The 71,714-nt window shown below is 50.8% G+C and overlaps 1 pseudogene; it reads right to left on the bottom strand.

The window, feature by feature from the left end:
• Positions 1–14,117: 14,117 nt before the first annotated feature.
• Positions 14,118–52,672, bottom strand: LOC129393865 (protein FAM27D1-like; annotated as a pseudogene).
• Positions 52,673–71,714: the final 19,042 nt, after the last annotated feature.

The raw sequence follows: 71,714 nt of genomic DNA, 5'->3' as shown, positions 1-71,714 counted from the left end.
ATTTTATAATCTAATTAAAAAGTCATATAAGTAAATACAATGACTATTACCTTTATAAATACTTTAAGACGCATTCGAGTATATGCTATAATGGAAATATTCGGCCGGGCGCAGTGGCTCACGCCTGTAATCCCAGCACTTTGGGAGGCCGAGGCGGGCAGATCACGAGGTCAGGAGGTTGAGACCATCCTGGTTAACATGTTGAAACCCCGTCTCTACTCAAAATGCAAAAAAAATTAGCCGGGCGTGGTGGCAGGCGCCTGTAGTCCCAGCTACTCAGGAGGCTGAGGCAGGAGAATGGCGTGAACCCAGGAGGCGGAGCTTGCAGTGAGCCGAGATTGCGCTGCTGCACTCCAGCCTGAGGAACAGAGCGAGACTCCGTCTCAAAAAATAAATAAATAAATAAATAAATAAATAAATAAATTAGTAAATTTTGCATAAGTAAATTATACCTCAGTAAATCTGGCTAAAATACAATGTAAATATGTGTATCAACCACCATTAATTTAAAAATTCTAGGGCCAGGCATGATGGCTTATACCTGTCATTTTGGGAGGCTGAGGCGGGAGGATCCCTTGAGCCCAGGAGTTCAAGACAAGCCTGGGTAACAGGGAGAGCCTCATCTCTATAGAAAATTAAAAAATTTAATTAGCCTATCGTGGTGGCTCACACCTGTAATCTCAGATACTTGGGAGGCTTTTTTGAGGTTATACTGAGTTATGATCCAGCTACTGTACTCCAGCCTGGTGACAGAATGACATCTTCTCTCTATAAAAATAAAAATAAAACCTATGACATTTAACTGATTACTTATTTAATCAATTAATTGGAATAAATGATATCCTGATTATGACATTTCAATAGACATATTATTATTTATTTTAATATTTGAATAGATAAATAAAGTCCTATTTTTCTTTCAATTTGTCATTTATTTTATGTTGCTTTGAATAGAAAACTAATGCTGCAATTGTGTACACCATTAAATCATTAGGTTCTAATTTCCTTGATCTATTACGGAAAGTGATTTTCAATTTGAATATCAAGGGCATTATTTGCAGAATATTGTTATTCTGCAAATATATTCTGCAAATACATTCTATAATATTTAAATATCATAATCAAGCAAACTCTTAAATGTGACACCTGAAACAATTATAGGCAAAGAAAATACTAGTAATATAGCTCACAGATAAAGCTTATTTAGTATAAAGTATGCAAGGAACTTTGGATTCAGACAATATGGCACAGATCCATGTTTTTCCCGCCTCTTTTTGTTATGCACAACTCTGTATTTTGAAAATGACACATGTGACTAACATGAAAAAGCTCTAAGAGATGGAGGTAAACAGAAGAAGAGTTAGTTTGATATGCAAGGAATGGTGAAACAGCACAACAGCAAGGCATCTTGTGTATCCTCACTGGACAGAAGAAGGCCTTCAGACTTATTTTTCCTAATCCCCCAATCTAGCAACAGAAGATACCTCAAGTAAGCTCCTTCCTCCCTTGGATCAATCAGGAGCCGCTAGCTTGAGACACCCACCACCATCCAGGAGAAGCAGCTAGGAGAAATGCTAAGAGAGGTTCTCTCCTTCCCAGTACAGCTTGAGGCTTCCTTTTCTACCAGGAAGCACAAAGGTGGGAAAATAGAACCAGGAAGAGGGATCTAGTAGAGAAAGTGGCCTGGCTTAAGAAGATGCTTTGTCCCTGCAGGCCTAAGACTCTCTTCCCAATGACCCCAGAGTAGCCAGGGGACATTGGTTGGGGGATTCTACCACACCCCTCACAACATACCTCAGACACCTGGTAGCCTAACCTGGAGAAACTGCTTCCACTGCCATAGGCAGCACTAACAGGGAGCAGTGGAATTCCCAGCAGCACCATATTAATCAAAGAGTCTGAAATCACAATGCAAAAGCTCTAAACATTAAGTTGGTATTGAAACTACAGCCAAAACAATTGGCCAGTGCAGGACAGCTCTCCATGTGGCCTTGGATTGACCCAGTTCTCTTCCCTTTCTTCCTTGTAGGTCTTAATAATTACTGTAGATTATGCTGGGAATACATTATGGTGAGATAAGGAGGGGCTGACTGGACTAGCTGGGCCTGTTGCTCTTTCCTCTGGAAGCAGGATGTCCTTCAAAGCTTTAAGTCAATGTTTCACATTGGCTCTGAGGTATATAACCCTGAACAGGCTGTCTTAAAGAGTCCTGGCTGGGCGTGGTGGCTCATGCCTTGTAATCCCAGCACTTTAGGAGGCCAAGGTGGGTGGATCACCTGAGGTCAGGAATTCGAGACCAGCCTGGCCAACATAGTGAAACCCTGTCTCTACTAAAAATACAAAAAACTTAGCGTGGTGGCAGGCGCCTGTAATCCCAGCTACTTGGGAGGCTGAGGCACGAGAATCGCTTGAACCCAGGAGGCAGAGGTTGCAGTGAGCCAAGACCATGCCATTGCACTCCAGCCTGGGCAACAAGAACCAAGCTCCATCTCAAAAAACAAAAAAAAAAGCCCCTCAGCTGTGGTGCAAGTGGGGAATGCACAGCTGAGACTCGATGTGCCCTAGGCAGCTTTCTTGAGTCTTCAGGAACCAGCTCATCATAGATCCTAGCATTCTTTTGTCCCTTGCTGCCTACCTGTAAGTCACAAATCTGCTTTGTGTAACTTGTTGCATATGAATGTATTCTGTCTCCTGCACTCAGACAAGCTGGTAAGCAGCACACAGCAAACCTAATACACAAAATGCGTCCAGCAAGCAGGGCCCCATCTAATGTAATCATAGCTTATTTGAGAAGCAGGAGGGGTGATACTTCCTAGTACCCAGCCCAGGGGAAAGACAGCAGCCTGGGGGCATGGGGATTGAATATTTTCAGAGGAAGGAAGGGTGATAAGTGGGATGTAGGTCTGCCACTTCCCACAAATGTGAATGAGATGGCTGCATGGATCAAGGCAAACAAAAGGCAATGAGGAAATAGAGGAGCATAGGTCCCTTGGTTGGGGATATTTATTTAATTAACCTGTCATTCATGGGGGCAGAGAGTGAGGGAAGTGTGTACTCAACCAGACACTAAGGCACCTGAGAGGGAAAGAAGAAAGGGGTCCTCAGATCTTCCTTGAGGCATCTGAGAAGGAATCAATACATGTGATAAAGGCCTTCACAGAAAGGGAGACTCATTATCTAAAGGACAGATATAGAGAAAGGCCAGGTATGTTTCTTTGATGAAAGGACATTGCAAATCCAATGTCTTGGGCTGAATGGCAGAGTCAGAAATGGGACCAAGGTCTCAGGGTCCCCAGATGGAGGCCAAAGGCCTTACATTTCTGTCAAGGTAAGAGGAGAAAAGAAAGAAATTCAGACTTTTTTTTTTTTTGATACAGGAGTCCACATAATATTTCCAGGTCCTGTTAGGGAGAAAAACTGGTGACATTGGAAAGTTTTAGAATGAATGCATTGACCAGTAGTGCTTATCTACCTGTGATATGGCTTTGGTCCATATTGGATGTCAGTGAACATGGTTCTCACTTGTGAGTGCATTATTGTCATTGACCCCCCGACTTCTTGTAGCACAAAAATCACCATTACCTGAGGGGACATACTCTTTGACAACTCAGAATTCAAGCCATAACAGTGGGGCATATCCTGCCTGCCACCTAAACTACCCAAGCCCCAGTGGATTATTTAACAAAAGCAGTACTACATGGTAGGTGGATAACAGGACATTACTTTATTAATTCAGGACTACAACAAACTATCCCTTTTAAGCAACCTGTAAGGATCCATTGGATTCTCCTGTGGTGACCTGGGGCCCAGGACTCAGAGACATGCTTACGGACAGCATGGCATTGTCATGCATCAGTTCATCAGTGTGAAGAGACCACCAAACAGGCTTTTTGTGAGCAACAAGACTGTTTATTTCACCTGGGTGCAGGCAGGCTGAGTCCAAAAAGAGAGTCAGTGAAGGAAGATGGGGTGGGGCCATTTTATAGGATTTGGGTAGGTAGTGGAAAATTACAATCAAAGGGGGTTATTCTCTGGCAGGCAGGGGTGGGGGGCACAAGGTGCTCAGTGGGGGAGCTTCTGAGCCAGGAGAAGGAATTTCACAAAGTAATGTCATCAGTTAAGGCAGGAACCAGCCATTTTCACTTCTTTTGTGATCCTTCACTTGCTTCAGGCCACCTGGATGTATACGTGCAGGTCACAGGGGATATGATGGCTTAGCTTGGGCTCAGAGGCCTGACAGGCATGGTTAACTGATAGCTCTGCCAGACGACATGCACTGGACCACCATTCAGCCAGTGGATGGCTATCTTTTGACTGAGACTGGACATGGGCATTCTACCCAATGGGCCAAACTAAATGCAGTGGTGATGGCCATGCAGGCTACCTCTATCACATATCTTGCTATATTTTCAGTGACTTATGGGCCATTGCCAAAAGCCTAGCCATCTGATCAGGACAATGGCAATGGAAGGATTGGACTGTTAGAGGATATCCATGTGAGGACAAGGACTAAGAAAAACAGCTTGTTGTCTGAAAAAGACAAATATATGTCAATCATATGGGTGCTGAGGCAACTATAGCCACACTTGAGAGGAATTTATGCCATCCTTTTACATAGCCCATGGGATTTTACTTGGACCAAGGAAGATTTTTTGCTATTCAAGCAATTAGATAATGGGTACACATTAGTGAAAAAAGATGGGCTTTTTAAATACATTGTCATCCTCAGGCCAATAGAGTTATTGAATAATGGAACTCACAAAGCAACTGAAGAAAGAACATCAAGATGTCCTGCTAGTGAGGGGGTAGCCCACCTGACTAGGGCAGTAGGAACACTAAACACTATGCACCAATGCAAAGGAAACAGCACTGCAGTGCATATTGAGGGACACTGAGCTTGGTTGGGTTGGAGGTGGATGAGAAACCCACCTGACTCGGCTGTCTGTGCCTGTAAAGTCTCAGTCTGTGTTCTCAACCATTCTTTTTCCTTTTCCCCTATAGAGTACATGTCCTGGGGATGAATTGCAGTTCAGGGTGCCATAGTACCCCAGAGAGGCCACCCTGTCTCTAATCTGGAGTTTATACTTCCCTTGGGTACCTCCCCTATAAGGGGATTCCACAGGGGTGGAGGACAGGACTAAGGAATGACAGACTGCTAGAATCCCTCTAATGATGCTGGATACCTCTGATCCTTCCATTTGGGTGGATGATGTTATGAGATATGCCAACTTTGTACTGGAGTGGATGATTGAGGCAGAAAGGTTTGAGTCAAGCAACAAGGGCAATGGGTGTCTGCAGAAGTAGCTTGGGACTAAAACAGACAGACCGGGTTGCTATACCAACTCAGCCTAATTCTTATCCAATAGGTAGAGAACATCTGAGACCCTGGAAAGGGTGAGAGGTGGGCATTAAACTGTCAGTCTGCTTTTCCACAAGGATGGGGCATTATAGGCCTGTGAGCATAATGCCTTAGTGGCCTCTTCCAAAGTGCCATGGTTACACCATGGGTAACCTGACAAAGTGCTGGATGCTCCATCCACGACCTCGTTCTCTCATTGACTAGAATGATCCTTTCATCTTGCCAGTGGTTAACTACTCCAGCACTCCTAATGCCACAGAGTACAGTAATGGACCCTAAGTCCTAGCTTACTGAGTGAGGACCTAGCACATGCCACATAGGAAGAATTCAAAGGTGCTATCTTTTAACTTAAATAACTTTGTGGAAAAATGTCATGACCACAACTAACGAATCTTTGGTGGGCAGGTGCTTTGATGCACCAGGCTCCTTTAATTCCAAAGATGTGTGTTCATGATGATGAAGAGAACAAGTATCGGAGAGTGCTAGCCCTCTGCGTAGAGGCTTTAGGATTGTATGGGGTAAACTGTATGAGGAAAACTCAGGCAACTACTGCCATCAATGAGACTTAGCTAGTGAGTGCCAATACCTTCATCCTCATAAATAATACTAGCACAGGGGGTCTGTGTGTGCCAGAGGGCTACATCTTTATCTGTGGGCAATCTGGGGTGACTCAAATGCGGGGTGGGCAAAGTCATGCCTGGAAAACTTACAGGTCCTACCCCATTGAGTGTGCTAGGGATGCTCCTAGAATTCACCCCCAAAATGAAGTGCTCCATTGACTCAGGAGCCTAATGCTGTATACCAGACTTACCAAAGACCTGACTGGATGTGTAACTGACTTTGGGTTTATGTCTTTTATGAGATCTTTGGTACCATTCATAGGAGTTATTGCTCATAAAAAATGAAAAGAAACCTGCCCCAAACCATGGCAAATATTGCCTCCTCCATTGCCACTGTCTTAGAAGCCAAGGAAACATCTCCCAGATCCACCCAGAAAGTTATTTTAAACAACAGAATTGTTCCAGACTTTTTTTGTTTGAGATGGAGTTTCACTCTCATTGCCCATGCTGGAGTGCAGTGGTATGATCTCAGCTCACTGCAACCTCTGCCTCCCGGGTCTAAGTGATTCTCTTGCCTCAGACTCCAGAGTAGCTGGTATTATAGGTGTGCACCACAACTCCTGGCTAATTTTGTATTTGTTTTTTGTAGAGACAGGGTTTCTGCATGTTTGTCTGTCTGGTCTCGAACTCCTGACCTCAGGTGATCCACCTATCTTGGCCTCCCAAAGTGCTGGGATTACAGGCATGAGCCACCACACTCGGCCCTCCAGACTTTCTTTTAGCTCAACTTGGAGAAGTGTATACAATTGCCAACACCTCTTACTGTATTGGGATAAACATCTTAGGTATTGTAGAAACATAGGTAGAGGAGATCCAGAAGCTGACCCATTGGTTGTAGACAGTGGGGCCACCTGAAGAATCCTTCTTTAACCTCTATGGCCACCTCTTACCTAGATCTTTGAGACCCAGGGCTAGATTACTACTGCAGAGAGGTCTGGCTGTGCTGCTAGTGGTAGTAGTCCTCCTGGGACTAGTAAAATGTATTCTGGCTATGACTCAATGATGTTTCACTGAGACAGAGTCAGCCAAGGTGTTACATTGATCTGACAAGACAAACCTCCACCTCCAGATCTGGAGAGGTCAATGGGCATATGAAATACACCAGCTTTTCTAAGGGAAATATCTCGGTTGGAGCAGGAGACTGCAGGTCAACTTTCCAGGTGTCCTTGGACTGACCCAATTATCCCATCTTTCTTGCTTGCAGTTGTCAAGAGCAACTGTAGTGTATGCTGAGAATGCAATATCCTGAGACAGGGAAGAACTGCCTGAAAGAGCCTAGGCCTTGTTACTCTCTCCCTTGACAGAGAATGTTCTTCAAAACTTTAGGCCATAGTTTCCCATTGGTCCTGAGGTGTATAACCTAGGGCAAGCTGTCTTGTGGGGCCCCTCAACTGTGGTACAAGTGGGGCATGCACAATCACTGCATCCACCTCAGGCACTTCACATGCACTCCATCCACTTCAGGCAACTTTGTTGAGCCTTGAGCTACTGGCTCATAATGGACCGGCTCACATAGGTACCTGTTGTCTCTTGCTGTTTGTCTGTAAATGATACATCTGCTTTATGTAATTTGTTGCATATGAGTGTGTTCTGTTTAACCGAACTCAGACAAGCTAGTAAATAGTACACAGTGTACCTGCCCCACACCCAGGATGTACATGCTAAAGCTAAACAGTGTGACTGCCTGCCAAAAGGAACAGTTTAAATAGAGCTCAGAATTGTCTGCCATGATAGACAAAATGTCCAGAATATAATTACAAATCACCGATCATACAAAGAACCAAGAAAATAACAATTTGAGCGAAAAAAGACAGTTAACTGACACCAACACCAAAACGCATCAGATGTTGGAATCATCTGAATATGATTTTAAAATATCTAGCAAAAATGTTTCAACATCAAATAGAAATTATCTTAAAATATATAACAAAATCACAAAATATTAACCAAACTTGAGTTGTAAAAAAACAACAACAAAAAGAACTAAATGTAAATTATAAAAGCAAACAAACACAGTAACAGAAATGAAAAATGTGTTGGATGGAGTCAATAGTGCCATTGAGATGCGAGAAGGTAAAATCAGTGAATGTGAGGGCAGAATAGTAGAATTTAACCAATTTGAACAACATAAATAAAATAGACTGATACATAAAATGAACACAGATGTAGGTATGTGTGAGGCAACAACAAAAGATCCAACATTTTTATTACGTGTACCAGAAAAGAAGTAAAATGAGGTTGAAAGAATACTTGAAGAAATAGTGCTTCAAAAAAACCTCAAATTTGCAGAAGACACAAATGTATAGATTCAAGAAGCCTAAGATACCCTACACGGAATAAACACATTTCAAGAAACATTTTGATTAAACTTTTAAAAACTAAAGACAAAATATTTTTATTTGGTAGTTTAGAAACATAAATCTATCATTTTAAAATTATAAAGGTCAGAAGTCTTAAATGGTTTTCATTAGGCTAAAATCAAGGTGTCAGCAGCACTGCTTTCCTTCTGGGGACTCTAAAGGAGCATACATGTTCTTGCCTTTTCCAGCTTCTAGGGGCTGTCTTCATTTCTTGTCTCTTGTCCACTTCCCCATTCCTTGTCTCTTGGTTCTTTCCTCCAGTACAATTAACAATGTAGTATCTTTAAATATTTTCTACCACACTCTTCGACATTTAAAGGATCCTTGTGATTAAATTGGCCCCCCTAGATAATTATGATCTCTTATTTTAAGTTCTGCTGTTTAGTAAGCTTAATGTCATGTGCAACCTTAATACTTTCTTGCATTGTAACAACATATATTCTTATATAACATAGCATATCCTTCCTGACATGGAGAATAGGAGAGGGACAGACTTGTCGGGGGTGGGGGGGGCATTATTCTGCTTATCACAGTTAGCAAACAAAGATTTTGTGCCATGAAAACATGGAGGAAATACCCTTATCCTTATTTTTCTTCAGTCTTTCTCATCAAATAGATCTTTAGATCCAAAAGAGAAGACTCAACATTGCTTTTAATTAAATCTCAAGATGAACGAAGAGGCACTATGAGCTCTGGTCCCTAGTATTGGAGTAGAACTCACTCCAAAACAATAAGAAAGTTTAGGAAAGAGATTTTTAAGTTGCTCTATATATCTTTGAGGATTATGGAGAATAGTAAAAGTTTTAGAAGACAAGAAATGGGCAGTGTACTAATTTTTTAAAGGAAGATAGATCTCATAAACTATAGGTGAATGAGTTTGACATTACTTCTGGAAGCAATTTTAAGAAGCATGAAAACAATACTTTACAAGCACTTAGAAGAACGCTTTGCAATCATGAAACAACATGGGCACACCGAGAAGAAATTGTATCAGAAAAATGATATTTCTTCCTATTTTTTGAATCTTTATCTTGTCCTTTTATTGTTAGTTGGCATGCAATAATTGTACATATTTATGGAAACAGAGTGATATTTTGATACAGGTGTACAATGCATAATGATCAAATCAGGGTAATTAGCATTTCAAACACCTCAAACATTTATCATACTTTTGTGTTGACAACATTCAAAATCCTCTCTTCTAGCTTTTTGAAAATATACCATAAATTATAGTTATTTCCATGCGACCAGCTATAGAGCACTACAACAGAACTTATTCCTCCCATATAGCTATAATTTTGTGTCCATTAACCAACCTCCCCTCCCACATCCTTCCCAACATCTAATAACCACAATTCTACCATTTACTTTAATGAGCTCAAATTTGTTTAGCTCCTGCATATGGGTAAGGACAGACAGTATTAATTTTTCTGTGTCTGACTTATTCCACTTAACATAATGTTCGCTAGTCTTATCCATCATTCTGCAAATGACAGAATTTCATTCTTTTTATGGCAGAATAGTATTCATATATATAATATATATATATGAATGTATATACAAATTTGATATATGTATATACCACATTTTTTATCTATCCACCCATTGATGGATATTTAGCTTAATTCCATATCTTGGTTATTGTGAAGACAGCTGCAATAAATATGGAGGTGCAGATGCCTCTTAAGTGTAATGATTTCCTTTCCTTTGGATAAACACCTAGTAGTGGGATCACTAGATCATATGGTGTCTCTATTTTTGTTTTGATAAGTGAAATAATTTAACTTACCACCAACAGTGTATGGCAGTCTAATTTTTCATGTCTTACACTTCAATTTTTAATCCATTTTGAGTTTATTTTTGTATAAGGTGAGTGATAGGAGTTTAGTTTCATTCTTCTGCATATGGATATCCAATTTTTCCAGAAGCATGTATTGGAGATTGTGTCCTTTCCCAAATGTAGGTCCTTGACAAAACTAAAGACAAAGTCTTAAAAGCAGCCACATAGAAACAGTCACCTACAGGTGAAACATCACCTATAGAGGAAAACGAATGTAAATGAAAATACGTTTTTTCATCTGAAACAATGGAGGTCAGAAACAAGTTACACAATATTTTTCAGGTAGTGAAAGAAAAGAGCTGCCAACTCTGAATGCTACAGATGTTGTAACTATGCTTCTGGAGTAAAGGAAAATTATATTTTTTGAACTGTTTAAAAATTTGTTGTTAGCAAGTTTACCATTAAATGTTTATTAAAACTGTTATTCAAACAAAATAAAGAAAAAAAGGAATTTTGAACATCAAGAAAGAAGGAAGGTATATTAATAGAATTAGCAGAAATATGAATACATCCAATAGATGTGTTTTCCTAGTGAGTATTATAAATCATAGTTGATGATAGAAACAAAAATTATAACTCCACTTGATACTAAAGGAAGTGATACTTAAAAGTATAGAAGATAAAGGAAAATAAATATAAGCTGAGCTTCCTTGCTTTAATCAAAAGGGTAAAACCATTGGTATTTATATATTGTTTTATAAATTGGATATTAAATCAGGTATTAAAATATGAAGAGTAGCATAAAAAGTATATACAAATTTCCAAAGCAAAGAGTGTATATTGTAGATGTATTCAAACATCGTAAGTAAAGCATCATGAAAACTCGAGTAGCACAGAGTAAGTCCAAAAAAAAAGGAAAACTGAAAAATGAGAACAAAACAAATGAATATGTAGTAAATAATAAAATGAAATGCTTAGGTTTTAGTACATTAATAATTACATTAAATATAAGTGACATAAATACACCAATCAAAAGAGAAATTAGCTGAATAAATAAAAAAATGCAACCTGAACTATTGCTATAGTAAGAAATACACTTTAATTCAATAGTATCAGTAGGTTGCAAGTAAAATAATATAAAAATACATACCATAGAAATATTTATCAATAAAAGGGCAAAAGTGGCTATATTAATATCTGATAATCTAGAAGTTAGATTCAAAAAATCTTACAAAGAACATTACTAACAACAGAGGAGGCAGTTAGAGGCTGGCAAGGCAGATAGAGAGGAAGGGTCTTGGGAGAAAGACAGTGCCCATGGGAATGAACCTGCACTACCTTTGTGGTGTAGCTAGAATGTGGAAATGTGGTTAACAACTTCCTTTTATACCAAGATGTCTCTCAGAAGGGACAGTCCCAATTATGTTTCAATAAATCAACTAAATGTCCTTAACTTGATCCAGAGATAATTGTAATATCATTAGCATTGCAGTTTTGGTGTCCCCATGAATTTTGCTTAGGCACTTATGCCTAATAATCAAGATGGAGTCACTACTGCCAACCCTAGGTATGCACAGACAGAACACTCCCAGCAGGGAATTTTACCCCTTCCATTAAGGCAGGACCCACAAAGGACTTTCTTGTTTCTGTCACATAAAAGAATCAGAACTCAGCCCCATTTCTGGCAATGCTTGTTTGGGTCCCCTCTTGCTGCTGAGAGCTTTTCTGTTGCTTAATGAATGCTAATTTGCCTTACTCACTCTCTGGTATTTGTGTGCCTTATTCTCTTGGTTGTGGGACAAGATCTTGGACCTCACTAAATTAAGGAGTGAGGAGACTGCAACACTAATTATAAATGGATCAATTCACCAGTAAACATAACAATTCCAAATATATATGCACCAAATAACAAAGTCTTAAACAGCATGAAGAGAAAAATTATAGAACTAAAAAATAATAAATTATAGTTGTGGGTTTTAACAGCCTTATCTCAGCAATTGATAGAATTATTGGACAAAAATTTAACAATCAGCAAGCATGTAGAAGATCTGTACAGCACAATCAACCAACAAGATTTTATTCACACACACAAACACACACACACACACACAGACACACATATATAGATAAATATATATGTCAATTATATATATATATATCTAAATACAGAATCAGTCCACACAAAACAGCAGAATATACAGTTTTTCAGGAGCTCATGAAATATTAACTAAAATGCTAGATGATTTCTTACACCATAAAACAAACCCTGATACATTTAAAAGAACTTATGTCATATAGAGTATGTTCTCTGACCATAGTGGAATTAAAATAAAAGTCAGTAACAGAAAGACAGCAGGAAAATGTTTAAATGCATTTTAACTACACAACACAGTTCCAAATGATCTATGGATTCAATATAAAGTCTTAAATAAAAATCCAAAAATATATTTAAAAAATGAAAGAAAAATACAACATATCAAAATATAGGAAATACAGCTAAGGCTGTGGTGGGAAAGAAATTTATAGTACTAAATGCATCATTAAAAATGAGAAAAGATCTCAAATCAATAACATACACTTGTATCTCAAGAAACTAGAAAAAGAACAGAGTAAACTGAAAGCAGGCAGAAGAAGAAAAATAATCATGACAATAACAAAAATTCACGAAATTGAAAACAGAAAAAAATGTGAAACAAAAAGCTGGTTTATTGAAAAAATCAATCAATTGATAAACATCTATCAAAACTGACAAAAATAAATAGAGATGACACAAAACTCAACAGCAAATTTTTCTAATAAAATGCAAATGATCCAATTAGGTAATGGACAAAAGACATCAATGGACATTTTAACAAGAAAAATATTCAGATGTCAAATAATCCATGAAACATGTTCAATATTATTAATCATCATGGACATGTCAAACAAAACCATAGTGAGATATTTCTACACACCTATCAAAATGTCTTTTAAAAAATGTGAAAATAGCAAAAGCCATTCAGGATGTAAAAAATAGGATCACTCATACATTGCTAGTGGAAAAGTAAAATAATAGAGCCACTCTGAAAAATAGTTGACAGTTTTTGAAAAAGACAGACATGTTATTCATTCTTTCCACATTTTTTTTCTGCTGATTAACCTTCTCTACCTCCTCTCCAATGCCCCAGTATCCTTACTAGCTTCTGTGGGCACTCAATGTACCCAAAAATTTTTAAGAAAATAATTAAAAATTTTTCAAAGTAAAATAAAAACCAGATATGCATAGACCATAGATCCCAGCAATTGCAGTTGTGGGTGCTTAATTTGGAGTAATGAAACTTGTGTTCCCACAAAAACTTGTTCATAAATGTCTACAACAGCTTAATTTGTTACAGTTGAAAAGGTCAATAAGCCCAGGTGAATGTTTAATTTGTGGTGAATTTATACCAGAAACCATGAAATAGTATTCAGTCATCAAAGGAACAAAATATTAATTAACGCAATCATTTGGATGTATTTTTAGGAAATTTTGTCGAGAGAATAAAAGTCAATTATATACATTATGTACAACAGTACAAGTAGGTCTTGAGAGGTAGGGGATCACTCTGTGCTGCAGCGAGGCCATGCCTGCCTCACCAGATGTGGTGAGCCCATCCTATCCCACTCGGAGGGGTCCAAAATCGGATCTGAATGGGAGTCCGGAGAACACAGCAGACATCCTGAAGCTCTCCCTCGGTGGAAGTCGGCTAAAGGAGGTTCTGAGGACAGGACTCCTGGGGGTTTGGCCCTGGGACAGGACAAGACACTCGCGGGCCCCTCTCCCAACGCCGCCCCAAACAGGACCCCGGATCCAGCCGCAGCCGCGGCGGCAGGAGGAAACTCGCTGCCGCTGCGCGGCGGTGGCGGTATTTAAAGGGGACACAGCCTGACTGCCAGGAGCAGAGCACGAGTCAGCCCAGCCAATACGCATGCGCGAGGCGCAAGCGGCTTCCCCCAACACAGTGGTTCCCAGGGTTGTCTTAGAAACCAGTCCCCGAGGCTTGGCAAAGCAGCAGCCTTCCGGGGCAATGCATGGGTGTCGGGGCTCTGAGGCTCCGCCCTGAACTCTCCACGGGGTCGACAGGAACATCTCCGGATGCCATGAGTCGCAAAGTGCCGACCATGATGAGGAAACCCCAGGCGAGGATTGGGGAAGTAGCACGGGATCCCAGGCTCAGGCCGGCCCGGACGGTGTTGGTAGGGGTGAGTCTCCAGAAAAGCCGTGCCGCCATCCGTGATTTCGAGGACAGGTCGGCCTGCGTGCCCCTGGGCTGCTCTCTCACGCGAGGGTCTTTCTCCTCCAGAGCAGAACTCCGCAGACTCATGTGGTGCCTAGGGGTGTGTGTTTCAATTCCTCTGCTGCATGACTCTGCGTGTGTGTGTGTGTCTGTGTGTGTGTCTCCCATTCTCTCTTCTCTCTCTGTCTCTCAGTCTTTGTGTGTTTCTTTCCAACTGTCTGTGGGTTTGGGCCAGCCGGAGTTGCGTCATGGCTACCAGGTCAGTGGAGGATTGGGGGTGTTGCGAATTTTGCAGAAACCTCTTTGCTCCTCTGGTAGGCATTTGAAAACGTGGCTTGGGTCAGGCACAGGCGGCCCCCCCAACCCCCGGGTCACAGGTGTTCTTTGATTTTCCTTGGCATTGATGGAAACCTCAGCCGTTTAACCCTTCCACCGGCACTTACCTGGACACCACCCTTTGTTTCGCCGTCGCCCCGTATGCCTCCGGTGACACACATTAACACCAACTGCTGTGGGATTGGCCAGTGCCACGCCTGGTCACATGGTCTCCCCCTCGGATTCGCCTGTGTTCCTCATTGCAGGTGTCCTGGAAAGCGCGGTCGGCTTTCCGGAACCCCAGGGCTTTTACAAGCCGGGCAGGCCACTGCTCTTTCAAAGGAGGAGGGAGGCAGAGGGCTGATGGATGAGTGAATTTGCAGCTGACACTAGGCCTTGAGACCTATGGGATCCTTCTGTGCTGCAGCCAGGCCCTGCCGGCCTGACCAGATGTGGTGAGCCCATCCTGTCTCACTCGGAGAGGGCCAAAATCGGATCTCAACGGGAGTCCGGAGAACACAGCAGGCGTCCTGAAGCTCCCCCTCCCTCGGTGGAAGTGGGCTCAAGCAGCTCCTGAGGACAGGACCCCTGGGGGTTTGGGCCTGGGACAGGACGAGACACCCGCGGCCTCCTCTTCCACGCCGCCCCAAACAGGACCCAGGATCCAGCCACCGCCGCGGCGGCAACAGGAGCATCTCCGCCGCTGTGCAGCGGCGACGATATTTAAAGGGGACGCAGCCTATCTGTCAGGAGTGGAGCGCGAATCTGCTCAGCCTATGCGCATGCGCGAGGCGCGAACGGTTTCTCCCGTCACAGAGGTTCCCACGGTTGTCTTAGAAACCAGGCCCCGAGGCTTGGCAGAGCAGGAGCCCTCCATGGCAGTGCTTGGGTGTCGAGGCTCTGAGGCTAAGGCCTCACCTCTCCACGGGGTCGAAGGGAAGGTCTCCGGATGCCAGGAGTCGCAAAGGGCCGACCATGATGATGAAACCCCAGGCGGAGACGGGGGAAGCAGCACGGGATACCAGCCTCAGGCCTGCACGGATGGTGTTGGTTGGAGTGAGTCTCCCCGAAAGTCGTGCCGCCGTCCGTGATCTCGATGACGGGTCGGCTTGCGTGCCCCTGGGCTGCTCTCCTCTGCTGTATGACTCTGTGTGTGTGTGTGTGTGTGTGTGTAGGTGTCTCTGTGAGTGTCTCCCATTCTCTCTTCTCTCTCTGCCTCTCAGTCTTTGTGTGTTTCTTTCCCACTGTCTGTGGGTTTGTGCCAGCCGAAGTTGCGTCATGGCTACCAGGTCAGTGGAGGATTGGGGGTGTTGCGAATTTTGCAGAAACCTCTTTGCTCCTCTGGTAGGCATTTGAAAACGTGGCTTGGGTCAGGCACAGGCGGCCCCCCCAACCCCCGGGTCACAGGTGTTCTTTGATTTTCCTTGGCATTGATGGAAACGTCAGCCGTTTAACCCTTCCACCGGCACTTACCTGGACACCACCCTTTGTTTCGCCGTCGCCCCGTATGCCTCCGGTGACACACATTAACACCAACTGCTGTGGGATTGGCCAGTGCCACGCCTGGTCACATGGTCTCCCCCTCGGATTCGCCTGTGTTCCTCATTGCAGGTGTCCTGGAAAGCGTGGTCAGCTTTCTGGAACCCCAGGGCTTTTACAAGCCGGGCAGGCCACTGATCTTTCAAAGGAGGAGGGAGGCAGAGGGCTGATGGATGAGTGAATTTGCAGCTGACACTAGGCCTTGAGACCTATGGGATCATTCTGTGCTGCAGCCAGGCTCTGCCGGCTTGACCAGATGTGGTGAGCCCATCCTGTCTCACTCGGAGAGGGCCAAAATCGCATCTCAACGGGAGTCCAGAGAACATAGCAGGCGTCCTGAAGCTCGCCCTCCCTCGGTGGAAGTGGGCTCAAGCAGCTCCTGCGGACAGGACCCCTGGGGGTTTGGGCCTGGGACAGGACGAGACACCCGCGGCCTCCTCTCCCACGCCGCCCCAAACAGGACCCAGAATCCAGCCGCCGCCGCGGAGGCAGCAGGGGCAACATGGCCGCCGCGCGGCGGCGGCGATATTTAAAGGGGAAGCAGCCTGTCAGGAGTGGAGCGCGAATCGGCTCAGCCAATGCGCATGCGCGAGGCGCCAACGGTTTCTCCAGTCACAGTGGTTCCCACGGTTGTCTTAGAAACCAGGCCCCGAGGCTTGGCAGAGCAGGAGCCCTCCGTGGCACTGCTTGGGTGTTGAGGCTCTGAGGCTAAGGCTCACCTCTCCACGGGGTCGAAGGGAATATCTCCAGATGCCAGGAGTCGCAAAGGGCCGACCATGATGATGAAACCCCAGGCGGAGACGGGGGAAGCAGCACGGGATACCAGCCTCAGGCCTGCACGGATGGTGTTGGTTGGAGTGAGTCTCCCCCAAAGTCGTGCCGCCGTCCGTGATCTCGATGACGGGTCGGCTTGCGTGCCCCTGGGCTGCTCTCCTCTGCTGTATGACTCTGTGTGTGTGTATGTGTGTGTGTGTGTGTGTGTGTGTCTGTGAGTGTCTCCCATTCTCTCTTCTCTCTCTGCCTCTCAGTCTCTGTGTGTTTCTTTCCCACTGTCTGTGGTTTTGTGCCAGCCGAAGTTGCGTCATGGCTACCAGGTCAGTGGAGGATTGGGGGTGTTGCGAATTTTGCAGAAACCTCTTTGCTCCTCTGGTAGGCATTTGAAAACGTGGCTTGGGTCAGGCACAGGCGGCCCCCCCAACCCCCGGGTCCCAGGTGTTCTTTGATTTTCCTTGGCATTGATGGAAACGTCAGCCGTTTAACCCTTCCACCGGCACATACCTGGACACCACCCTTTGTTTCGCCGTCGCCCCGTATGCCTCCGGTGACACACATTAACACCAACTGCTGTGGGATTGGCCAGTGCCACGCCTGGTCACATGGTCTCCCCCTCGGATTCGCCTGTGTTCCTCATTGCAGGTGTCCTGGAAAGCGCGGTCGGCTTTCCGGAACCCCAGGGCTTTTACAAGCCGGGCAGGCCACTGCTCTTTCAAGGGAGGAGGGAGGCAGAGGGCTGATGGATGAGTGAATTTGCAGCTGACACTAGGCCTTGAGACCTATGGGATCATTCTGTGCTGCAGCCAGGCCCTGCCGGCCTGACCAGATGTGGTGAGCCCATCCTTTCTCTCTCGGAGAGGGCCAAAATCGGATCTCAACGGGAGTCCGGAGAACACAGCAGGCATCCTGAAGCTCCCCATTCTTCAGTGGAAGTGGGCTCAAGCAGCTCCTGAGGACAGGACCCCTGGGGGTTTGGGCCTGGGACAGGACGAGACACCCGCGGCCTCCTCTCCCACGCCGCCCCAAACAGGACCCAGGATCCAGCCGCCGCCGCGGCGGCAGCAGGAGCATCTCCGCCACTGTGCGGCGGCGACGATATTTAAAGGGGACGCAGCCTATCTGTCAGGAGTGGAGCGCGAATCGGCTCAGCCAATGCGCATGCGCGAGGCGCGAGCGGTTTCTCCAGTCACAGAGGTTCCCACGGTTGTCTTAGAAACCAGGCCCCGAGGCTTGGCAGAGCAGGAGCCCTCCATGGCAGTGCTTGGGTGTCGAGGCTCTGAGGCTAAGGCCTCACCTCTCCACTGGGTCGAAGGGAAGGTCTCCGGATGCCAGGAGTCGCAAAGGGCCGACCATGATGATGAAACCCCAGGCGGAGACGGGGGAAGCAGCACGGGATACCAGCCTCAGGCCTGCACGGATGGTGTTGGTTGGAGTGAGTCTCCCCGAAAGTCATGCCGCCGTCCGTGATCTCGATGACGGGTGGGCTTGCGTGCCCCTGGGCTGCTCTCCTCTGCTGTATGACTCTGTGTGTGTGTGTGTGTGTGTGTGTGTGTAGGTGTCTCTGTGAGTGTCTCCCATTCTCTCTTCTCTCTCAGCCTCTCAGTGTTTGTGTGTTTCTTTCCCACTGTCTGTGGGTTTGTGCCAACCGAAGTTGCGTCATGGCTACCAGGTCAGTGGAGGATTGGGGGTGTTGCGAATTTTGCAGAAACCTCTTTGCTCCTCTGGTAGGCATTTGAAAACGTGGCTTGGGTCAGGCACAGGCGGCCCCCCCAACCCCCGGGTCCCAGGTGTTCTTTGATTTTCCTTGGCATTGATGGAAACCTCAGCCGTTTAACCCTTCCACCGGCACTTACCTGGACACCACCCTTTGTTTCGCCGTCGCCCCGTATGCCTCCGGTGACACACATTAACACCAACTGCTGTGGGATTGGCCAGTGCCACGCCTGGTCACATGGTCTCCCCCTCGGATTCGCCTGTGTTCCTCATTGCAGGTGTCCTGGAAAGCGTGGTCAGCTTTCTGGAACCCCAGGGCTTTTACAAGCCGGGCAGGCCACTGATCTTTCAAAGGAGGAGGGAGGCAGAGGGCTGATGGATGAGTGAATTTGCAGCTGACACTAGGCCTTGAGACCCATGGGATCATTCTGTGCTGCAGCCAGGCCCTGCCGGCTTGACCAGATGTGGTGAGCCCATCCTGTCTCACTCGGAGAGGGCCAAAATCGCATCTCAACGGGAGTCCAGAGAACATAGCAGGCGTCCTGAAGCTCCCCCTCCCTCGGTGGAAGTGGGCTCAAGCAGCTCCTGCGGACAGGACCCCTGGGGGTTTGGGCCTGGGACAGGACGAGACACCCGCGGCCTCCTCTCCCACGCCGCCCCAAACAGGACCCAGAATCCAGCCGCCGCCGCGGCGGCAGCAGGGGCAACATGGCCGCCGCGCGGCGGCGGCGATATTTAAAGGGGACGCAGCCTGTCAGGAGTGGAGCGCGAATCGGCTCAGCCAATGCGCATGCGCGAGGCGCCAACGGTTTCTCCAGTCACAGTGGTTCCCACGGTTGTCTTAGAAACCAGGCCCCGAGGCTTGGCAGAGCAGGAGCCCTCCGTGGCACTGCTTGGGTGTTGAGGCTCTGAGGCTAAGGCTCACCTCTCCACGGGGTCGAAGGGAATATCTCCAGATGCCAGGAGTCGCAAAGGGCCGACCATGATGATGAAACCCCAGGCGGAGACGGGGGAAGCAGCACGGGATACCAGCCTCAGGCCTGCACGGATGGTGTTGGTTGGAGTGAGTCTCCCCCAAAGTCGTGCCGCCGTCCGTGATCTCGATGACGGGTCGGCTTGCGTGCCCCTGGGCTGCTCTCCTCTGCTGTATGACTCTGTGTGTGTGTATGTGTGTGTGTGTGTGTGTGTGTGTGTCTGTGAGTGTCTCCCATTCTCTCTTCTCTCTCTGCCTCTCAGTCTCTGTGTGTTTCTTTCCCACTGTCTGTGGGTTTGTGCCAGCCGAAGTTGCGTCATGGCTACCAGTTCAGTGGAGGATTGGGGGTGTTGCGAATTTTGCAGAAACCTCTTTGCTCCTCTGGTAGGCATTTGAAAACGTGGCTTGGGTCAGGCACAGGCAGCCCCCCAAACCCCCGGGTCCCAGGTGTTCTTTGACTTTCCTTGGCATTGATGGAAACGTCAGCCATTTAACCCTTCCACCGGCACATACCTGGACACCACCCTTTGTTTCGCCGTCGCCCCGTATGCCTCCGGTGACACACATTAACACCAACTGCTGTGGGATTGGCCAGTGCCACGCCTGGTCACATGGTCTCCCCCTCGGATTCGCCTGTGTTCCTCATTGCAGGTGTCCTGGAAAGCGCGGTCGGCTTTCCGGAACCCCAGGGCTTTTACAAGCCGGGCAGGCCACTGCTCTTTCAAAGGAGGAGGGAGGCAGAGGGCTGATGGATGAGTGAATTTGCAGCTGACACTAGGCCTTGAGACCTATGGGATCATTCTGTGCTGCAGCCAGGCCCTGCCGGCCTGACCAGATGTGGTGAGCCCATCCTGTCTCACTCGGAGAGGGCCAAAATCGGATCTCAACGGGAGTCCGGAGAACACAGCAGGCGTCCTGAAGCTCCCCCTCCCTCGGTGGAAGTGGGCTCAAGCAGCTCCTGAGGACAGGACCCCTGGGGGTTTGGGCCTGGGACAGGACGAGACACCCGCGGCCTCCTCTTCCACGCCGCCCCAAACAGGACCCAGGATCCAGCCGCCGCCGCGGCGGCAACAGGAGCATCTCCGCCGCTGTGCAGCGGCGACGATATTTAAAGGGGACGCAGCCTATCTGTCAGGAGTGGAGCGCGAATCTGCTCAGCCTATGCGCATGCGCGAGGCGCGAACGGTTTCTCCCGTCACAGAGGTTCCCACGGTTGTCTTAGAAACCAGGCCCCGAGGCTTGGCAGAGCAGGAGCCCTCCGTGGCAGTGCTTGGGTGTCGAGGCTCTGAGGCTAAGGCCTCACCTCTCCACGGGGTCGAAGGGAAGGTCTCCGGATGCCAGGAGTCGCAAAGGGCCGACCATGATGATGAAACCCCAGGCGGAGACGGGGGAAGCAGCACGGGATACCAGCCTCAGGCCTGCACGGATGGTGTTGGTTGGAGTGAGTCTCCCCCAAAGTCGTGCCGCCGTCCGTGATCTCGATGACGGGTCAGCTTGCGTGCCCCTGGGCTGCTCTCCTCTGCTGTATGACTCTGTGTGTGTGTATGTGTGTGTGTGTGTTTGTGTGTGTGTGTGTGTGTGTGTCTGTGAGTGTCTCCCATTCTCTCTTCTCTCTCTGCCTCTCAGTCTCTGTGTGTTTCTTTCCCACTGTCTGTGGGTTTGTGCCAATCGAAGTTGCGTCATGGCTACCAGGTCAGTGGAGGATTGGGGGTGTTGCGAATTTTGCAGAAACCTCTTTGCTCCTCTGGTAGGCATTTGAAAACGTGGCTTGGGTCAGGCACAGGCGGCCCCCCCAACCCCCGGGTCCCAGGTGTTCTTTGATTTTCCTTGGCATTGATGGAAACCTCAGCCGTTTAACCCTTCCACCGGCACTTACCTGGACACCACCCTTTGTTTCGCCGTCGCCCCGTATGCCTCCGGTGACACACATTAACACCAACTGCTGTGGGATTGGCCAGTGCCACGCCTGGTCACATGGTCTCCCCCTCGGATTCGCCTGTGTTCCTCATTGCAGCTGTCCTGGAAAGCGTGGTCAGCTTTCTGGAACCCCAGGGCTTTTACAAGCCGGGCAGGCCACTGATCTTTCAAAGGAGGAGGGAGGCAGAGGGCTGATGGATGAGTGAATTTGCAGCTGACACTAGGCCTTGAGACCCATGGGATCATTCTGTGCTGCAGCCAGGCCCTGCCGGCTTGACCAGATGTGGTGAGCCCATCCTGTCTCACTCGGAGAGGGCCAAAATCGCATCTCAACGGGAGTCCAGAGAACATAGCAGGCGTCCTGAAGCTCGCCCTCCCTCGGTGGAAGTGGGCTCAAGCAGCTCCTGCGGACAGGACCCCTGGGGGTTTGGGCCTGGGACAGGACGAGACACCCGCGGCCTCCTCTCCCACGCCGCCCCAAACAGGACCCAGAATCCAGCCGCCGCCGCGGAGGCAGCAGGGGCAACATGGCCGCCGCGCGGCGGCGGCGATATTTAAAGGGGAAGCAGCCTGTCAGGAGTGGAGCGCGAATCGGCTCAGCCAATGCGCATGCGCGAGGCGCCAACGGTTTCTCCAGTCACAGTGGTTCCCACGGTTGTCTTAGAAACCAGGCCCCGAGGCTTGGCAGAGCAGGAGCCCTCCGTGGCACTGCTTGGGTGTTGAGGCTCTGAGGCTAAGGCTCACCTCTCCACGGGGTCGAAGGGAATATCTCCAGATGCCAGGAGTCGCAAAGGGCCGACCATGATGATGAAACCCCAAGCGGAGACGGGGGAAGCAGCACGGGATACCAGCCTCAGGCCTGCACGGATGGTGTTGGTTGGAGTGAGTCTCCCCCAAAGTCGTGCCGCCGTCCGTGATCTCGATGACGGGTCGGCTTGCGTGCCCCTGGGCTGCTCTCCTCTGCTGTATGACTCTGTGTGTGTGTATGTGTGTGTGTGTGTGTGTGTGTGTCTGTGAGTGTCTCCCATTCTCTCTTCTCTCTCTGCCTCTCAGTCTCTGTGTGTTTCTTTCCCACTGTCTGTGGTTTTGTGCCAGCCGAAGTTGCGTCATGGCTACCAGGTCAGTGGAGGATTGGGGGTGTTGCGAATTTTGCAGAAACCTCTTTGCTCCTCTGGTAGGCATTTGAAAACGTGGCTTGGGTCAGGCACAGGCGGCCCCCCCAACCCCCGGGTCCCAGGTGTTCTTTGATTTTCCTTGGCATTGATGGAAACGTCAGCCGTTTAACCCTTCCACCGGCACATACCTGGACACCACCCTTTGTTTCGCCGTCGCCCCGTATGCCTCCGGTGTCACACATTAACACCAACTGCTGTGGGATTGGCCAGTGCCACGCCTGGTCACATGGTCTCCCCCTCGGATTCGCCTGTGTTCCTCATTGCAGGTGTCCTGGAAAGCGCGGTCGGCTTTCCGGAACCCCAGGGCTTTTACAAGCCGGGCAGGCCACTGCTCTTTCAAGGGAGGAGGGAGGCAGAGGGCTGATGGATGAGTGAATTTGCAGCTGACACTAGGCCTTGAGACCTATGGGATCATTCTGTGCTGCAGCCAGGCCCTGCCGGCCTGACCAGATGTGGTGAGCCCATCCTTTCTCTCTCGGAGAGGGCCAAAATCGGATCTCAACGGGAGTCCGGAGAACACAGCAGGCATCCTGAAGCTCCCCATTCTTCAGTGGAAGTGGGCTCAAGCAGCTCCTGAGGACAGGACCCCTGGGGGTTTGGGCCTGGGACAGGACGAGACACCCGCGGCCTCCTCTCCCACGCCGCCCCAAACAGGACCCAGGATCCAGCCGCCGCCGCGGCGGCAGCAGGAGCATCTCCGCCACTGTGCGGCGGCGACGATATTTAAAGGGGACGCAGCCTATCTGTCAGGAGTGGAGCGCGAATCGGCTCAGCCAATGCGCATGCGCGAGGCGCGAGCGGTTTCTCCAGTCACAGAGGTTCCCACGGTTGTCTTAGAAACCAGGCCCCGAGGCTTGGCAGAGCAGGAGCCCTCCGTGGCAGTGCTTGGGTGTCGAGGCTCTGAGGCTAAGGCCTCACCTCTCCACGGGGTCGAAGGGAAGGTCTCCGGATGCCAGGAGTCGCAAAGGGCCGACCATGATGATGAAACCCCAGGCGGAGACGGGGGAAGCAGCACGGGATACCAGCCTCAGGCCTGCACGGATGGTGTTGGTTGGAGTGAGTCTCCCCCAAAGTCGTGCCGCCGTCCGTGATCTCGATGACGGGTCGTCTTGCGTGCCCCTGGGCTGCTCTCCTCTGCTGTATGACTCTGTGTGTGTGTGTGTGTGTGTGTGTGTAGGTGTCTCTGTGAGTGTCTCCCATTCTCTCTTCTCTCTCTGCCTCTCAGTCTTTGTGTGTTTCTTTCCCACTGTCTGTGGGTTTGTGCCAGCCGAAGTTGCGTCATGGCTACCAGGTCAGTGGAGGATTGGGGGTGTTGCGAATTTTGCAGAAACCTCTTTGCTCCTCTGGTAGGCATTTGAAAACGTGGCTTGGGTCAGGCACAGGCGGCCCCCCCAACCCCCGGGTCCCAGGTGTTCTTTGATTTTCCTTGGCATTGATGGAAACGTCAGCCGTTTAACCCTTCCACCGGCACATACCTGGACACCACCCTTTGTTTCGCCGTCGCCCCGTATGCCTCCGGTGACACACATTAACACCAACTGCTGTGGGATTGGCCAGTGCCACGCCTGGTCACATGGTCTCCCCCTCGGATTCGCCTGTGTTCCTCATTGCAGGTGTCCTGGAAAGCGCGGTCGGCTTTCCGGAACCCCAGGGCTTTTACAAGCCGGGCAGGCCACTGCTCTTTCAAGGGAGGAGGGAGGCAGAGGGCTGATGGATGAGTGAATTTGCAGCTGACACTAGGCCTTGAGACCTATGGGATCATTCTGTGCTGCAGCCAGGCCCTGCCGGCCTGACCAGATGTGGTGAGCCCATCCTTTCTCTCTCGGAGAGGGCCAAAATCGGATCTCAACGGGAGTCCGGAGAACACAGCAGGCATCCTGAAGCTCCCCATTCTTCAGTGGAAGTGGGCTCAAGCAGCTCCTGAGGACAGGACCCCTGGGGGTTTGGGCCTGGGACAGGACGAGACACCCGCGGCCTCCTCTCCCACGCCGCCCCAAACAGGACCCAGGATCCAGCCGCCGCCGCGGCGGCAGCAGGAGCATCTCCGCCACTGTGCGGCGGCGACGATATTTAAAGGGGACGCAGCCTATCTGTCAGGAGTGGAGCGCGAATCGGCTCAGCCAATGCGCATGCGCGAGGCGCGAGCGGTTTCTCCAGTCACAGAGGTTCCCACGGTTGTCTTAGAAACCAGGCCCCGAGGCTTGGCAGAGCAGGAGCCCTCCATGGCAGTGCTTGGGTGTCGAGGCTCTGAGGCTAAGGCCTCACCTCTCCACTGGGTCGAAGGGAAGGTCTCCGGATGCCAGGAGTCGCAAAGGGCCGACCATGATGATGAAACCCCAGGCGGAGACGGGGGAAGCAGCACGGGATACCAGCCTCAGGCCTGCACGGATGGTGTTGGTTGGAGTGAGTCTCCCCGAAAGTCATGCCGCCGTCCGTGATCTCGATGACGGGTGGGCTTGCGTGCCCCTGGGCTGCTCTCCTCTGCTGTATGACTCTGTGTGTGTGTGTGTGTGTGTGTGTGTGTAGGTGTCTCTGTGAGTGTCTCCCATTCTCTCTTCTCTCTCAGCCTCTCAGTGTTTGTGTGTTTCTTTCCCACTGTCTGTGGGTTTGTGCCAACCGAAGTTGCGTCATGGCTACCAGGTCAGTGGAGGATTGGGGGTGTTGCGAATTTTGCAGAAACCTCTTTGCTCCTCTGGTAGGCATTTGAAAACGTGGCTTGGGTCAGGCACAGGCGGCCCCCCCAACCCCCGGGTCCCAGGTGTTCTTTGATTTTCCTTGGCATTGATGGAAACCTCAGCCGTTTAACCCTTCCACCGGCACTTACCTGGACACCACCCTTTGTTTCGCCGTCGCCCCGTATGCCTCCGGTGACACACATTAACACCAACTGCTGTGGGATTGGCCAGTGCCACGCCTGGTCACATGGTCTCCCCCTCGGATTCGCCTGTGTTCCTCATTGCAGGTGTCCTGGAAAGCGTGGTCAGCTTTCTGGAACCCCAGGGCTTTTACAAGCCGGGCAGGCCACTGATCTTTCAAAGGAGGAGGGAGGCAGAGGGCTGATGGATGAGTGAATTTGCAGCTGACACTAGGCCTTGAGACCCATGGGATCATTCTGTGCTGCAGCCAGGCCCTGCCGGCTTGACCAGATGTGGTGAGCCCATCCTGTCTCACTCGGAGAGGGCCAAAATCGCATCTCAACGGGAGTCCAGAGAACATAGCAGGCGTCCTGAAGCTCCCCCTCCCTCGGTGGAAGTGGGCTCAAGCAGCTCCTGCGGACAGGACCCCTGGGGGTTTGGGCCTGGGACAGGACGAGACACCCGCGGCCTCCTCTCCCACGCCGCCCCAAACAGGACCCAGAATCCAGCCGCCGCCGCGGCGGCAGCAGGGGCAACATGGCCGCCGCGCGGCGGCGGCGATATTTAAAGGGGACGCAGCCTGTCAGGAGTGGAGCGCGAATCGGCTCAGCCAATGCGCATGCGCGAGGCGCCAACGGTTTCTCCAGTCACAGTGGTTCCCACGGTTGTCTTAGAAACCAGGCCCCGAGGCTTGGCAGAGCAGGAGCCCTCCGTGGCACTGCTTGGGTGTTGAGGCTCTGAGGCTAAGGCTCACCTCTCCACGGGGTCGAAGGGAATATCTCCAGATGCCAGGAGTCGCAAAGGGCCGACCATGATGATGAAACCCCAGGCGGAGACGGGGGAAGCAGCACGGGATACCAGCCTCAGGCCTGCACGGATGGTGTTGGTTGGAGTGAGTCTCCCCCAAAGTCGTGCCGCCGTCCGTGATCTCGATGACGGGTCGGCTTGCGTGCCCCTGGGCTGCTCTCCTCTGCTGTATGACTCTGTGTGTGTGTATGTGTGTGTGTGTGTGTGTGTGTGTGTCTGTGAGTGTCTCCCATTCTCTCTTCTCTCTCTGCCTCTCAGTCTCTGTGTGTTTCTTTCCCACTGTCTGTGGGTTTGTGCCAGCCGAAGTTGCGTCATGGCTACCAGTTCAGTGGAGGATTGGGGGTGTTGCGAATTTTGCAGAAACCTCTTTGCTCCTCTGGTAGGCATTTGAAAACGTGGCTTGGGTCAGGCACAGGCAGCCCCCCAAACCCCCGGGTCCCAGGTGTTCTTTGACTTTCCTTGGCATTGATGGAAACGTCAGCCATTTAACCCTTCCACCGGCACATACCTGGACACCACCCTTTGTTTCGCCGTCGCCCCGTATGCCTCCGGTGACACACATTAACACCAACTGCTGTGGGATTGGCCAGTGCCACGCCTGGTCACATGGTCTCCCCCTCGGATTCGCCTGTGTTCCTCATTGCAGGTGTCCTGGAAAGCGCGGTCGGCTTTCCGGAACCCCAGGGCTTTTACAAGCCGGGCAGGCCACTGCTCTTTCAAAGGAGGAGGGAGGCAGAGGGCTGATGGATGAGTGAATTTGCAGCTGACACTAGGCCTTGAGACCTATGGGATCATTCTGTGCTGCAGCCAGGCCCTGCCGGCCTGACCAGATGTGGTGAGCCCATCCTGTCTCACTCGGAGAGGGCCAAAATCGGATCTCAACGGGAGTCCGGAGAACACAGCAGGCGTCCTGAAGCTCCCCCTCCCTCGGTGGAAGTGGGCTCAAGCAGCTCCTGAGGACAGGACCCCTGGGGGTTTGGGCCTGGGACAGGACGAGACACCCGCGGCCTCCTCTTCCACGCCGCCCCAAACAGGACCCAGGATCCAGCCGCCGCCGCGGCGGCAACAGGAGCATCTCCGCCGCTGTGCAGCGGCGACGATATTTAAAGGGGACGCAGCCTATCTGTCAGGAGTGGAGCGCGAATCTGCTCAGCCTATGCGCATGCGCGAGGCGCGAACGGTTTCTCCCGTCACAGAGGTTCCCACGGTTGTCTTAGAAACCAGGCCCCGAGGCTTGGCAGAGCAGGAGCCCTCCGTGGCAGTGCTTGGGTGTCGAGGCTCTGAGGCTAAGGCCTCACCTCTCCACGGGGTCGAAGGGAAGGTCTCCGGATGCCAGGAGTCGCAAAGGGCCGACCATGATGATGAAACCCCAGGCGGAGACGGGGGAAGCAGCACGGGATACCAGCCTCAGGCCTGCACGGATGGTGTTGGTTGGAGTGAGTCTCCCCCAAAGTCGTGCCGCCGTCCGTGATCTCGATGACGGGTCAGCTTGCGTGCCCCTGGGCTGCTCTCCTCTGCTGTATGACTCTGTGTGTGTGTATGTGTGTGTGTGTGTTTGTGTGTGTGTGTGTGTGTGTGTCTGTGAGTGTCTCCCATTCTCTCTTCTCTCTCTGCCTCTCAGTCTCTGTGTGTTTCTTTCCCACTGTCTGTGGGTTTGTGCCAATCGAAGTTGCGTCATGGCTACCAGGTCAGTGGAGGATTGGGGGTGTTGCGAATTTTGCAGAAACCTCTTTGCTCCTCTGGTAGGCATTTGAAAACGTGGCTTGGGTCAGGCACAGGCGGCCCCCCCAACCCCCGGGTCCCAGGTGTTCTTTGATTTTCCTTGGCATTGATGGAAACCTCAGCCGTTTAACCCTTCCACCGGCACTTACCTGGACACCACCCTTTGTTTCGCCGTCGCCCCGTATGCCTCCGGTGACACACATTAACACCAACTGCTGTGGGATTGGCCAGTGCCACGCCTGGTCACATGGTCTCCCCCTCGGATTCGCCTGTGTTCCTCATTGCAGCTGTCCTGGAAAGCGTGGTCAGCTTTCTGGAACCCCAGGGCTTTTACAAGCCGGGCAGGCCACTGATCTTTCAAAGGAGGAGGGAGGCAGAGGGCTGATGGATGAGTGAATTTGCAGCTGACACTAGGCCTTGAGACCCATGGGATCATTCTGTGCTGCAGCCAGGCCCTGCCGGCTTGACCAGATGTGGTGAGCCCATCCTGTCTCACTCGGAGAGGGCCAAAATCGCATCTCAACGGGAGTCCAGAGAACATAGCAGGCGTCCTGAAGCTCGCCCTCCCTCGGTGGAAGTGGGCTCAAGCAGCTCCTGCGGACAGGACCCCTGGGGGTTTGGGCCTGGGACAGGACGAGACACCCGCGGCCTCCTCTCCCACGCCGCCCCAAACAGGACCCAGAATCCAGCCGCCGCCGCGGAGGCAGCAGGGGCAACATGGCCGCCGCGCGGCGGCGGCGATATTTAAAGGGGAAGCAGCCTGTCAGGAGTGGAGCGCGAATCGGCTCAGCCAATGCGCATGCGCGAGGCGCCAACGGTTTCTCCAGTCACAGTGGTTCCCACGGTTGTCTTAGAAACCAGGCCCCGAGGCTTGGCAGAGCAGGAGCCCTCCGTGGCACTGCTTGGGTGTTGAGGCTCTGAGGCTAAGGCTCACCTCTCCACGGGGTCGAAGGGAATATCTCCAGATGCCAGGAGTCGCAAAGGGCCGACCATGATGATGAAACCCCAAGCGGAGACGGGGGAAGCAGCACGGGATACCAGCCTCAGGCCTGCACGGATGGTGTTGGTTGGAGTGAGTCTCCCCCAAAGTCGTGCCGCCGTCCGTGATCTCGATGACGGGTCGGCTTGCGTGCCCCTGGGCTGCTCTCCTCTGCTGTATGACTCTGTGTGTGTGTATGTGTGTGTGTGTGTGTGTGTGTGTCTGTGAGTGTCTCCCATTCTCTCTTCTCTCTCTGCCTCTCAGTCTCTGTGTGTTTCTTTCCCACTGTCTGTGGTTTTGTGCCAGCCGAAGTTGCGTCATGGCTACCAGGTCAGTGGAGGATTGGGGGTGTTGCGAATTTTGCAGAAACCTCTTTGCTCCTCTGGTAGGCATTTGAAAACGTGGCTTGGGTCAGGCACAGGCGGCCCCCCCAACCCCCGGGTCCCAGGTGTTCTTTGATTTTCCTTGGCATTGATGGAAACGTCAGCCGTTTAACCCTTCCACCGGCACATACCTGGACACCACCCTTTGTTTCGCCGTCGCCCCGTATGCCTCCGGTGTCACACATTAACACCAACTGCTGTGGGATTGGCCAGTGCCACGCCTGGTCACATGGTCTCCCCCTCGGATTCGCCTGTGTTCCTCATTGCAGGTGTCCTGGAAAGCGCGGTCGGCTTTCCGGAACCCCAGGGCTTTTACAAGCCGGGCAGGCCACTGCTCTTTCAAGGGAGGAGGGAGGCAGAGGGCTGATGGATGAGTGAATTTGCAGCTGACACTAGGCCTTGAGACCTATGGGATCATTCTGTGCTGCAGCCAGGCCCTGCCGGCCTGACCAGATGTGGTGAGCCCATCCTTTCTCTCTCGGAGAGGGCCAAAATCGGATCTCAACGGGAGTCCGGAGAACACAGCAGGCATCCTGAAGCTCCCCATTCTTCAGTGGAAGTGGGCTCAAGCAGCTCCTGAGGACAGGACCCCTGGGGGTTTGGGCCTGGGACAGGACGAGACACCCGCGGCCTCCTCTCCCACGCCGCCCCAAACAGGACCCAGGATCCAGCCGCCGCCGCGGCGGCAGCAGGAGCATCTCCGCCACTGTGCGGCGGCGACGATATTTAAAGGGGACGCAGCCTATCTGTCAGGAGTGGAGCGCGAATCGGCTCAGCCAATGCGCATGCGCGAGGCGCGAGCGGTTTCTCCAGTCACAGAGGTTCCCACGGTTGTCTTAGAAACCAGGCCCCGAGGCTTGGCAGAGCAGGAGCCCTCCGTGGCAGTGCTTGGGTGTCGAGGCTCTGAGGCTAAGGCCTCACCTCTCCACGGGGTCGAAGGGAAGGTCTCCGGATGCCAGGAGTCGCAAAGGGCCGACCATGATGATGAAACCCCAGGCGGAGACGGGGGAAGCAGCACGGGATACCAGCCTCAGGCCTGCACGGATGGTGTTGGTTGGAGTGAGTCTCCCCCAAAGTCGTGCCGCCGTCCGTGATCTCGATGACGGGTCGTCTTGCGTGCCCCTGGGCTGCTCTCCTCTGCTGTATGACTCTGTGTGTGTGTGTGTGTGTGTGTGTGTAGGTGTCTCTGTGAGTGTCTCCCATTCTCTCTTCTCTCTCTGCCTCTCAGTCTTTGTGTGTTTCTTTCCCACTGTCTGTGGGTTTGTGCCAGCCGAAGTTGCGTCATGGCTACCAGGTCAGTGGAGGATTGGGGGTGTTGCGAATTTTGCAGAAACCTCTTTGCTCCTCTGGTAGGCATTTGAAAACGTGGCTTGGGTCAGGCACAGGCGGCCCCCCCAACCCCCGGGTCCCAGGTGTTCTTTGATTTTCCTTGGCATTGATGGAAACGTCAGCCGTTTAACCCTTCCACCGGCACATACCTGGACACCACCCTTTGTTTCGCCGTCGCCCCGTATGCCTCCGGTGACACACATTAACACCAACTGCTGTGGGATTGGCCAGTGCCACGCCTGGTCACATGGTCTCCCCCTCGGATTCGCCTGTGTTCCTCATTGCAGGTGTCCTGGAAAGCGCGGTCGGCTTTCCGGAACCCCAGGGCTTTTACAAGCCGGGCAGGCCACTGCTCTTTCAAGGGAGGAGGGAGGCAGAGGGCTGATGGATGAGTGAATTTGCAGCTGACACTAGGCCTTGAGACCTATGGGATCATTCTGTGCTGCAGCCAGGCCCTGCCGGCCTGACCAGATGTGGTGAGCCCATCCTTTCTCTCTCGGAGAGGGCCAAAATCGGATCTCAACGGGAGTCCGGAGAACACAGCAGGCATCCTGAAGCTCCCCATTCTTCAGTGGAAGTGGGCTCAAGCAGCTCCTGAGGACAGGACCCCTGGGGGTTTGGGCCTGGGACAGGACGAGACACCCGCGGCCTCCTCTCCCACGCCGCCCCAAACAGGACCCAGGATCCAGCCGCCGCCGCGGCGGCAGCAGGAGCATCTCCGCCACTGTGCGGCGGCGACGATATTTAAAGGGGACGCAGCCTATCTGTCAGGAGTGGAGCGCGAATCGGCTCAGCCAATGCGCATGCGCGAGGCGCGAGCGGTTTCTCCAGTCACAGAGGTTCCCACGGTTGTCTTAGAAACCAGGCCCCGAGGCTTGGCAGAGCAGGAGCCCTCCATGGCAGTGCTTGGGTGTCGAGGCTCTGAGGCTAAGGCCTCACCTCTCCACTGGGTCGAAGGGAAGGTCTCCGGATGCCAGGAGTCGCAAAGGGCCGACCATGATGATGAAACCCCAGGCGGAGACGGGGGAAGCAGCACGGGATACCAGCCTCAGGCCTGCACGGATGGTGTTGGTTGGAGTGAGTCTCCCCGAAAGTCATGCCGCCGTCCGTGATCTCGATGACGGGTGGGCTTGCGTGCCCCTGGGCTGCTCTCCTCTGCTGTATGACTCTGTGTGTGTGTGTGTGTGTGTGTGTGTGTAGGTGTCTCTGTGAGTGTCTCCCATTCTCTCTTCTCTCTCAGCCTCTCAGTGTTTGTGTGTTTCTTTCCCACTGTCTGTGGGTTTGTGCCAACCGAAGTTGCGTCATGGCTACCAGGTCAGTGGAGGATTGGGGGTGTTGCGAATTTTGCAGAAACCTCTTTGCTCCTCTGGTAGGCATTTGAAAACGTGGCTTGGGTCAGGCACAGGCGGCCCCCCCAACCCCCGGGTCCCAGGTGTTCTTTGATTTTCCTTGGCATTGATGGAAACCTCAGCCGTTTAACCCTTCCACCGGCACTTACCTGGACACCACCCTTTGTTTCGCCGTCGCCCCGTATGCCTCCGGTGACACACATTAACACCAACTGCTGTGGGATTGGCCAGTGCCACGCCTGGTCACATGGTCTCCCCCTCGGATTCGCCTGTGTTCCTCATTGCAGGTGTCCTGGAAAGCGTGGTCAGCTTTCTGGAACCCCAGGGCTTTTACAAGCCGGGCAGGCCACTGATCTTTCAAAGGAGGAGGGAGGCAGAGGGCTGATGGATGAGTGAATTTGCAGCTGACACTAGGCCTTGAGACCCATGGGATCATTCTGTGCTGCAGCCAGGCCCTGCCGGCTTGACCAGATGTGGTGAGCCCATCCTGTCTCACTCGGAGAGGGCCAAAATCGCATCTCAACGGGAGTCCAGAGAACATAGCAGGCGTCCTGAAGCTCCCCCTCCCTCGGTGGAAGTGGGCTCAAGCAGCTCCTGCGGACAGGACCCCTGGGGGTTTGGGCCTGGGACAGGACGAGACACCCGCGGCCTCCTCTCCCACGCCGCCCCAAACAGGACCCAGAATCCAGCCGCCGCCGCGGCGGCAGCAGGGGCAACATGGCCGCCGCGCGGCGGCGGCGATATTTAAAGGGGACGCAGCCTGTCAGGAGTGGAGCGCGAATCGGCTCAGCCAATGCGCATGCGCGAGGCGCCAACGGTTTCTCCAGTCACAGTGGTTCCCACGGTTGTCTTAGAAACCAGGCCCCGAGGCTTGGCAGAGCAGGAGCCCTCCGTGGCACTGCTTGGGTGTTGAGGCTCTGAGGCTAAGGCTCACCTCTCCACGGGGTCGAAGGGAATATCTCCAGATGCCAGGAGTCGCAAAGGGCCGACCATGATGATGAAACCCCAGGCGGAGACGGGGGAAGCAGCACGGGATACCAGCCTCAGGCCTGCACGGATGGTGTTGGTTGGAGTGAGTCTCCCCCAAAGTCGTGCCGCCGTCCGTGATCTCGATGACGGGTCGGCTTGCGTGCCCCTGGGCTGCTCTCCTCTGCTGTATGACTCTGTGTGTGTGTATGTGTGTGTGTGTGTGTGTGTGTGTGTCTGTGAGTGTCTCCCATTCTCTCTTCTCTCTCTGCCTCTCAGTCTCTGTGTGTTTCTTTCCCACTGTCTGTGGGTTTGTGCCAGCCGAAGTTGCGTCATGGCTACCAGTTCAGTGGAGGATTGGGGGTGTTGCGAATTTTGCAGAAACCTCTTTGCTCCTCTGGTAGGCATTTGAAAACGTGGCTTGGGTCAGGCACAGGCAGCCCCCCAAACCCCCGGGTCCCAGGTGTTCTTTGACTTTCCTTGGCATTGATGGAAACGTCAGCCATTTAACCCTTCCACCGGCACATACCTGGACACCACCCTTTGTTTCGCCGTCGCCCCGTATGCCTCCGGTGACACACATTAACACCAACTGCTGTGGGATTGGCCAGTGCCACGCCTGGTCACATGGTCTCCCCCTCGGATTCGCCTGTGTTCCTCATTGCAGGTGTCCTGGAAAGCGCGGTCGGCTTTCCGGAACCCCAGGGCTTTTACAAGCCGGGCAGGCCACTGCTCTTTCAAAGGAGGAGGGAGGCAGAGGGCTGATGGATGAGTGAATTTGCAGCTGACACTAGGCCTTGAGACCTATGGGATCATTCTGTGCTGCAGCCAGGCCCTGCCGGCCTGACCAGATGTGGTGAGCCCATCCTGTCTCACTCGGAGAGGGCCAAAATCGGATCTCAACGGGAGTCCGGAGAACACAGCAGGCGTCCTGAAGCTCCCCCTCCCTCGGTGGAAGTGGGCTCAAGCAGCTCCTGAGGACAGGACCCCTGGGGGTTTGGGCCTGGGACAGGACGAGACACCCGCGGCCTCCTCTTCCACGCCGCCCCAAACAGGACCCAGGATCCAGCCGCCGCCGCGGCGGCAACAGGAGCATCTCCGCCGCTGTGCAGCGGCGACGATATTTAAAGGGGACGCAGCCTATCTGTCAGGAGTGGAGCGCGAATCTGCTCAGCCTATGCGCATGCGCGAGGCGCGAACGGTTTCTCCCGTCACAGAGGTTCCCACGGTTGTCTTAGAAACCAGGCCCCGAGGCTTGGCAGAGCAGGAGCCCTCCGTGGCAGTGCTTGGGTGTCGAGGCTCTGAGGCTAAGGCCTCACCTCTCCACGGGGTCGAAGGGAAGGTCTCCGGATGCCAGGAGTCGCAAAGGGCCGACCATGATGATGAAACCCCAGGCGGAGACGGGGGAAGCAGCACGGGATACCAGCCTCAGGCCTGCACGGATGGTGTTGGTTGGAGTGAGTCTCCCCCAAAGTCGTGCCGCCGTCCGTGATCTCGATGACGGGTCAGCTTGCGTGCCCCTGGGCTGCTCTCCTCTGCTGTATGACTCTGTGTGTGTGTATGTGTGTGTGTGTGTTTGTGTGTGTGTGTGTGTGTGTGTCTGTGAGTGTCTCCCATTCTCTCTTCTCTCTCTGCCTCTCAGTCTCTGTGTGTTTCTTTCCCACTGTCTGTGGGTTTGTGCCAATCGAAGTTGCGTCATGGCTACCAGGTCAGTGGAGGATTGGGGGTGTTGCGAATTTTGCAGAAACCTCTTTGCTCCTCTGGTAGGCATTTGAAAACGTGGCTTGGGTCAGGCACAGGCGGCCCCCCCAACCCCCGGGTCCCAGGTGTTCTTTGATTTTCCTTGGCATTGATGGAAACCTCAGCCGTTTAACCCTTCCACCGGCACTTACCTGGACACCACCCTTTGTTTCGCCGTCGCCCCGTATGCCTCCGGTGACACACATTAACACCAACTGCTGTGGGATTGGCCAGTGCCACGCCTGGTCACATGGTCTCCCCCTCGGATTCGCCTGTGTTCCTCATTGCAGCTGTCCTGGAAAGCGTGGTCAGCTTTCTGGAACCCCAGGGCTTTTACAAGCCGGGCAGGCCACTGATCTTTCAAAGGAGGAGGGAGGCAGAGGGCTGATGGATGAGTGAATTTGCAGCTGACACTAGGCCTTGAGACCCATGGGATCATTCTGTGCTGCAGCCAGGCCCTGCCGGCTTGACCAGATGTGGTGAGCCCATCCTGTCTCACTCGGAGAGGGCCAAAATCGCATCTCAACGGGAGTCCAGAGAACATAGCAGGCGTCCTGAAGCTCGCCCTCCCTCGGTGGAAGTGGGCTCAAGCAGCTCCTGCGGACAGGACCCCTGGGGGTTTGGGCCTGGGACAGGACGAGACACCCGCGGCCTCCTCTCCCACGCCGCCCCAAACAGGACCCAGAATCCAGCCGCCGCCGCGGAGGCAGCAGGGGCAACATGGCCGCCGCGCGGCGGCGGCGATATTTAAAGGGGAAGCAGCCTGTCAGGAGTGGAGCGCGAATCGGCTCAGCCAATGCGCATGCGCGAGGCGCCAACGGTTTCTCCAGTCACAGTGGTTCCCACGGTTGTCTTAGAAACCAGGCCCCGAGGCTTGGCAGAGCAGGAGCCCTCCGTGGCACTGCTTGGGTGTTGAGGCTCTGAGGCTAAGGCTCACCTCTCCACGGGGTCGAAGGGAATATCTCCAGATGCCAGGAGTCGCAAAGGGCCGACCATGATGATGAAACCCCAAGCGGAGACGGGGGAAGCAGCACGGGATACCAGCCTCAGGCCTGCACGGATGGTGTTGGTTGGAGTGAGTCTCCCCCAAAGTCGTGCCGCCGTCCGTGATCTCGATGACGGGTCGGCTTGCGTGCCCCTGGGCTGCTCTCCTCTGCTGTATGACTCTGTGTGTGTGTATGTGTGTGTGTGTGTGTGTGTGTGTCTGTGAGTGTCTCCCATTCTCTCTTCTCTCTCTGCCTCTCAGTCTCTGTGTGTTTCTTTCCCACTGTCTGTGGTTTTGTGCCAGCCGAAGTTGCGTCATGGCTACCAGGTCAGTGGAGGATTGGGGGTGTTGCGAATTTTGCAGAAACCTCTTTGCTCCTCTGGTAGGCATTTGAAAACGTGGCTTGGGTCAGGCACAGGCGGCCCCCCCAACCCCCGGGTCCCAGGTGTTCTTTGATTTTCCTTGGCATTGATGGAAACGTCAGCCGTTTAACCCTTCCACCGGCACATACCTGGACACCACCCTTTGTTTCGCCGTCGCCCCGTATGCCTCCGGTGTCACACATTAACACCAACTGCTGTGGGATTGGCCAGTGCCACGCCTGGTCACATGGTCTCCCCCTCGGATTCGCCTGTGTTCCTCATTGCAGGTGTCCTGGAAAGCGCGGTCGGCTTTCCGGAACCCCAGGGCTTTTACAAGCCGGGCAGGCCACTGCTCTTTCAAGGGAGGAGGGAGGCAGAGGGCTGATGGATGAGTGAATTTGCAGCTGACACTAGGCCTTGAGACCTATGGGATCATTCTGTGCTGCAGCCAGGCCCTGCCGGCCTGACCAGATGTGGTGAGCCCATCCTTTCTCTCTCGGAGAGGGCCAAAATCGGATCTCAACGGGAGTCCGGAGAACACAGCAGGCATCCTGAAGCTCCCCATTCTTCAGTGGAAGTGGGCTCAAGCAGCTCCTGAGGACAGGACCCCTGGGGGTTTGGGCCTGGGACAGGACGAGACACCCGCGGCCTCCTCTCCCACGCCGCCCCAAACAGGACCCAGGATCCAGCCGCCGCCGCGGCGGCAGCAGGAGCATCTCCGCCACTGTGCGGCGGCGACGATATTTAAAGGGGACGCAGCCTATCTGTCAGGAGTGGAGCGCGAATCGGCTCAGCCAATGCGCATGCGCGAGGCGCGAGCGGTTTCTCCAGTCACAGAGGTTCCCACGGTTGTCTTAGAAACCAGGCCCCGAGGCTTGGCAGAGCAGGAGCCCTCCGTGGCAGTGCTTGGGTGTCGAGGCTCTGAGGCTAAGGCCTCACCTCTCCACGGGGTCGAAGGGAAGGTCTCCGGATGCCAGGAGTCGCAAAGGGCCGACCATGATGATGAAACCCCAGGCGGAGACGGGGGAAGCAGCACGGGATACCAGCCTCAGGCCTGCACGGATGGTGTTGGTTGGAGTGAGTCTCCCCCAAAGTCGTGCCGCCGTCCGTGATCTCGATGACGGGTCGTCTTGCGTGCCCCTGGGCTGCTCTCCTCTGCTGTATGACTCTGTGTGTGTGTGTGTGTGTGTGTGTGTAGGTGTCTCTGTGAGTGTCTCCCATTCTCTCTTCTCTCTCTGCCTCTCAGTCTTTGTGTGTTTCTTTCCCACTGTCTGTGGGTTTGTGCCAGCCGAAGTTGCGTCATGGCTACCAGGTCAGTGGAGGATTGGGGGTGTTGCGAATTTTGCAGAAACCTCTTTGCTCCTCTGGTAGGCATTTGAAAACGTGGCTTGGGTCAGGCACAGGCGGCCCCCCCAACCCCCGGGTCACAGGTGTTCTTTGATTTTCCTTGGCATTGATGGAAACCTCAGCCGTTTAACCCTTCCACCGGCACTTACCTGGACACCACCCTTTGTTTCGCCGACGCCCCGTATGCCTCCGGTGACACACATTAACACCAACTGCTGTGGGATTGGCCAGTGCCACGCCTGGTCACATGGTCTCCCCCTCGGATTCGCCTGTGTTCCTCATTGCAGGTGTCCTGGAAAGCGCGGTCGGCTTTCCGGAACCCCAGGGATTTTACAAGCCGGGCAGGCCACTGCTCTTTCAAAGGAGGAGGGAGGCCGAGGGCTGATGGATGAGTGAATTTGCAGCTGACACTAGGCCTTGAGACCTATGGGATCATTCTGTGCTGCAGCCAGGCCCTGCCGGCCTGACCAGATGTGGTGAGCCCATCCTTTCTCACTTGGAGAGGGCCAAAATCGGATCTCAACGGGAGTCCGGAGAACACAGCAGGCGTCCTGAAGCTCCCCCTCCCTCGGTGGAAGTGGGCTCAAGCAGCTCCTGAGGACAGGACCCCTGGGGGTTTGGGCCTGGGCAGGACGAGACACCCGCAGCCTCCTCTCCCACGCCGACCCAAACAGGACCCAGGATCCAGCCGCCGCCGCGGCGGCAGCAGGAGCATCTCGGCCGCCGTGTGGCGGCCACGATATTTAAAGGGGACACAGCCTATCTGTCAGGAGTGGAGCGCGAATCGGCTCAGCCCATGCGCATGCGCGAGGCGCGAACGGTTTCTCCAGTCACAGTGGTTCCCACGGTTGTCTTAGAAACCAGGCCCCGAGGCTTGGCAGAGCATGAGCCCTCCGTGGCAGTGCTTGGGTGTCGAGTCTCTGAGGCTAAGGCCTCACCTCTGCACGGGGTCGAAGGGAAGGTCTCCGGACGCCAGGAGTCGCAAAGGGCCGACCATGATGATGAAACCCCAGGCGGAGACGGGGGAAGCAGCACGGGATACCAGCCTCAGGCCTGCACGGATGGTGTTGGTTGGAGTGAGTCTCCCCCAAAGTCGTGCCGCCGTCCGTGATCTCGATGACGGGTCAGCTTGCGTGCCCCTGGGCTGCTCTCCTCTGCTGTATGACTCTGTGTGTGTGTATGTGTGTGTGTGTGTGTGTGTGTGTCTGTGAGTGTCTCCCATTCTCTCTTCTCTCTCTGCCTCTCAGTCTCTGTGTGTTTCTTTCCCACTGTCTGTGGGTTTGTGCCAGCCGAAGTTGCGTCATGGCTACCAGTTCAGTGGAGGATTGGGGGTGTTGCGAATTTTGCAGAAACCTCTTTGCTCCTCTGGTAGGCATTTGAAAACGTGGCTTGGGTCAGGCACAGGCGGCCCCCCAAACCCCCGGGTCCCAGGTGTTCTTTGACTTTCCTTGGCATTGATGGAAACGTCAGCCATTTAACCCTTCCACCGGCACATACCTGGACACCACCCTTTGTTTCGCCGTCGCCCCGTATGCCTCCGGTGACACACATTAACACCAACTGCTGTGGGATTGGCCAGTGCCACGCCTGGTCACATGGTCTCCCCCTCGGATTCGCCTGTGTTCCTCATTGCAGGTGTCCTGGAAAGCGCGGTCGGCTTTCCGGAACCCCAGGGCTTTTACAAGCCGGGCAGGCCACTGCTCTTTCAAAGTAGGAGGGAGGCAGAGGGCTGATGGATGAGTGAATTTGCAGCTGACACTAGGCCTTGAGACCTATGGGATCATTCTGTGCTGCAGCCAGGCCCTGCGGGCCTGACCAGATGTGGTGAGCCCATCCTGTCTCACTCGGAGAGGGCCAAAATCGGATCTCAACGGGAGTCCGGAGAACACAGCAGGCGTCCTGAAGCTCCCCCTCCCTCGGTGGAAGTGGGCTCAAGCAGCTCCTGAGGACAGGACCCCTGGGGGTTTGGGCCTGGGACAGGACGAGACACCCGCGGCCTCCTCTTCCACGCCGCCCCAAACAGGACCCAGGATCCAGCCGCCGCCGCGGCGGCAGCAGGAGCATCTCCGCCGCTGTGCAGCGGCGACGATATTTAAAGGGGACGCAGCCTATCTGTCAGGAGTGGAGCGCGAATCTGCTCAGCCTATGCGCATGCGCGAGGCGCGAACGGTTTCTCCCGTCACAGAGGTTCCCACGGTTGTCTTAGAAACCAGGCCCCGAGGCTTGGCAGAGCAGGAGCCCTCCGTGGCAGTGCTTGGGTGTCGAGGCTCTGAGGCTAAGGCCTCACCTCTCCACTGGGTCGAAGGGAAGGTCTCCGGATGCCAGGAGTCGCAAAGGGCCGACCATGATGATGAAACCCCAGGCGGAGACGGGGGAAGCAGCACGGGATACCAGCCTCAGGCCTGCACGGATGGTGTTGGTTGGAGTGAGTCTCCCCGAAAGTCATGCCGCCGTCCGTGATCTCGATGACGGGTGGGCTTGCGTGCCCCTGGGCTGCTCTCCTCTGCTGTATGACTCTGTGTGTGTGTGTGTGTGTGTGTGTGTAGGTGTCTCTGTGAGTGTCTCCCATTCTCTCTTCTCTCTCTGCCTCTCAGTCTCTGTGTGTTTCTTTCCCACTGTCTGTGGGTTTGTGCCAGCCGAAGTTGCGTCATGGCTACCAGGTCAGTGGAGGATTGGGCGTGTTGCGAATTTTACAGAAACCTCTTTGCTCCTCTGGTAGGCATTTGAAAACGTGGCTTGGGTCAGGCACAGGCGGCCCCCCCAACCCCCGGGTCCCAGGTGTTCTTTGATTTTCCTTGGCATTGATGGAAACGTCAGCCGTTTAACCCTTCCACTGGCACTTACCTGGACACCACCCTTTGTTTCGCCGACGCCCCGTATGCCTCCGGTGACACACATTAACACCAAGTGCTGTGGGATTGGCCAGTGCCACGCCTGGTCACATGGTCTCCCCCTCGGATTCGCCTGTGTTCCTCATTGCAGGTGTCCTGGAAAGCGCGGTCGGCTTTCCGGAACCCCAGGGCTTTTACAAGCCGGGCAGGCCACTGCTCTTTCAATGGAGGAGGGAGGCAGAGGGCTGATGGATGAGTGAATTTGCAGCTGACACTAGGCCTTGAGACCTATGGGATCATTCTGTGCTGCAGCCAGGCCCTGCCGGCCTGACCAGATGTGGTGAGCCCATCCTTTCTCACTCGGAGAGGGCCAAAATCGCATCTCAACGGGAGTCCAGAGAACATAGCAGGCGTCCTGAAGCTCCCCCTCCCTCGGTGGAAGTGGGCTCAAGCAGCTCCTGCGGACAGGACCCCTGGGGGTTTGGGCCTAGGACAGGACGAGACATGCGCGGCCTCCTCTCCCACGCCGCCCCAAACAGGACCCAGGATCCAGCCGCCGCCGCGGCGGCAGCAGGAGCATCTCAGCCGCCGTGCGGCGGCGGAGATATTTAAAGGGGACGCAGCCTATCTGTCAAGAGTGGAGCGCGAATGGGCTCAGCCAACGCGCATGCGCGAGGCGCGAAGGGTTTCCCCAGTCACAGTGGTTCCCACGGTTGTAGTAGAAACCAGGCCCCGAGGCTTGGCAGAGCAGGAGCCCTCCGTGGCAGTGCTTGGGTGTCCAGGCTCTGAGGCTAAGGCCTCACCTCTCCACGGGGTGGAAGGGAACGTCTCCGGATGCCAGGAGTCACAAAGGGCCGACCATGACGATGAAACTCCAGGCGGAGACGGGGGAAGCAGCACGGGATACCAGCCTCAGGCCTGCACGGACGGTCTTGGTTGGGGTGAGTCTCCCCAAAATTCGTGCCGCCGTCGGGGATCTCGATGACGGGTCGGCCTGCGTGCCCCTGGGCTGCTCTCCTCTGCTGTATGACTCTGTGTGTGTGTGTGTGTGTGTGTGTGTGTAGTTGTCTCTGTGTGTGTCTCCCATTCTCTCTTCTCTCTGCCTCTCAGTCTCTGTGTGTTTCTTTCCCACTGTCTGTGGGTTTGTGCCAGCCGAAGTTGCGTCATGGCTACCAGGTCAGTGGAGGATTGGGGGTGTTGCGAATTTTGCAGAAACCTCTTTGCTCCTCTGGTAGGCATTTGAAAACGTGGCTTTGGTCAGGCACAGGCGGTTCCCCCAACCCCCGGGTCCCAGGTGTTGTTTGATTTTCCTTGGCATTGATGGAAACGTCAGCCGTTTAACCCTTCCACCGGCACATACCTGGACACCACCCTTTGATTCGCCAGCACCCGGTATGCCTCCGGTGACACACATTAACACCAACTGCTGTGGGATTGGCCAGTGCCACGCCTGGTCACATGGTCTCCCCCTCGGATTCGCCTGTGTTCCTCATTGCAGGTGTCCTGGAAAACGCGGTCGGATTTCCGGAACCCCAGGTCTTTTACAAGCCGGGCAGGCCACTGCTCTTTCAAAGGAGGAGGGAGGCAGAGGGCTGATGGATGAGTGAATTTGCAGCTGACACTAGGCCTTGAGACCTATGGGATCATTCTGTGCTGCAGCCAGGCCCTGCCGGCCTGAGCAGATGCGGTGAGCCCATCCTGTCTCACTCGGAGAGGGCCAAAATCGGATCTCAACGGGAGTCCGGAGAACACAGCAGGCGTCCTGAAGCTCCCCCTTCTTCAGTGGAAGTGGGCTCATGCAGCTCCTGAGGACAGGTCCCCTGGGGTTTTGGGCCTGGGACAGGACGAGACACCCGCGGCCCCCTCTCCCACGCCGCCCCAAACAGGTCCCAGGATCCAGCCGCTGCCGTGGCAGCAGGAGCAGCATCATGGCCGCCGCGCGGCGGTGGCGATATTTAAAGGGGACGCAGCCTATCTGTCAGGAGTGGAGCGCGAATCGGCTCAGCCAATGCGCATGCGCGAGGCGCGAACCCTTTCTCCCGTCACAGTGGTTCCCAAGATTGTCGTAGAAACCAGGCCCCGAGGCTTGGCAGAGCAGGAGCCCTCTGTGGCAGTGCTTGGGTATCGAGGCTCTGAGGCTAAGGCCTCACCTCGCCACGGGGTTGAAGGGAACGTCTCCGGATGCCAGGAGTCGCAAAGGGCCGACCATGATGATGAAACCCCAGGCAGAGTCGGGGGAATCAGCACGGGATCCCAGCCTCAGGCCTGCACGGACGGTGTTGGTTGGAGTGAGTCTCCCCCAAAGTCGTGCCGCCGTCCGTGATCTCGATGACGGGTCGTCTTGCGTGCCCCTGGGCTGCTCTCCTCTGCTGTATGACTCTGTGTGTGTGTGTGTGTGTGTGTGTGTGTGTAGGTGACTCTGTGAGTGTCTCCCATTCTCTCTTCTCTCTCTGCCTCTCAGTCTTTGTGTGTTTCTTTCCCACTGTCTGTGGGTTTGTGCCAGCCGAAGTTGCGTCATGGCTACAAGGTCAGTGGAGGATTGGGGGTGTTGCGAATTTTGCAGAAACCTCTTTGCTCCTCTGGTAGGCATTTGAAAACGTGGCTTGGGTCAGGCACAGGCGGCCCCCCCAACCCCCGGGTCACAGGTGTTCTTTGATTTTCCTTGGCATTGATGGAAACCTCAGCCGTTTAACCCTTCCACCGGCACTTACCTGGACACAACCCTTTGTTTCGCCGACGCCCCGTATGCCTCCGGTGACACACATTAACACCAACTGCTGTGGGATTGGCCAGTGCCACGCCTGGTCACATGGTCTCCCCCTCGGATTCGCCTGTGTTCCTCCTTGCAGGTGTCCTGGAAAGCGCGGTCGGCTTTCCGGAACCCCAGGGATTTTACAATCCGGGCAGGCCACTGCTCTTTCAAAGGAGGAGGGAGGCAGAGGGCTGATGGATGAGTGAATTTGCAGCTGACACTAGGCCTTGAGACCTATGGGATCATTCTGTGCTGCAGCCAGGCCCTGCCGGCCTGACCAGATGTGGTGAGCCCATCCTTTCTCACTTGGAGAGGGCCAAAATCGGATCTCAACGGGAGTCCGGAGAACACAGCAGGCGTCCTGAAGCTCCCCCTCCCTCGGTGGAAGTGGGCTCAAGCAGCTCCTGAGGACAGGACCCCTGGGGGTTTGGGCCTGGGACAGGACGAGACACCCGCAGCCTCCTCTCCCACGCCGCCCCAAACAGGACCCAGGATCCAGCCGCCGCCGCGGCGGCAGCAGGAGCATCTCGGCCGCCGTGCGGCGGCCACGATATTTAAAGGGGACACAGCCTATCTGTCAGGAGTGGAGCGCGAATCGGCTCAGCCCATGCGCATGCGCGAGGCGCGAACGGTTTCTCCAGTCACAGTGGTTCCCACGGTTGTCTTAGAAACCAGGCCCCGAGGCTTGGCAGAGCAGGAGCCCTCCGTGGCAGTGCTTGGGTGTCCAGGCTCTGAGGCTAAGGCCTCACCTCTCCACGGGGTGGAAGGGAACGTCTCCGGATGCCAGGAGTCACAAAGGGCCGACCATGACGATGAAACTCCAGGCGGAGACGGGGGAAGCAGCACGGGATACCAGCCTCAGGCCTGCACGGACGGTCTTGGTTGGGGTGAGTCTCCCCAAAATTCGTGCCGCCGTCGGGGATCTCGATGACGGGTCGGCCTGCGTGCCCCTGGGCTGCTCTCCTCTGCTGTATGACTCTGTGTGTGTGTGTGTGTGTGTGTGTGTGTAGTTGTCTCTGTGTGTGTCTCCCATTCTCTCTTCTCTCTGCCTCTCAGTCTCTGTGTGTTTCTTTCCCACTGTCTGTGGGTTTGTGCCAGCCGAAGTTGCGTCATGGCTACCAGGTCAGTGGAGGATTGGGGGTGTTGCGAATTTTGCAGAAACCTCTTTGCTCCTCTGGTAGGCATTTGAAAACGTGGCTTTGGTCAGGCACAGGCGGTTCCCCCAACCCCCGGGTCCCAGGTGTTGTTTGATTTTCCTTGGCATTGATGGAAACGTCAGCCGTTTAACCCTTCCACCGGCACATACCTGGACACCACCCTTTGATTCGCCAGCACCCGGTATGCCTCCGGTGACACACATTAACACCAACTGCTGTGGGATTGGCCAGTGCCACGCCTGGTCACATGGTCTCCCCCTCGGATTCGCCTGTGTTCCTCATTGCAGGTGTCCTGGAAAACGCGGTCGGATTTCCGGAACCCCAGGTCTTTTACAAGCCGGGCAGGCCACTGCTCTTTCAAAGGAGGAGGGAGGCAGAGGGCTGATGGATGCGTGAATTTGCAGCTGACACTAGGCCTTGAGACCTATGGGATCATTCTGTGCTGCAGCCAGGCCCTGCCGGCCTGAGCAGATGCGGTGAGCCCATCCTGTCTCACTCGGAGAGGGCCAAAATCGGATCTCAACGGGAGTCCGGAGAACACAGCAGGCGTCCTGAAGCTCCCCCTTCTTCAGTGGAAGTGGGCTCATGCAGCTCCTGAGGACAGGTCCCCTGGGGTTTTGGGCCTGGGACAGGACGAGACACCCGCGGCCCCCTCTCCCACGCCGCCCCAAACAGGTCCCAGGATCCAGCCGCTGCCGTGGCAGCAGGAGCAGCATCATGGCCGCCGCGCGGCGGTGGCGATATTTAAAGGGGACGCAGCCTATCTGTCAGGAGTGGAGCGCGAATCGGCTCAGCCAATGCGCATGCGCGAGGCGCGAACCCTTTCTCCCGTCACAGTGGTTCCCAAGATTGTCGTAGAAACCAGGCCCCGAGGCTTGGCAGAGCAGGAGCCCTCCGTGGCAGTGCTTGGGTATCGAGGCTCTGAGGCTAAGGCCTCACCTCGCCACGGGGTTGAAGGGAACGTCTCCGGATGCCAGGAGTCGCAAAGGGCCGACCATGATGATGAAACCCCAGGCAGAGTCGGGGGAATCAGCACGGGATCCCAGCCTCAGGCCTGCACGGACGGTGTTGGTTGGAGTGAGTCTCCCCCAAAGTCGTGCCGCCGTCCGTGATCTCGATGACGGGTCGTCTTGTGTGCCCCTGGGCTGCTCTCCTCTGCTGTATGACTCTGTGTGTGTGTGTGTGTGTGTGTGTGTGTGTAGGTGACTCTGTGAGTGTCTCCCATTCTCTCTTCTCTCTCTGCCTCTCAGTCTTTGTGTGTTTCTTTCCCACTGTCTGTGGGTTTGTGCCAGCCGAAGTTGCGTCATGGCTACAAGGTCAGTGGAGGATTGGGGGTGTTGCGAATTTTGCAGAAACCTCTTTGCTCCTCTGGTAGGCATTTGAAAACGTGGCTTGGGTCAGGCACAGGCGGCCCCCCCAACCCCCGGGTCACAGGTGTTCTTTGATTTTCCTTGGCATTGATGGAAACCTCAGCCGTTTAACCCTTCCACCGGCACTTACCTGGACACAACCCTTTGTTTCGCCGACGCCCCGTATGCCTCCGGTGACACACATTAACACCAACTGCTGTGGGATTGGCCAGTGCCACGCCTGGTCACATGGTCTCCCCCTCGGATTCGCCTGTGTTCCTCCTTGCAGGTGTCCTGGAAAGCGCGGTCGGCTTTCCGGAACCCCAGGGATTTTACAATCCGGGCAGGCCACTGCTCTTTCAAAGGAGGAGGGAGGCAGAGGGCTGATGGATGAGTGAATTTGCAGCTGACACTAGGCCTTGAGACCTATGGGATCATTCTGTGCTGCAGCCAGGCCCTGCCGGCCTGACCAGATGTGGTGAGCCCATCCTTTCTCACTTGGAGAGGGCCAAAATCGGATCTCAACGGGAGTCCGGAGAACACAGCAGGCGTCCTGAAGCTCCCCCTCCCTCGGTGGAAGTGGGCTCAAGCAGCTCCTGAGGACAGGACCCCTGGGGGTTTGGGCCTGGGACAGGACGAGACACCCGCAGCCTCCTCTCCCACGCCGCCCCAAACAGGACCCAGGATCCAGCCGCCGCCGCGGCGGCAGCAGGAGCATCTCGGCCGCCGTGCGGCGGCCACGATATTTAAAGGGGACACAGCCTATCTGTCAGGAGTGGAGCGCGAATCGGCTCAGCCCATGCGCATGCGCGAGGCGCGAACGGTTTCTCCAGTCACAGTGGTTCCCACGGTTGTCTTAGAAACCAGGCCCCGAGGCTTGGCAGAGCAGGAGCCCTCCGTGGCAGTGCTTGGGTGTCGAGTCTCTGAGGCTAAGGCCTCACCTCTCCACGGGGTCGAAGGGAAGGTCTCCGGACGCCAGGAGTCGCAAAGGGCCGACCATGATGATGAAACCCCAGGCGGAGACGGGGGAAGCAGCACGGGATACCAGCCTCAGGCCTGCACGGATGGTGTTGGTTGGAGTGAGTCTCCCCCAAAGTCGTGCCGCCGTCCGTGATCTCGATGACGGGTCGGCTTGCGTGCCCCTGGGCTGCTCTCCTCTGCTGTATGACTCTGTGTGTGTGTGTGTGTGTGTGTGTGTGTGTGTGTGTGTGTGTGTGTCTGTGAGTGTCTCCCATTCTCTCTTCTCTCTCTGCCTCTCAGTCTCTGTGTGTTTCTTTCCCACTGTCTGTGGGTTTGTGCCAGCCGAAGTTGCGTCATGGCTACCAGTTCAGTGGAGGATTGGGGGTGTTGCGAATTTTGCAGAAACCTCTTTGCTCCTCTGGTAGGCATTTGAAAACGTGGCTTGGGTCAGGCACAGGCGGCCCCCCAAACCCCCGGGTCCCAGGTGTTCTTTGACTTTCCTTGGCATTGATGGAAACGTCAGCCATTTAACCCTTCCACCGGCACATACCTGGACACCACCCTTTGTTTCGCCGTCGCCCCGTATGCCTCCGGTGACACACATTAACACCAACTGCTGTGGGATTGGCCAGTGCCACGCCTGGTCACATGGTCTCCCCCTCGGATTCGCCTGTGTTCCTCATTGCAGGTGTCCTGGAAAGCGCGGTCGGCTTTCTGGAACCCCAGGGCTTTTACAAGCCGGGCAGGCCACTGCTCTTTCAAAGGAGGAGGGAGGCAGAGGGCTGATGGATGAGTGAATTTGCAGCTGACACTAGGCCTTGAGACCTATGGGATCATTCTGTGCTGCAGCCAGGCCCTGCCGGCCTGACCAGATGTGGTGAGCCCATCCTGTCTCACTCGGAGAGGGCCAAAATCGGATCTCAACGGGAGTCCGGAGAACACAGCAGGCGTCCTGAAGCTCCCCCTCCCTCGGTGGAAGTGGGCTCAAGCAGCTCCTGAGGACAGGACCCCTGGGGGTTTGGGCCTAGGACAGGACGAGACACCCGCGGCCTCCTCTTCCACGCCGCCCCAAACAGGACCCAGGATCCAGCCGCCGCCGCGGCGGCAGCAGGAGCATCTCCGCCGCTGTGCAGCGGCGACGATATTTAAAGGGGACGCAGCCTATCTGTCAAGAGTGGAGCGCGAATGGGCTCAGCCAACGCGCATGCGCGAGGCGCGAAGGGTTTCCCCTGTCACAGTGGCTCCCACGGTTGTCGTAGAAACCAGGCCCCGAGGCTTGGCAGAGCAGGAGCCCTCCGTGGCAGTGCTTGGGTGTTGAGGCTCTGAGGCTAAGGCCTCACCTCTCCGCGGGGTGGAAGGGAACGTCTCCGGATGCCAGGAGTCACAAAGGGCCGACCATGATGATGAAACCCCAGGTGGAGACGGGGGAAGCAGCACGGGATACCAGCCTCAGGCCTGCACGGACGGTCTTGGTTGGGGTGAGTCTCCCCAAAATTCGTGCCGCCGTCGGGGATCTCGATGACGGGTCGGCCTGCGTGCCCCTGGGCTGCTCTCCTCTGCTGTATGACTCTGTGTGTGTGTGTGTGTGTGTGTGTGTGTGTGTGTGTGTGTAGTTGTCTCTGTGTGTGTCTCCCATTCTCTCTTCTCTCTGCCTCTCAGTCTCTGTGTGTTTCTTTCCCACTGTCTGTGGGTTTGTGCCAGCCGAAGTTGCGTCATGGCTACCAGGTCAGTGGAGGATTGGGGGTGTTGCGAATTTTGCAGAAACCTCTTTGCTCCTCTGGTAGGCATTTGAAAACGTGGCTTTGGTCAGGCACAGGCGGCTCCCCCAACCCCCGGGTCCCAGGTGTTCTTTGATTTTCCTTGGCATTGATGGAAACGTCAGCCGTTTAACCCTTCCACCGGCACATACCTGGACACCACCCTTTGATTCGCCAGCACCCGGTATGCCTCCGGTGACACACATTAACACCAACTGCTGTGGGATTGGCCAGTGCCACGCCTGGTCACATGGTCTCCCCCTCGGATTCGCCTGTGTTCCTCATTGCAGGTGTCCTGGAAAACGCGGTCGGATTTCCGGAACCCCAGGTCTTTTACAAGCCGGGCAGGCCACTGCTCTTTCAAAGGAGGAGGGAGGCAGAGGGCTGATGGATGAGTGAATTTGCAGCTGACACTAGGCCTTGAGACCTATGGGATCATTCTGTGCTGCAGCCAGGCCCTGCCGGCCTGACCAGATGCGGTGAGCCCATCCTGTCTCACTCGGAGAGGGCCAAAATCGGATCTCAACGGGAGTCCGGAGAACACAGCAGGCGTCCTGAAGCTCCCCCTTCTTCAGTGGAAGTGGGCTCATGCAGCTCCTGAGGACAGGTCCCCTGGGGTTTTGGGCCTGGGACAGGACGAGACACCCGCGGCCCCCTCTCCCACGCCGCCCCAAACAGGTCCCAGGATCCAGCCGCTGCCGTGGCAGCAGGAGCAGCATCATGGCCGCCGCGCGGCGGTGGCGATATTTAAAGGGGACGCAGCCTATCTGTCAGGAGAGGAGCGCGAATTGGCTCAGCCAATGCGCATGCGCGAGGCGCGAACCCTTTCTCCCGTCACAGTGGTTCCCAAGATTGTCGTAGAAACCAGGCCCCGAGGCTTGGCAGAGCAGGAGCCCTCCGTGGCAGTGCTTGGGTATCGAGGCTCTGAGGCTAAGGCCTCACCTCGCCACGGGGTTGAAGGGAACGTCTCCGGATGCCAGGAGTCGCAAAGGGCCGACCATGATGATGAAACCCCAGGCAGAGTCGGGGGAATCAGCACGGGATCCCAGCCTCAGGCCTGCACGGACGGTGTTGGTTGGAGTGAGTCTCCCCCAAAGTCGTGCCGCCGTCCGTGATCTCGATGACGGGTCGTCTTGCGTGCCCCTGGGCTGCTCTCCTCTGCTGTATGACTCTGTGTGTGTGTGTGTGTGTGTGTGTGTGTGTGTGTGTGTGTGTGTAGGTGACTCTGTGAGTGTCTCCCATTCTCTCTTCTCTCTCTGCCTCTCAGTCTTTGTGTGTTTCTTTCCCACTGTCTGTGGGTTTGTGCCAGCCGAAGTTGCGTCATGGCTACCAGGTCAGTGAAGGATTGGGGGTGTTGCGAATTTTGCAGAAACCTCTTTGCTCCTCTGGTAGGCATTTGAAAACGTGGCTTGGGTCAGGCACAGGCGGCCCCCCCAACCCCCGGGTCACAGGTGTTCTTTGATTTTCCTTGGCATTGATGGAAACCTCAGCCGTTTAACCCTTCCACCGGCACTTACCTGGACACCACCCTTTGTTTCGCCGTCGCCCCGTATGCCTCCGGTGACACACATTAACACCAACTGCTGTGGGATTGGCCAGTGCCACGCCTGGTCACATGGTCTCCCCCTCGGATTCGCCTGTGTTCCTCATTGCAGGTGTCCTGGAAAGCGCGGTCGGCTTTCCGGAACCCCAGGGATTTTACAAGCCGGGCAGGCCACTGCTCTTTCAAAGGAGGAGGGAGGCAGAGGGCTGATGGATGAGTGAATTTGCAGCTGACACTAGGCCTTGAGACCTATGGGATCATTCTGTGCTGCAGCCAGGCCCTGCCGGCCTGACCAGATGTGGTGAGCCCATCCTTTCTCACTTGGAGAGGGCCAAAATCGGATCTCAACGGGAGTCCGGAGAACACAGCAGGCGTCCTGAAGCTCCCCCTCCCTCGGTGGAAGTGGGCTCAAGCAGCTCCTGAGGACAGGACCCCTGGGGGTTTGGGCCTGGGCAGGACGAGACACCCGCGGCCTCCTCTCCCACGCCGCCCCAAACAGGACCCAGGATCCAGCCGCCGCCGCGGCGGCAGCAGGAGCATCTCGGCCGCCGTGCGGCGGCCATGATATTTAAAGGGGACACAGCCTATCTGTCAGGAGTGGAGCGCGAATCGGCTCAGCCCATGCGCATGCGCGAGGCGCGAACGGTTTCTCCAGTCACAGTGGTTCCCACGGTTGTCTTAGAAACCAGGCCCCGAGGCTTGGCAGAGCAGGAGCCCTCCGTGGCAGTGCTTGGGTGTCGAGTCTCTGAGGCTAAGGCCTCACCTCTCCACGGGGTCGAAGGGAAGGTCTCCGGACGCCAGGAGTCGCAAGGGGCCGACCATGATGATGAAACCCCAGGCGGAGACGGGGGAAGCAGCACGGGATACCAGCCTCAGGCCTGCACGGATGGTGTTGGTTGGAGTGAGTCTCCCCCAAAGTCGTGCCGCCGTCCGTGATCTCGATGACGGGTCGGCTTGCGTGCCCCTGGGCTGCTCTCCTCTGCTGTATGACTCTGTGTGTGTGTATGTGTGTGTGTGTGTGTGTGTGTGTGTGTGTGTGTGTGTCTGTGAGTGTCTCCCATTCTCTCTTCTCTCTCTGCCTCTCAGTCTCTGTGTGTTTCTTTCCCACTGTCTGTGGGTTTGTGCCAGCCGAAGTTGCGTCATGGCTACCAGTTCAGTGGAGGATTGGGGGTGTTGCGAATTTTGCAGAAACCTCTTTGCTCCTCTGGTAGGCATTTGAAAACGTGGCTTGGGTCAGGCACAGGCGGCCCCCCAAACCCCCGGGTCCCAGGTGTTCTTTGACTTTCCTTGGCATTGATGGAAACGTCAGCCATTTAACCCTTCCACCGGCACATACCTGGACACCACCCTTTGTTTCGCCGTCGCCCCGTATGCCTCCGGTGACACACATTAACACCAACTGCTGTGGGATTGGCCAGTGCCACGCCTGGTCACATGGTCTCCCCCTCGGATTCGCCTGTGTTCCTCATTGCAGGTGTCCTGGAAAGCGCGGTCGGCTTTCCGGAACCCCAGGGATTTTACAAGCCGGGCAGGCCACTGCTCTTTCAAAGGAGGAGGGAGGCAGAGGGCTGATGGATGAGTGAATTTGCAGCTGACACTAGGCCTTGAGACCTATGGGATCATTCTGTGCTGCAGCCAGGCCCTGCCGGCCTGACCAGATGTGGTGAGCCCATCCTGTCTCACTCGGAGAGGGCCAAAATCGGATCTCAACGGGAGTCCGGAGAACACAGCAGGCGTCCTGAAGCTCCCCCTCCCTCGGTGGAAGTGGGCTCAAGCAGCTCCTGAGGACAGGACCCCTGGGGGTTTGGGCCTGGGACAGGACGAGACACCCGCGGCCTCCTCTCCCACGCCGCCCCAAACAGGACCCAGGATCCAGCCGCCGCCGCGGCGGCAGCAGGAGCATCTCCGCCGCTGTGCAGCGGCGACGATATTTAAAGGGGACGCAGCCTATCTGTCAGGAGTGGAGCGCGAATCTGCTCAGCCTATGCGCATGCGCGAGGCGCGAAGGGTTTCTCCCATCGCAGTGGTTCCCACGGTTGTCTTAGAAACCAGGCCCCGAGGCTTGGCAGAGCAGGAGCCCTCCATGGCAGTGCTTGGGTGTTGAGGCTCTGAGGCTAAGGCCTCACCTCTCCACGGGGTCGAAGGGAACATCTCCAGATGCCAGGAATCGCAAAAGGCCGACCATGATGATGAAACCCCAGGCGGAGACGGGGGAAGCAGCACGGGATACCAGCCTCAGGCCTGCACGGACAGTGTTGGTTGGGGTGAGTCTCCCCCAAAGTCGTGCCTCGGTCCGTGATCTCGATTACGGGTCGGCCTGCATGCCCCTGGGCTGCTCTCCTCTGCTGTATGACTCTGTGTGTGTGTGTGTGTGTGCGTGTGTGTTTGTCTGTGTGTGTGTCTCCCATTCTCTCTTCTCTCTCTGTCTCTCTGTCTCTGTGTGTTTCTTTTCCTCTCTCTATGGCTTTGTGTGTGTATTCCCGTGTACGTGTGTGTCTTTGGCCGAATGTGCCCTTTGCGCCACAAAGCAGTTCGTGGCATGGTGGCCTGTCTTTGGTCAGCCTCTTTCTGCGTCTCTGCCTGGGTCGTGAGGCCGGCTGTCAATCGTTCTCACCGTGGAGGATCCGCTTGGTGTGTGTGAAAGCCTGGCCCACGTGAGGAGATGCGTCGCTCCCGGAGCAACTGAAATCTCATCCCCATCCTGTGTGTCCTCTTTTCTAGGATCAAGATGAACACACTGCAGCCGAGGACAAGAGCCCCAGAGGGACTCTTTGTCCCACAGGAGAGCAGTGGAACAAGAAAAGACGCTTTTATCTTTTCACGGCTCTTCTCTGAGAAATGAAGCCACTCCACGATACAGTCAGCAAGAGGAAACCGGGAATGGAAGATGGCAACAATCCCTGTCACTGGAATGCTGGCCTCTCTGGACAAGCCACCCTTTTGTAACCCCACCCTTACGCCCGTGGCAGTGGCACGGTGCTGTATCCTACCTGGGCTTTGGCCTCTGCTCTCTCCTCCCTCTGGCTCTGCCTCCCCTATTTCTCAGGGGCCTGGATGCCTTTCGCTCTGACCGAATGCCTTCAACAAAGATGACTTCCCAGTCCGTAAGGGAGACACTTCCTGGAGGTCCGTGTGATGATCGTTTCTCTCTCCAAACCTGTTTCTGCTTAATTGGGCAGGTATCATGACCCAGGAGCTCTTGGCTTCCATACGTGTCTCAGGCAGGGAAGCTTCCTTCTTCCCCACATTTCCCCTCATGTGTGGGTGGATTGCCTAGAATGAGCGCTATGAGACCGTGACTGGCCTTGTCTTCCAGGACAGGTGGTGTCCCATTTCCTCTGCATTTCCTGTCTCATTCTTGAGGGACATCCTCTCCTCTGCTCCTGGGTGGCCTGACTCCCTTGATCTTCTGGAAGAGCTGATGTGGACTTGAAGCCCCATCTGCGACAATAAGAACACAGTGACTCGTGACTATGTCTTGACTGAAATGCAGGCCTTGAATCTAATCATTATGTTGAAAAGAGGTGTTGAGCCTACGAAATGAAGGCATGTCTGGAAAAAGAGACACAGCAGTATGTTACAGCCAAACTATAACCTAAATCCCACGAACGTATGTCATCCCACCTGCTATTCGTTTCTGTCAGAGCTGTCACCCAGTGATCTACAAACGAGAAAGGGGAGCAACAGCTTTGAAAAGAAATGCTACCTTTTGGGTAGTGAAGGCCGCTATGTGGCTGATACCTCATGCTCCTTGTGTTATTTCCACCCCTTCGGTGGTACTCCATGAATTTCACCCCACATCTGAGAAATGGCTGGTTCAGCAAGCTAACAGCATACAGATCCTACTCTTTTCTATTTTAACCAAAAAAATTCCTAAGTGGTATTCCTTAAATCTTGAGCAAGTACGATTCCTTAAATCTTGAGCAAATCTTGAGAAAACTGTGTCCTACTAAAATTAAAAGGTATTCTCCTGGGAAGTGGGCCCTATGTCTATTAAACATACTTAGCAAAATCTCTTGCTGTGTCGGTATTTCCAGAAGGTCCTTAGCACTCACCAGGAACAGTGGTTGCCTCTAGGAATGAAATGGGATGACGGAAGACCTGGGGAGCCGTAGCAGAAGGAGACACTCATGATGCACCTTTTGGCCATTGGTAGTTATTTTCCAAATGCATGGTGTGCCTTGTATTGAACCAGAACTAGTAATTATAATACCTTGCATTTATATAATGTTTTGCAGCTGTATTAATGTCTTCATATCAGTTCTCTCATTTGAGTCTCTGTTGTTTGCATGAGGTTGCATTACCAGCCCCATTTTGCCACTGAGGAAATTGAATTCAAAGAATTCAAAGGGCTTTAGAGATTTACTATGAGGAAATATTGGAGGCCAAGCTAAAACATAAGCTACCAAACACTGAGCAAATCTTTCTTCCACCACACCACATTACTCTCAAGGAGGAGGGAGAGAAGAAATGAGGAAAAAAAGCCAAATTTTTTCCTTCAAATGTAAGTAGTTAGAATCATCAGTTTTGGAATGTATTATCAGTAAATGAACCAAGGTGATCTTCCTGAGGCCAATTTAAAATCTAATTCAAATTATTTTAATTATTAAACAGTAAGATGTCTTCCCTTTACGTTTAATTCAACAAGCATAAAGAACAGCATAAATTTTAATTATCTGAGAATAATTAGGAACACATTTCTTTCCTATCACTCTTAGGGCCAAATCACATTTCTAAAGTGAAACCTAATCTAAGAACTTTCCAATACAATATCATATAATTAGGTAATTTAAAAATATATTTTGAAAATGAAATCTCTAAGCATCATTCATTAACAGACTCTGATATTCCCTTCAGTCACTGTCATGGCTAAGAAAGCAACTGCAACCCACACACTGCAAATATGAAGGACCACGAAAGGCACGCAGGCTCTGGTTTGCATAGTGAAGATGAGCGTCCGTGTTCCTAAGCATGAAGGAGGACCACATGAGTATCCTGGACACCTACTGCATGAATGTATTCGCCCTTTCAGGTCTAGGGACCTGGTAACCATTTATTATTTGTACTCTGATTTTCTTCCATTTGTTTCTCCAGTCCATAAATGTAACTTAAGTGACTTATTAACACTGATGGTTTGATCACCAATAGCAAGTTCCAGTTTCATTCTTAGTGTAGGTGCCCTTATTACAGACTTGAGATAAAGTCCAGGGCTAACCACTCTTACAAATTTACACTTTGCTAAAGGGTACCTTGGGACAGAGGGAGTGCAGAGCAGAGAAAACCTACCTGTGCAACTGAGAAGGCCACTCAGGCCACGGGGACAGGGCAGGAATGCTCTCAGGAGTGTCCCCTGAACCTGAACTTGATTTCACGCCATCACCTTCCACCTCTTAACCAGCATCTCCTGGACAGTCAGCCGAGCGTTTCCATGATACCAGCCATACCTGATGCCAGGAGACTCGCTACACTTGGAAGCTCTTCAAGGTGGGATTTTCTGTCTTGTTCAGTTTTTCATTCTCAGTAGTCAACACAGGACCTTATACTTAAAGGAAATAAGTATAATGTCCTAACAAGTGCTTCTGGAATAAATGATCATGGCTGAAATGAGCATTTAAAATGACGATATATCTAGAAAGAACAGAAAATATACACTGGACGTATTTTAGGTGGCTGAGATTATTGAATGGGAAAATAGTGAGATCTTACAATTGAATGGGTATCATAAATGCTTCCTGTATAATATCTGATTTTGCCCTTATCACAAAGAATTCATATAACCAAAACTATCTCCCTAAAAATGTCTTCCTAAACATGAAAACAAATTATTTGACTTCATAATGCCGCTTTTTACCCCAAAGTGTCTGACCTTTTCACTAAACATTACTTGGTATTAAATAGTATAGATATAATTTCTCTGAAATTCACTGAATATGATTTTCAAATGCTGTAATTCCTAAAAATAATATCTAGGCTGCCTTTAATTTCTCATGCCAGTAATAATTAATGTCCCTACGAACCTTATGGGCATTCAGAAACATTTGTTTATAACATACTGAAGAATTTTTAAACAACCACAGAATATGAATATAATAAGATAAAATATTAAATATTTCCAGGCATGCTTATCTTTGTGAACTGAATCTTGGAGAAGCAGGATTGAAAATAAGAGCTATCTTTGAGGCTCTAGCACCTACAAGAGACACACTCCCTCTCCACCGTGGATCACCTGTCTCACCTGTGTGAGTCTCCACACAGAAACCAGTCATGGCCCTGCCTTTGCCCCCCTTGAAATCACCCAAGAGGATGCTTCAAACTCAGGCAAGCACAACTGATACTCACTCTGCATGCAACAGCAGGGGAGTGACCTTACAAGAAACTAATGGGCCTCGCTTCCTGAGAATCACTGTCAGAGCCCATAACATACGATAAATCACAGCCAAGGATTTTTGAAATGTTTCCTGATGAGAGAACCATGACCTTTTCAAGGGTAGTGTGGATTGATCAGGGCAAGAAATAGGTAGATTTTTTAAAACAAGCCTGGCAAAAAAACAATTATATATATCTACCAAAGTTGGCTAGAATACCTGGCTGATGTCCCAGTCAGGAAACACAGGAAAAGGTTACATCTGTAGAAAAAAAAACAGCTTGTTAAGCAAAACAATGCAGTTAAAAACCAAGCTCACTGTAAGAAATGCCGCGTGGGCCAGTGGGGACGGCCATGCCGAAAGCGCTCAGTGCTCCTGAAGCTGGGTGGCAGGTGTTTTCACACACAAAGGCCTTCCTTGCTCGGGCCATGGGATAAGCCTTTGAGTGGAGACCTAGCAAGGAGCTTTGAAGTCTGCGTTGGGGGTGGAAGGTGGCAATCCCATTAGACAGCTCTCCCTGGTGTGAATTTATGAAGCCCCATGCAGACTGTGACTTTTAAAATAATCACTTAGTTGGTTTTAGCACATATCGCAGGTTTCATTACAGGCTGCCCCTTAACGAGCATTGTAACCTGGAGGAAAGAATCCAAATTCTTTAGTCACCACCTAACTCCACATTCATTACCTTGTTGCCCAGGGTGGAGTCCAAAAGCAGCAACTATGTTTATTTCTCCATAGAAAATAAACGTTCACCAAGGCACGTCTGTTCTATTACTTTTTTATTCTTAACTAGACCGTTAATATAATTGTTGGTTGCATTGATTTCAACTTCCCCACACGATGCAATCGGCTTTCTGCCGTATTTCAATCACACTAACCAAGAGAGACATCAGACGTTCAAAATAGACTCTGGACCAAAACCAAGGGCAGGGGAGAGGTGGGCGGGCCAGGCACAGCTCTGCTGAAGCACTGGTTTGACATGTCGAGTTGAAGTGTTTCTACTCAAAACACCTGTCTCCCTGCCAAGGTGAAGGCTAGATGGTAAAAAAGAAAGTTCCCTTTTTTCTGATAAACTAGGCTCTCTCCATAGGAAGTACCCTGAAGGCCCCCAGCTCCGACTCCGAGAGCAGAGCCCAGACTCTCCTACTTTGAACGGACATGAGCTCTATGCCTCTTGGGGTTTCTCTGCCTGCCCAGTCACCCTGGATAACGTGCTTGCCCTAGATTGTCTCCTAGGCCAAGTCCTCTCCAAGTTCTTGGCCCTTTGTCCTAAGGTTGGATCTCTTCCTCTCGCTTCCCTTGCTCCGAGCTGTGTCTCTGGATACACCCTCTGCAAACTACGCTTCCTGAGCTCGGCTGGCATCTGGCTGTGTTCAGCAAATGGGAAGCCCAGACAGGGGACTGGAGAGCAGGAAGGTGGGAGAACAAGGAGATTTCTCCTCCTTCAGCAGCCACAGCAGCAACGTCGTGTCCTCCACAGTTAACTGGAAGAAAAAGCCTGAGTCCTGGTCTCCTCTTGGATTGCCAAAGGGTCTTCTCCTTAGACATGTAAATACACAAATATTCGCATTTTTTAGTAACCCTTTAAAGATTTAACTGCCGGAATTTAACATCAGTAAAAACAAACGTAGCAATATGAAATTGCAACTCACTGAGGGCATTACGATTCAGAAAGTGAAGAAATGCGGGGCCAGCTCCAGCCGCAGTGCACCTGTCCCCGAGTCCGGCCTCAGCGCACCTGTCCCCAAGTGTCCACCTCTAAGGCAGTGTTCTTCAACACGCACCACGCGCATCCTCAGCTGGGCATTTCCAGAGGGAGCAAGTCTCTGAGAGGCAGGTCTAGCGCTAAGCTTTCAACAAGTCGCAGGCTATACTTCCGAACACAAAGAAATGAGAATGACTTCACATCTCAGCAGAGCCAAAAGCAGTAGACAAATAAGCAACAATGAGATTTTTTTTTTTTTTTTCTTCCCTCTTTCCGGACACTCACTCCTGCCTTCCATCGTACCGTCCTGGAAACAGGAAGAAGGTGTGTATCTTGGTACAAGCATCAACTATGCACAGGCCCACTTTAATGGGGGAAAGGACAGGGAGTGAGATAAATAAATATGATGCAATGTCTCCAAAAGAGGAACATTACACTGAGAACATCCATACACGGTTCAAAATTGCATCCATATTTAGTTATTACTTAGAAATCATCAAGGAAATAAATGCTTTCTTTTTTTTTTTTCCCTAGGACTTCTTTAAAGAGAGTTTAGGGAAAGCTTTCAGTTATATTTTCTGTCACCTTCCGCAATTTTAAATTGGATGAAATAGTGGGAGACTTTGTTTTTATGGCTTTCTCCTTTCAACTATTGTAACAAACAGCTACCTATGCTTAGCATGCTTAAAGGCTGGATGGGACCATCTCTATATTATGGCCCAAACAAAATTGGCTTCTGGAACAAGTGTGGCTGTTTTGAACTCGATCCACTTGAGTCGGAGATGAGGTTGACAGAGGGAGGACCAACTGTGTATAAAGCTCCTTTAGGGAATATCCTGCTAATGTGATCTACATTTCAAAGTGGAAACCAAATATTCACTGCCACTGGAGTCTTGATATTTCTGGGATTATCAAAAGTACTTTCCTCTGACACAGGAGATATCATAACTTGACTTGGGGTTGAATTCAAATGCTGCCACAAAATAGCTGTGCATGACACCTCATCTTTTTTTCATCTTTAAGATGAAGTCCTGAAATTTCAGGATACTTCCAACTTCAAAACGTTCATTCCATGCAACAGAAAGGCAACACGTTGATGACTCCTGTCCCGAATCATATTCTATCTTGTACCTTTCTATCAGTCGGTAAAACTGCAGATGCTGACTTAGACAACAAGCTTCATATCATTGACTACCAAACAATGTCTGGTTGAACTTTGTACGAAGGGGTAGGTTGGTAAACACCTGGCCAGTGCGGTGAAGTGTGGCTGGTGTTGGAGGGAAAGGAAGAGGAGATGACAGTCACATTAGGAAGCTGCTCTGCCCTGAGATGAGCTCAGTGATTCACAAAACGCCATCACCAAACCTGGCACCTACTGCCAGTCCCCAGTGACTCCCTGGGTAATAAAGAAATTCCAGGGTTCTTAAGAGTCGTCGTCTGTTTGAGGGGTAGCTCTAATGTGCCTAGATCTAAACAGAACCACTTAAAATGCCGACAGAATAGAGAAACCTGTAGTGGAATCCCCTGACTTCCCAGCTTTCTAGGGCCTGCTCTGAAGATTCTGGTCCTGGTCCCCACCTACAGCTAAGAATAGATTTCAGAGGCCGAGGCAGGTGGATCACGAGGTCATGAGATCGAGACCATCCTGGCTAACACCGTGAAACCCCGTCTCTACTAAAAATACAAAAAATTAGCTGGCTTGGTGGCGGGCGCCTGTAGTCCCAGCTACTCGGGAGGCTGAGGCAGGAGAATGGTGTGAACCCAGGAGGCGGAGCTTGCAGTGAGCCCAGATCTCGCCACTGCACTCAAGACTGGGAGAGAGAGCAAGACTCCAACTCAAAAAAAGAATAGATGTCAGGTGGGCACAGGATCCAAACTGTGGACTAAAGTTGCCATTAGAAGCTTGCTCTGAAATTGCTTTACAATCCTGTACTCTTTCTATCCACCAATGGGATATGAAACTTTACGTTTAAACTCAGTATCACCCTTTCATGTGAATTCAGAAATTCCAAGTTGGTGATCATTTTTATGTGACGTTAGCAACAATTAAACTAACGTCTCTTTGCCTGGACTTCTTTTCCAGAAAGTGTCCTATGTGGTGGAGGGTGGAGGAGTGAAAGGGGGCTAGGAAGAGAGTGTCTAATTTAGTCTTGAAATATTACAGTGGCTTCAATACTGTTGTGTACAGGGATCTTTACTGTTTTACATATTATTTCATGTGTGCATGGGCTCAATTACTTTTGAAACAAATTAGCCAAAAAAGATAACTGATGCTTAAGCCTATCACTTAGCTAAATACATATAAGAATAGCTGTATTTCAATAGGCATGATGACAAGAATAAGGATGAGATCATGTCCTTGGGTGAAGCAAATTTTGGCTTAGTTCTCTATTGAATATTTTATCAGAGGAATCAAAAAGTTGAGAAGATTCCGTTCTGCCATGTAAACTAAAAGCCACCCAGTAGATGAGAAATTGAAAACCACAAAGCTTGGGGAAAAAAATGAATGCTTTAGAGCATAAATTTTTCCATTAAATTATGCCAATAAACTTAGGACCTTGAAAGTTACTATGCTCAAATATATTTCAAAAGGAAGAAAATGCTCTTTTCAAAGTAGGGACTAGAAATTGAATGTATAGAGTAGCAAGATTTTTTAATTCCACTAGCATAAATAAACCAATTTATTACTTCCTATTAATTCAATATCAATCTGTTTGAATTGAATGTACATTTATTAATATAGAAGATACCTTTGCAAATTACTCAATTAAAATAAAAACAAGCCTAGGTATATGACTATCTCTATATTTTCTAAGCTTTCCAGATGCATACTTGTTTTCCCACTGGTTGTGTAAGAATACCAAACATTAATTGAGGGTTGTTATATCAAAAAGAGTAAGAACAACTCCTGAGATTTGAAAGCCATGGGAAGTTGCTGAGCTCAAGTATTCATCTCATACTAGTCAAAGTTAGGGATAGTAGAAGAGGAGGGGTTGGGTTAAAGTGTAGGAACCCATGTTGCTGCAATGATTGGAAGCTCCTAATTAACAGGAACTATGAAGTGGAATAAAGTGAACTTATCATGGGGACCCTGGTGTTCCCTGTAGTGCTTTCTCCTCCTCTCTACTGGACACTCTTTTTCTTCTTTGTCTTTTTCCATTCAATAAAAGCAAGCCATTTATATGATTCAATAGACTGTGGATTGAGAATCAGAATTTTGGAGTTGTTAGTAATTAACAAAGTAATTATCCAAGCATTTAATTTCACTGGACATGATAGCAGTTGAAATGATGATTTCTTGTTATTCCTTGATTCTACATTTAAAACACATTATTGTCCCATTTTATTTCAAGGAGGAATAAAATAGGAGAGAGAAATATAAAGCAAAGGGAAATGAAGAAAGAAGCTTAAAATGAAATGTGAGACATAATCCCAGGATTATCTTCAGAAAAATTCTTAAATCTTAGTTTGGTTGTGTACAGGTTAATCTATGTAGGCCCTCCTTCTGGGATTTTCTTATCTGTAATAGAAATATTGATTCCACTATGACCTCTGTCTCTCTTGGCTGTTAGAACTCCAGATGCCAATAATGCAGGAAAAGGCACAAAGTGAACATTTTTGTCAAGAGCCATGGATACAGCAACTGCTCACTATATGGTGAAGGGAATACCCTTCTCTGTAGCTAAAAGATGACTCAATTTCTAAGTTGTTATTTCCACAAAAATATCACATTCTTCCAACTTTCCATCATCATCCACTCCTACCCCAGTGCAACTTATGCAAATGTCAGCACCCTACACCACCCCTTTCCTACACCAACCCTTTCCTACACCAAACCTTTCCTACACCAACCCTTTCCTACACCACCCCTTTCCTACACCAAATCTTTCCTACATCAACCCTTTCCTACACCACCCCTTTCCTACAACACCTCTTTCCTACATCAAACCTTTCCTACACCAAGCCTTTCCTATACCAAACCTTTCCTATACCACCCCTTCCCTACACCACACCTTTCCTACACCACCGCTTTCCTACACCACCCCTTCCCTACACCAACCCTTCCCTACACCACCCTTTCCTACACCACCTCTTTCCTACACCACCCTTTCCTACACCACCTCTTTCCTACACCACCCCTTTCCTACACCACCCCTTTCCTACACCACCCTTTCCTACACCACCCCTTTCCTATACCACCCTTTCCTACACCACCCCTTTCCTGCACCAACCCTTTCCTACACCAACCCTCTCTTCCTGCCTGCTCATCATTCCCTCTTACACGTGTGTGGTCTCATTCACCCTGTGCTCCACTCCCTATCCCTATCCCTCACATGATCTAACTTACAAACCAGGACTCCTTCTCTTTCACATGCCCCAATCCTTCCACCATCCCCACCCAAATCACCTCCCTCAATAAATACACAGAAGTTGGCCAGGCGTGGCAACTCACCCATGTAATCCCAGCACATTGGGAGGCAGAGGCAGGCAGATCACTTGAGGTCAGGAGCTCAAGACCAGCCTGGCCAACACGGTGAAACCCTGTCTCTACTAAAAATACAAAAATTAGCTGGGCATGGTGGTGTGTGCCTGTAATCCCAGCTACTTGGGAGGCTGACATGAGAATCGTTTGAACCCAGGAGGTGGAGGTTGCAGTGAGCCGAGATCGCACCACTTCACTTCAGCCTGGACAACAAAGCAAGAATCCATCTCAAAAAAATAAATTAAATAAATAAACAAATACACAGAAGTTATGCAGACAGCTGCACTATCATGAACAGATAACACATTAACTAACATTTTAGTAAGGACACACCGGGAGTGAGTGTTCAGTGGCTGGAGCAAAGGAAGTCATGGAAATAAGTCAGTAGAAACGTTCCAGTTTTGGAAACATGGCATCATGCATGAGATGGGATTTCCAAGACTAGGAATCAGATTTAGGTTTCTTAGGCATGCTGGGACTAAGCATCCTTTCATAACACCAGTGTTTGTGGTATTGGGAATCCCAGTGACCTCACATTGCAATCCTTCATTACCATCATGTGCAAAGCAGCTTTGAAGATGTCTCTGCTCTGAATTGCATTGTCTTCACAGAAAAGTGTGGGGAAGATCCCACTTCTGAGGCTGCAGGACACACAGAATGACCTTTCCTCTGCCATTCCCTGTACGGTGCCATTGGTTGCTTTAAACACATTTTTATTAGAATTGAAACTTTAAACATAGCCTTGCCAGTAGCTTCAAAAAGACACCAGCTAATCTACAAGCATATATGGCCCACCATTTTCTCAAATAGCAATGAGAGTAAAATAAATAGGGTAATATGGTTTATCATTGCCTGAAGCAATGTGCAGAATTGTTAATAGTAGTAATTCCTCTCCCAGAAGGAAATGAAAAATTTAAAATACGTGAAGCAGCCTTAACAACAACAACAAAAAAAGCTAACAATGTATTTGTTTTTGAACATCTGCTAAATTCTTTCCCACTATTGCAGCCGGAAGCTATGCCACGCACAGCCAGATAATGTGGGCAGAGAGCACAGAGTCCAGGCACTGTTTAAATGCTGAGATAAGGGAACGTGAGGGCTTCTTTGCTTCAAATGTCCTAAATCAGCTTATTTTTAATTAGCAACAATCATCATACACACACACATTGACATTGAAGCTTCCATAATAGTGTTCTTACATTTTCAATCTGGTTAATTGAATGAGAAAACAAATTCTCCTACTAGATATGTGCTCCAAAGTGAAATTTGTGTTTTCTGTGGGATGAGGAATGCTTTCAAATGGAACATTTCTTGATTAAAGAGCCTGGACCATACAATTCATGTTGTGGGGAGGAAATGTGGCTTCAGAACATAATGAGAACTGGTTCGGTCTGCAGCTTTTCCCGTTCTCATTACGATCTTCACTATGAGAACAGATTCATATTATGGCATTTTCAACTCCTATTGTCAGCTTCTGACACAATATGAGGTATTAGGACAGTAACTGGGGTGATGCCCAGTAAGTTCTGGCCACAAATCCTACACCAATATTATGGTATGCTTCTGGAAAGAGAAAGTACTTGGACATATTGGCAAATCCCACCAGTCACAGAGCGATAAACAGGGAAGACTGGAATACCAGCCAATCAGATCAACAGATAGGATTTTAAAACACCAAGAGCGTATCACTTTGCATCTTGGAAAACAGTGACTATTTAAATTCTGATCTTGTATTCTCTAACAAATGAGAACAATGAATGTTGCACCCCAGGACATGCTCAGGACCAAAGCACAGTTCAAATTCTGGAAGGACATCACCATGATCCTAAAGTGGGAGGAAAAGCCTCCTCCCCAGTCCTCAGCAAGGACATCACCATGATCCTAAAGCGGGAAGAAAAGCCTCCTCCCCAGTCCTCAGCACTGGACATAGCCAACAGCACACTGGAGTAGGTAGAAGGCAGCAAAATAGCTACTGAAGAGCCACACATGTTTTGGAAAGCAGGTGTATAGTTTGCAACAGTTTTCTTTCCAGAGATACGATTTCTTTTTTATATCAGAGTTTACAAATTTCAGACCCAGTGTTGACTTCACTTGTTATTAGCTTCTGTGTGCCTTTTCCTCATTCATAAAGTGAAGATAACAGTACCTGCCTCGCATACCTAACAGAATCTTGGCAAGCATTAAATGAGGTGGTATATATGCAAGCACTTCGATAAGTACAAAGCGTCTTTACAAACATGACACAGTCATTTAAAAATCATCCTTAAGTTAGGCACACACTGCAAAGTGAGGCCTTATTTGAGGATGTTGTTATAAAATTCATAACTGAGGCCTCCAATTTCAAGGCAAAGTGGTGACAGAAACCTGTGGTGTACAAAATCCCATCGAGGCAAGGGACAGGTATGGGACAGAAGGCTTCATGCACCCCTTCAGGCATGTCCTCTGCAAGCCTCCGGAGCAGGCCCAGAAGTCCTTCTTATGTGCTCTGTGATTTTTCCTTCCAACCGCTTCCCTGACATGGTTGAAAGATGTGCACACCAAGGAAGATAATGCAAATGCTACGATGTAGTCACTTTGTAAATGCTGCAATGTTGTCACTCGCCACGCCAGCCAGCACTGGCTCTGGGAAAATGAAAAAGCCTCTGACACATTGAAACTTAGCAGCAACATTCTAATTGGGTTGAAGACAATATTCTTAATCCTCCCTAGAAAGATCAAATTAAATCAGCAGCCGGCTCTGCCTGACACAGCTCTGTGTCACTGACTGTTCCGAGGAAAAACCTAGAGAAGTCTGCAGCTCTTGACTTTGTAACTCGTGTCTTTCTATAGATATTCAGTGAGCAGTGATAAGACATCCCTGCATAAGGATTAGCTCAAGACAGGGAAACGCTGTTAGAGGAGAGAGGTGGAGAACAGACACACATTTTGCCTGCCATTTAATTCAGCTAAAAGCCATCAAATTTCATGGCTAAACTTCAAACAAGACTCAGTCTGAGCTTTGATTTTCCTTCCCTTTTCAGCAAGGCAACACATCTGTATATTTCAGCCCAAGCAGCTATGTATTTTAGTGAGTGTATAGTAAAAGCAGATTCTATTAATCATTAATAATTCAGAAATTAGGGGTGCATCCATTAAAAGTTCTACTTAATGTCAGTTAAAACTCGAGAGCAGTGGTTTGCAAACTTGACTGTGCATAAGAAACATCTGGAAAGCATAAAAAATGCAGATTCTAGGGGCCCACCTGCAGAGTCTCATTGAGTAGATCTGGAATGAAATCCCAGAAATTGTGTTTTTTAACAAGCACCCCAGGTGAAATGCATCCCACAGTCTTTCTATCTTAATGCGATTTTTATAATCCAAATTGCATTTAAATTTTTTGAAGAAAATGGAAGTAGGGAGACAATCCAAAATGCATCTTGACAGTTTTGTAGATAGTCTTTCTCTGGCTTTTAGAGATTTTAAATCAAAATTTTATGGCATATCAAGCCATAATATGAATGCTTTTTTTTTGAACCAAACAAATCAAACAAAGAAAAGATGTGTCCTCAGAAAATTATTCAGCTCCCCCAAAGCAAGCTTCTTTTTAGGTGGGCTATTTCAAGGAGCTGAGTTTCATATGCTCGTGTTAACAATCTTAGCCACATTATTTAATTTAAGCATAAAGCTTTAAGTTTTTGCATTCAGAATGGAAGTATAAAAGTCGTGCAACCAACTCAAGATGCTCACATATCCATGGCATATTCAATCAACAGTGAAATATGACTTCAACTGTTCTGCAATATGAACCCCAATATTTGCCATCATAGTACCTACATTTTTTTTTATTTTAAAAGTCCGAGACCCTAACTACTAACTTTACGTAATAGTAACATTAAGTGCAGCAAATCTAACTAGACCAATGGTATATAACACTAGTCTGTATAGTAATTGCTCTTTTCAAATCATCTTCTTCTTGGTCTTGGGAGGAAATATTACATTGTCTTCAGCAACTTAGAAATCTGTGAGGTATTGTTTTGTTTTGTTTTGTTTTTTGTACTTGAAATTGGGTTTTACTTTCTACAGTTTTTAATTTTTTTTTCTTTCTGCTTTTTCACTAGGCTTCATAGATCTCCCTTGCACATGTGCAATTTTGCTGTGAGCCAGAAATTTGCATAGTTCATTCTTTGAATTTGGGTCTCATGCTTTCTGAGGTTGGCTTGTTGCCAAAACTTTCCTTTTAAAATTTTAGCTGTTTTTAAGGTCTAAATTCTCATTTCTAGCACTTTTAATCAGGGACTTCATTTTTTTCTCCATTAATAAAAATTTTAATTTTCTACTGATACATAATGGATGTACATATTTTGGTAGTACATGTGATAATTTAATGCATTCATATAATTTGTAAAAATGAAACTAATGTAATTGACTATCCAACACCTTAAATATTTGTCTGTTTTTTATGCTAGAAACACCTGAATGATTATCTTCTAACTATTCTGAACTGTACAGTAGCTTGTTGTAAACTATGATTTCTGGGCAAGACCAGCTCCACGGCTACATGATCAGTGTGGCTGCAGAGACAGGCACTTGGTTTTATGCTCTACTTCAAAGTCTTAGAATTCTTAATAATTTTTGAACAAGGTACCTCACATTTTCATCGAGCCTTGTAAAGAGTGTATCCAGTTAGTTTCCTTAATAATATCGAGGTGTGATATTTAATGTTTCTTTCAATAAACATTACCAGTGTGAATACGCTGCTCAGTGTGGCCATAATGCACTAACGCATTTTTGCTTTGTACCTATGTTATTGCCAACTACTGAACTAAAGAAGGGAATAAAGATATAATCCTTGCCCCCAAAGCATTGCAAACATATTGGAGGAACTTAGTGTCTCTGTATCAGATGGCATGCATTAAATATTCCCCATGAATACCCTTCCTGAATGCATAGTCACAATTTTATATGAATTTATTCATGCACTAACAGACACATTGTACCTATTATTCTAAATGCGTGGAGGTTGGGATGATGTCTAAAACTCAGGTCATATCAGGCATTTTGTATCATGGAAAAGAACAGAATGATTCACTATCTAGTTGATGATGGTGGAGTTGGGTGGACGTAGCTACAGCGGTTCACAGTGGCCCAACGACTCTCTGGAAGTATTTTTCAGTAACACCAGGAGATGACCCTGAAGATGCAAATAATTTTCTCTCCCTCCGTTTGATACGGACACAGGTTTATCCATTAACAGGATTCCGGAGCTAATCAGAATTACCTCTGATTTGGGTTTTACTCACACACGTGCTGGAAATCCATGCATGAGCTTTGTGAGAAAGGGCACAAAGGAAACCAGCCTGAAGTCTGCAGGGGCCACACAGTGCGAGCCAACAGCAGAGCTGACACAGATGCCAGAATGGTCAAAAAGGAACATTTACAAAGCAATTATTCCTATATCCCGCATCTTCAAAAGGTTAAGTAGAGGCATGAGAGATTAAAAAGGCCCAAACTGAACTTTTAGGGAAGAAAACTACAGTTTCCTGAGGTCAAAAAATACACAAAGTGGAAATTACAGCAGATTAGACATTGCAGGAAAAAAATTGTAAATTTGAAAGTGTGGCAATAAAAACTCCATAATGTAACACAGAAAAAATAATAGTTAAAAAAACTGAGAGCATTAGTGGGGCTAATCACAGAATGGGAGACTACTCCAAGTAGTCCAATATACATGGAATTAAAATCCTCAAAGATGGAAAAAGCAGAAGTATTAAACCCACAGATCCCAGAAGTTTAGCCCCAAACACAAGAACCAAGAAGAAAACGACACCAAGACATGTGAAAACCAAATTGCTCAAACCAGAAATAAAAAGAAGACGCTGAAAGCCAGGAGATGTGGGAGAGGGGAAGTCATATATATATATATATATATATATATATATATATATATATAATTATTTTTTTTTTGAGGAGTCTTGCTCTGTCGCCAAGATGGGAGTGCAGTGGTGCAATCTCCTCTCACTGCAACCTCTGCCTCCCAGGTTGAAGCAATTCTCCTGCCTCAGCCTCCCAAGTAGCTAGCACTACAGGCACCCGCCACCACGTCCAGCTGATTTTTTTTTTTTATATTTTTAGTAGAGATGGGGTTTCATCATGTTGGACAGGCTAGTCTTGAGCTCCTGACCTTGTGATCTGCCTGCCTCAGCCTCCCAAAGTATTGGGATTACAGGTGTGAGCCACAGCACCTGCCTAGTCAGATTCTACACAGAGGAATGAAGATAAGGATGGCCGTCTATCTCTCATCTCAAACAAGGGAAGGGAAGAGACAGAGGAGCAAAATCTCTCCAGGATTGAAAGGAAAAAAGTCAACCTAAAATTCTCTACCAGAGAAAATATCTTTCAAAGATCCAGGTAAAATCGAGTTTTTCAGACATATAAATGAAGAAATAATTCGTTACCAGCAGAACACACCACAAGAAATGCTGCAGATGGTGGATCCAGGAACATGGTTAGGACTGAATTGTCCTCAGGGATTATTGAACTAGTGTTTATCTTACTCCTAAATGAAGTGGTTCCAGTGGGCTGTTTTTCTTAATGTTTCAGTTTATGTTCCCAATGTTATAATTTTGTAGTTTTCACAAAACCACTAATAGCCTTTAGCCACCATTTCTCACACTTACCACTCTCATTTTCTGTAACAGTCCCTCTTTTCTGTCCTAATTTGCTGCCTCTAATCAGTGGCCCTAGAAACCAGATAAGAACATGTATTCGAAATGCGAATAAGTTAAAATAGCCCCATAAATTGTACCATAGATTTTGTGTGATATACTTAGTCACTCAGAAGCTTTTTCCCAATCTATATTCTGAAAAATATGATATAACAATTATTATAAGGAAAACTATTACATACTGAATGGCCACTGTGTGTTAGTCATTATTCTAAATATTTCATTTATTATTTGTAATCTTTTTTATGGACTCTAGATTCTACTTCCAGAGTATATAATGTGTATATAAAGAGACAGAATGATAAAGTGTTTTTTTTTTTCTTTTTTTGTTTTTTGAGATGGAGTCTTGCTCTGCAACCAGGCTGGAGTGTAGTGGCATGATCTCAGCTCACTGCAACCTCCACCTTCCTGGTTCAAGCGATTCTCCTGCCTCAACCTCCCAAGTAGCTGGGACTACAGGTGAACACCACCATGCCCAGCTAATTTTTGTATTTTTAGTAGAGACGGGGTTTTACCATGTTGGCCAGGATGGTCTTGATCTCTTGACCTTGTGATCCACCTGCGTCGGCCTCCCAAAGTGCTGGGATTACAGGAGTGAGCCACCATGCCCAGCTGGTAAATTGTTTTAAAGTACCAGCTTTGAACACAGACATCTCTGATTAAAAATCACGGCTGTGTTGCTCCCGAGAACTAAACCTGTGAACAGGTTGCCCAGGCTCTGTTATTTATGTAGGCAACCCCAAGGCCAGTACATGACCCTGTGATTACTGGAAGCACAGTATATGACAGGGGATTCAAATGGTAAACTAAGGATGTTTAGAATTTATTTACCTAATGTCATAAAGTAAACACAGGAACACTAAAAATTACCACTGACTTAAAAGTTATCTCCCGACTGACTTGTCACTTTGATCTTATTTCACCAAATCCAGGAAATAGAAAATTTCAAGTACATAAATCAGATTTCTCTGAGATACCTAGATTGATAATCGGCCTCTAATAATCTCCCAAGTATAGCAAGTGCCACACAGTTTCCTTAAGGAATCCCCAAAGTCAGCCAAGGAAATCAGAAAAGAAAATTGGGCCTAGCTGCATGATGAATGGGTTGGATTCCACCTGCCACTCCAAAGCATGCTGCTGGAATAATCTCCAGTGGCAGGGGCTTAGCAAGGAGCCATGACTCAAGTTCCACAACCAGCAGACATGCTGCTAAAATAACCCCTATTTTGGGCTGATCCTCAAGACAGTGAGAGGTGCACTGTGCAAGTTTGAAGGCACATTAATTTTATCAGTGTTCACTCAGCATTTTACTGGCAGCAGTCTGCAGGAATACCATGTCATTTTTGCTTTTCAGATGTGTATTGAATTTGCAGAAGGCCTCTTTTCCAAATGATCAATGAATTTCAACACCAGAGTCTTGGAGTCAGACAAGGAAACTTTCAGTACATAGGTAGATCTAACCCTTTGTTTGATTTCATTTGGACCTGAAATTAATATTGCTCTCATCACTGACACTGCAGTTCATGGAGTAAGTTATACTCTGTGGGGTTACTATGACATCCCTTTTCAGTGCAGCATCTCTGAAAGCTAAAAATGAAGAAGAGTGAAATATCTCTGAATACAAGCCAAAGAGTTACTCATTTCAATGTGTGTTGGGAGGATTTGTACTGGACTGAAGGCCAGGGACCAAGTCAACCCAAGAGGCCATTTCCTAACACCTCATATTGACTACTCATCATCTTCTTATACCAATTCCCACATCTGTCTTGTACCTTCCTTTTTCTCTTCTTCTGTCTTTGTGTTTTTCTCTATTGATCTGTTATCACGCTCTATTCTTTTTTCTCTCTCCTTTTCTCTTTTCTTCCATTTCTTTGGCCCTTAGCACTTCTTTTTTTCTATCCTTCATTCTTTTTACTACTTTTCACATAATATAGAATTAAGTCTAGATGTTGTATTCATCATGTTTTAGTGTCCTACTCTTCTGAAAATTGGAGCAAACGAAAAGGTTTGCCCATGTCTGAAAAATTAAGCAGTTTTTCATGTGGCCCATGATGCTTTTCTTTACAGTCAATGGGCACTTTATGAGGAAGCACAAATACAAAGCTGCTTTTCATTCAGGGCCCCAAGAAAGTCAAGACTAGTTGTATTAGTCCATTCTCATGCTGCTAATAAACACGTACTAGAGACAGGGTAATTTAGAAAGAAAAGAGATTTAATAGACTCATAGTTCCTCAGGACTGGGGAGGATTCTGGAAACTTACTATCATGACAAAAGGGGAAGCAAACACTTCCTTCTTCACATGGTGGCAGGAAGGGGAAGTGCTGAGTAAAAGGGGAAAAGCCCCTTACAAAACCATCAGATCTCATGAAAACGTACTCACTGTCACAGGAAGAGTAGCATGGGGGTAACCACGCCCATGATTCAATTACCTCCAACCAGGTCACTTACACAACACCTGGGGATTGTGGGAACTACAATTCAAGATGAGATTTGGATGGGGAC

The sequence above is a fragment of the Pan paniscus genome, chromosome 15 (genome assembly GCF_029289425.2).
Source record: "Pan paniscus chromosome 15, NHGRI_mPanPan1-v2.0_pri, whole genome shotgun sequence".
Taxonomy (NCBI): Eukaryota; Metazoa; Chordata; class Mammalia; order Primates; family Hominidae; genus Pan; species Pan paniscus.
The sequence above is the reverse complement of the archived record's forward strand: the minus strand, read 5'-3'. Positions and strand labels throughout refer to the sequence as shown.